Here is a 72,089-nt window from a genome sequence, read left to right on the forward strand (position 1 = left end):
ATTTACCTTCTGCAGAGTTGTTCACTTTTTTCAGTTGTCGGTTATGTTTGCCTTTAACGAGGTCAAGCACAAGAAGTATGATAGCTAGCTCAATTCCGTTGGTTTCGTTGGAAAGCTGAGAAAATTTTGAAATCAATAGTGTCCTAAAACCGTCAAATTAGAGAAAATAAGAAGCACTTAGAAAGGAACAAATGTTAAATCAAATGTTTTTGAGAACTATACTACAATTTTCTCTCTGTAATCTATATCTATAAATGCGAATGTTTGTCTGTCTGTCTGTCTTTCTGTCTGTCTGTCTGTCTGTCTGTCTGTCTGTTCCCTATAGACTCAAAAACTACTGGACCGATTACCGTGAAAATTTGTACATAGGGGTTTTCGAATACGGAGAGTAATCCTAAAATATCAGTTTTGCTCTATCTCATAAGCGTAGGAAAGGGGGGGGGGGTGAATTTATGTTTCATGAACGTGAAAACTTCCTTCCCGATAACCGTGTAAATTTATATACAGATGTTTTTGAATCTAAGATGTATTTTTGCCACGTTACGGTGACCTTTCTGTATCTCAGAGGCATTTCTGTGGGGTGTCATCAAGCGCCTTGAAAGCAGAATTGAAAACCTCGGAACATAGGACAATACAAGAGAACTGGATATGCTCAGTAGGGCTACGCCAGTCTTTACGCTTTATAAACGCTTTATAAAGCCAAGCGTCAAGAAAAGCCAGCAATTGCTTAGTTTAAATAAAAAGGGACTAAGGACAATTACCGGACTGTTTACAGGACACTGTCCAAGTAAGCATCACCTTAAACAAATTGGTCAATCAGATGACAAAATTTGTCGTCTCTGCGGGTTCGAATGTGAAACCGCAGAACATTTGCTCTGCCACTGCAGTGCACTAATACAGCGCAAAATAAGAGCCTTTGGAAAAGGAACTTTGGAGGTATGGACTACGAATCCTAATGAGGTAATACATTTCATACGAAATTCAGTGCCTAATTGGGAGAAAGGGTGCGATATGACAACGACGATCACTTCCATCAATAGTGATATGTCTGCCACTAGTACCTAGACTGAAGAAGAGGTATTCCACAAAAGATCAAAATAATGGTCGCAGTGGTCCAAATCCGAAAAAAACCCAGAGACATCGTAAGGATGAGGGGAGGAGGTTAACAATGTCAATCTTTGATGATTTTAAAACTACTGGACCGATCTGTATTGAATTCGGTATGTAGAATCTATAGTAGCTGATGTATTACAATGACTTTTACATATTCCATAAGCGTGGCAAGGGGGGGGGGGGTAAATTAACTATTTGTAAGCTCTTCAACACCTAAATTGCTCACCGTGCCAATTTCGATCGGTAGGTGTGTTTCTATAACATTGATTTTTCTCTATCCCAGTGGCGTAGTAAGGGGGGATGTACAAATTTTATAGTTTGTAAATTATTAAAATGCACATCGTGAAAATTTATATACAGGGGGTTTCGAATATGAGGTTTTCATCTGAGACTTTACTACATCTCAGTGGCATAGTTGAGAAAAAGGGGGGAGGGAGATGAATGTTGTCAACCTTTATTAATTTTTAAACCGCTTATTATTTAATTCGGGAAATAAAGGTCGTATAGAAGCGTATATGTTTCTATCACTTTAAATTATGTCTATCTCATACAGGAAGGGAAAAAGCGGAAACGAGAGCAACTACAAATTTGTTCATTGTAAACTCCTAAATGCCAAACAATAACACTTCTAAACACCAAACAAGATTGCAAATCAGAGATTGCTAATTTTGCAGGGTGTATTAATTCTTGAGGGTGTTTTATTGAAGTTGGTTTCCAACGGATTTTTTTCGTTTTCACAACAATGGATTGGAAAATTAGTTATGCCCCTATCAGTATACGGCAAAATTGCAATGTTCACGTTAACTATTGAACTATTGAAAAATGTGGAGACATGTTTTGAACTCAACAGGCTAATATTGGTATTTTCGAAACCGAAAATCAACCCAAGATGTCAAGATGACATTCTCCGGTTTCTGGAGAACATTCCAAAATGGTCCAATACCACCCAATATAAATATTTCTTAAACCAGAACAGTGCCGAGACAGAAAATCAAATCTAGACGCTATCTTGAAATCCAAGATGGCGACTACCGGTTTCAGAAAATTATCAAATTCCCCCTATTATGGTTTGTTATGGAACCAAAATGATACTCAGCGACCAAAAACCGGCTCCAGACAGCATTTTAAAATTCAAAATTACGATTTCCAGTTTACAGAAAACAATCTGAAAAGACCGAATACCACCCAACATCGTTACTTTTATTCGAGATAAGACCTGGAATCAACTCTAAATACTATTTTGAAATCAAAAATGGTGACTTATGGTTTCCGAAAATGACCAAATATCACCCAATATGGGCACTTCTGCAATCAAGATGATGCACATAGGCCAAATCGTCCCTAGACGCCATTTTGAAATTCGAAGTGGCCACTTCCGGTTGCTGGAAAACAGCCCAAAATAGTCATTTCAGAACCGAGATAAAATCCAGGATGGCGACCTTCGGTAAAATCTCCCAGCTGGTCTCGAGGTACGATGCTGGCCTGAGAAGCCAGTCATCGTATGTTCGAGTCCCGGCTCGGGAGAAACTGTTTGGGTCAGTAGGATCGTAGCGCTAGGCCCGAAATTGTCCTGTACACTTAACAGTCGGCTGCGAAGTCTGTGTATAGTAAAACAGAAGGTCGAATTCCGATACGGAACGTAGCACCAAGGCTTTGCTTTTTTTGACTTTCGGTTACCGAAAATGACCAAATACTACATTGAATCGACTTCACTGACCGTTTTGAAATCCAATATGATGGTTTCCGGTTTCTGGAAACCAACCTATAATGACCGAATACCAACGAAATGATGCCAAGAGACCTTAAATCAACTCAAGACGCTGTTTCAAAATCCAAGATGGTGGCTTCTGGTTTTCAGAAATCACCAAATATCACCCAAAATGGCTATATTCTTGATCGAGATAACGCTCATAGGCCAGAAATCGACCCTTGACGTCATATTTTAATTCGAAGGCAACTTCCGGTTATTGGAAAACGGTCAGGAATCATCATTTAGGATTCGAGATGGTGCCAGGATACCGGAAAACAAATCCACATGCCAGTTTGAAATCCAAGGTGGTGACTTCCGGCTCTCGAAAAACAGCCTTCAATGGCCAAACACCACCCAATATCGGTATTTCAAATGGTGCCCAGAGACCGTGAATCAAATCCAGACGCCGTTTCAAAATCCAATACGGCGATTTCCGGTGTCAGAAAATGACAAAAAATCACCCAACACAGGCATTTCTGTAATCGGGATGATGCACGTTGGCCAAAAATCGTCCCCAGACACTATTTTGAAATTCGAAGTGGCAACTTTCGTTTGCTGCCAAAAATCGACAGTCCAGAACCGTGATGATGCTCAGGGATCAGAAACCAGTCTAGACGCTATTCAAAAATGCAAGATGGCGACGTCCGGTTACCGGAAATGACCATATACCAATAATAACCAACGGACGAAAATCGACTTCATTGATTATTTTGAAATCCAATATGACGACTTCCGGTTTCTGAAAAACAACATATAATGACCGAACACCACCCAATATGAGTATTTCTGGAATCGAAATGATCCCAAGAGACCGAGTGGAGTTGGCAGCACGGCTGATTGATGGTACGTGCTCTGAAACCTCTCCGTTAAATTATTGAATTTCAAGTAATTTATGCAAGCAAATTTGCTGAACAGTGAAGAAAAGTGATGTTTTTATAACGCGGTAATAATGAAGTATCAGTGTAAATGCGAGTGTTTCTAGCGTTGGAATGGCCAATTTATCCACGCTCAAAAATTGCCAAATTGCAAAGCCAGGAAAGTTGTGCAAGTGTTAGTGTTAGCTCGGTGTTTTGCTCTGGCTAGCGGTGTGTTATGCACAGCTAGCTGGCATCCCTGGTTATGCACGTACAAAAGATTGCGTGGTGATGTGATCGAAGAAGATGGCAGTTGGATAGCATTGTGCTATGGTGTCGCTTGGTGCTGCTCGGTGTGCATACCATCACCGACAAAGCACCATCATCAGAATGATCTAGATGAGTATAAGTTTTGTGTCTCATTTTTTTTGAGAATGCTTAGGCACTCGGTTTTGTGTGGTAGCTGGTAGCGGGTTTCGGCTTGCCCTTTTTGCAAGAGTATGAATGTGAGAATGTGTGAATGATCTGTTTGGCGAAGTTTTTTAGGCATGTAGAATATTTTTTTATTGCCAAGCTGCCAAGCTGGGTTGCCGGGTGCGATGAATCTCGTTTTTTTTGTTTTCAATTATGCGCTGCGCGTTTGTTTCCAGTAATCGACAAGTGCGTTTTTCGATAATGTGTTGAAATTTTATTTCAATTCGTGTTTGAGGCGCAGGACGCAACACAAAATAACACATTTGACTCTTTTTTGTTTTGAACTGTTTAACCGCGCATGGCGGGTCGGTCCCGTTAGTATTTTGAGCAAGCCGAGAAAAATTTGACTTAAAATATAAATTCATACCATTGCTCATTACGATATGGGACAATATGTTTGGATGCTTTCCCGAAATTTTTCAGAACAAAGTTTTTGTGAGCTTTTGTTTTTCGATTTTTCAAGCTTTTGGTTAAATGTTGCAGCTGAATAGTTATTATAATATTATGAATAATCGTTGTAGCAGCGTGACATGAATACACGACAACTGTACTATGATAAGTTTGGCGGTTTGAGATCGAATTAAGGAAAATGTTTTGGCTCAAGGGCATGTTAGCATTTTTATATACTTTAATGGCTTTGGATGCATGAAATTTTGTCAGTTGCTCAATTTTGATAGATAGTTTTTGCGTCAACAACCTTAACCCTTTAATCCAACTCCGTAGTACTTACGAGAGTGTCACTGAGTCGGTGGCCTCTCATTAAGTAAGTATTACATCATCAATATCCTTTCTAATATCCCCAAGCTACGGTAAAAATGGGCGTGGCCAGCAATGATGACTATCGGGCCTACTTCAACTCAGATTGGTTTAAATGTTACTCTCTAACATTGTACCTCATACAATCCGAGTGGAAGCGTTAGTCATCAGTCTGCAATCTACGAAATATACCGTGCTTACGCTACGCTACGAATCGAAATGATCCCAAGAGACCTTTATTCATACAAGACGCTGTTTAGAAATCCAAGATGCTGACTTCCGGTTTTCAGAAATCTCCAAACATCACCCAAAATGGGTATTTCCGTTATCGAGATGATGTACATAGTCCAGAAATCGACCCCCGACGCCATGTTTCAATCCGAAGTGGCAACTTCCGGTTGTGGGAAAAAGGACAAAAATATTTATTTCGTAGTCAATATGACGGTTTCTGGAAAACACCCAAAATGATGGGTGATAGTTATAGACATAAACATGTTAATACAAGATAATCCATCATAATTATTGCCCTCATCTTTTGTAATCGTTCTCGAATGCAATAATGCAAGCCATGTTACAAACAGCTTTATGTAGTTCTACGTCAAATTTGCGGTTGTGGCTTTGAACACAACATTAAAAAATAAATATCTCATGAAAATTAAAATAATTTGGACTTTTACGGATACTATTGATTTAGCTGAGCTTTTTTACTACGATTCCAATCAGCGTTTTTTTTACAAGGTACGTATACCCCACGTTAAAAACACTGACTGTATAGGCACCAACATTTTTGTTACTAGACACTATCTCATAATGACGGAAATAATTGTTTACCACCCAAATTTAACAGTTGAGGTGGTTATCACAATGAATGGATACCTGAATGGAATGGATTAATTTGTAGAATACACTCTTTGAATTATTTTTAATCGAAATAACCGGCTTCAATTCTTTCATGTTTGGTATGTGGGTCACGTGTTGCTTGATTAGAGACTTGGATAATGCTTGAGCTATTTCTAGCCAAAATAATAAACTTAGTATCAGAGCATTCGGTAAAGTTTTTAAATTCTTTTCAAATGTATGTCCCGTCGGGATGCGGTATATTTTTCCAAATCTGTATCATATTTCCAGTTCGCTTATTTTTCGTTCTTTCTCTACTCACATACTGTCTGCTTAATGAACTTGCGTGTTAACGGGAAAAAGTCGTTGTTAAAAATAGAAATTCAGTTCGAAAAAAGTATTTGTTAGAGTTTTGATAAAAATCGGAACATTGTAGAAACATGATTCAGAAAAACAGTTTTTAGGGGAGAATACATAGAGCCTTATAGATATAACATGGTAATGTTAATCTTTGATCAAAATTATGTACATTCGATAGATATGCGGTTGCCGTAAACCTAATGGCGCAGCAACGCCGGCCGGGTATCAGCTAGTGTGTAATAAAAATAGGCCAGACGGTGTTGTCGCGCGGTGACTGTTATGTGATTGAAAATTCGAAATCATTGTTTTTGTGGCGATGGAGCTAGGATCCAGCGTTACGTGGTAAAACTCTATTTTTAAGGACGCATACTTTAACGACAAAGGAAATTATTTGCAATCGAAATGGGACAAACTGGCGATAAAACAATAACAATTCAAACAATAACAATACAGAAATATACGCTGTGAAAAAAAATACTAAAAATTTATTCAAAAAATCTTAACTTTTTTTTATTTCTCCATGATCGGACCGATTGCATTGCTTAGGTAATCTTCTGCAGTTTTTATGAAATAAATAGATTTTTGAAAAAAGTGCTCTTTTAGATCATTAATTTTTAATTTTTCCTTGAAATAAACAATTTTTTTTCAGAGTGTATATTTTTTAACGGAATGACAAAATTATTATCTACAACTTTGTCGTAGACGTTACACCGATCAAACAAACCGTTTTGGCCCTAAAAATGTTTCTAATCATCAATACCTTCCCGAAATAGCATTTTTCCATAGCTTCTCAAAAATGAGTCGTGTTCCAAAAAATTAAACCACTTGCACAAAATGGCATCTTTTGCCTATAGGCCTATAGTTTTTTTTTTGTTTAGCCATAACCAATCATTTATCGGTTGAGTCCCCAGACTATCTGACAAACGTTAACGAGACACCCTATTGTAACATATATCTTGATACTACAAAATGGTGTTAATTTGAAACAAAACCACAGCTAATGCTAAAACCGATTAAAATTCACGAAACATCCTGTAAGAATACGGGAGCTAGTGTTGTGTCGAAGTAACTAAACGCTAAATGAGGTAAGCGAAATAATTATCAATCGCTAATGCTGTAAGTTCACCGACTTTCTTACATAAAACTTTTAAAACTCATGATTTGTGAGTTGCTTTAAATATTGTCTAAAACGGTGCAAATCATTTTTGAAATGATTTTCATTAGCGTGTTGAAGGTCAAATTTAAGTTTCACTTTAAAGAAATCAACAGATATGTAAAATCATACTCATAAATTGATTTTTTTGAGCTTTTCTATGATATTATGATCAATGACCGACTGACTGTGCAGCAGTCAGGGTTGATATTTGTTGACACTCTTGAGTGAAAGTGAAAAAAAGCATCCATAAACGTTATTTTTTTACAATCCTTTCAGAGTTCTCCTTTCCCGCTTTTTGCATGGAAGTGAACTGTCAAAACACCTCATTATATTTCATGCGATGAAAGCAAGACAACAAAATCAGTTTATCACTTAACGAAGATTGTCAATGCATCGGTCAGTGTCAGTAAAAAAGTGTTTCGGTGAGGTTTATTTTGATTGAGTGGACTGTTTGTTTTTCTTTTTCGCTTTGAAGTGAAGATCATTTGGTTGGATTTGTCGTCAAATTTTATTCCGTAACCGTGAACGATGCGCGCGATCTATTTCATCTGAGTATAAGAGCACGTTACTATGACGAAAATCTAGTGTATCTGAAAGAGAGCTGCGATCATTGGAAGTGAAAATTGAAAACGGTTGGCTGTAGTTTTCGAAGAATTTTGCTGGGGAAAATGACTTTTATCAGCACTGGCAGCAGTATGGTTGAGAGCTAATTAAAATCTATTTCGAAGACTACTCATCAAATCCGAAACTATAGACTAATTGGAAGCATTTTCGATAAATTCTATGGTTGTAGTATAATTACCCTTCATCATCATCGCAGCAGCGATCATGGTTTCCAAACCGCCCTTCTTGCCCAGCTTTCCTTTTCTTCCTTCGAAGAGAGCTCGCGCCTTCTCCATTGCTTCACTGTCCATTAATTTCAATCGTAACGAGTGACTCTTCAAATAATTATTCAATTTGACGATTAAAAACTCATCCAATCGTTTGTTGGGATCTTTTGGGAAAATTCTGGAAACTTCGGCGATGATTTCCGCCGTTTTTGTGACATTTGCGTCAGCATCCTTCACTACACTAACTCCAGACATCAAACTGTACTCCGACTGTTCCGATATTCGTTCGAGGAATGACACAATTTCCAATTTTAAACATGTAACGCTGTATTTGTTGATACAGATCTTTTTCGAATGGTCAGTGAATGCCCCGGAAGCAACTGTTAGAATTGCACTTATTGTTAGACCACGGACGAAATGAATCATTTTTGTAACTGTAGTCACCGCTGGACACTGATGTACACGCACTAAAAAGAACCGTTCAATATTCCGTAAACCTCAAACTTGTACTGCCACCGATCGCCTTTAGATCAACAACTTTTATATGGCAGCTTACAGTAAATCGCAGTTGTTCTCCTGTAAATAGAGCCATCGAAAATCATACCTTGCAGATCCCGCGGGGCTTTTCTCATTGGCATGTCGCCCCGATCCACCGGAGCTGCGGCCCCGCAAACAAAGTGAAGTGTAAAGGCCCAATTTTGCGTTTGTTGAGGAAGGGAGATGGAAGGTTTGGCACTTTTCCTGTTTCCCCATCATCGGCTGCATCTGAACCAGATAGTTGCTACTTTACACTATAGTAGTAGTTGCTTATGATCGAGTTCAATCAATCGGTTTTTACGAACTTCGATGTGTCTCATTGCAACTCAGACTCGGCCGAGACCGAATGGCGCTAGATCGGTGTTGGCCTTGGATGAGGGCTGGTTTTTTTTTGCGCGCAGGGAATCGTTGACGTTGTGTCGCTGAATCATTGTTTTTTGAAAAAAAAAAAAAGGGGTAGGGAACATATTCTAAGCAGCTTTAGGAACTGCCTGTGTATTCAGACGAAATACTCGAAATGTGTTGGGTGAAATTCAAACAGTAGTATATCAAACTGTTCTTTATCGTTTTTTCTGTCAGAACTTGTTTTCCGACTGTAGAACTAAATTAGCAAACTTTAACGATAATCAATTAAAGTTACCAATCGAGGGACACTATTACAATCACCCCGAACCTATTTTAAGCAGTTTCCATCTGTTTTGCAGGCGTTTTTTTGCAGCACCCGAAGTGGCTCCTGAATGGCTGCAATATAAGTCGATTTGTTTCAAATAATGTTTGTTCACAAATTTCTTTGTGATTAACGGTATTTCTCATATTCGTAAGACAGCTAGACAATCAAAGTTTTCGTTTCCATCATTGAAATTGTCGATATTGATCAAAATGCAGTAGTTTAACTTTTAAGCTTTTGAGAGGAAAAAAGTATAAAAAGCGATAGAATGTTTTACCCTGTTCTTCAATATATTCTTATGATACCGGACCGATCAAATAAAGTAAAAATATGGTGACGGAATAGTACATCTACCATGATTTAAAAAAAGTTATGTTCGATCGATTGCAACAAAGAGAAATAAACTTTTTCAAAGAAAAGTCGGCACTAATCTTCCGTGCTTGACAAAAAACTTCGCAAGTTTGTAAACCCAACACTAAACCAACCAACCGCAACCCATGGACGGAAAACGGCGTGAAAACAAGTGCAATAATAAATTTTTTACGCCATTATAAGATTACAATCTGTTCTTACAGGCGAATAATGTAGCAAAACAGAGAATAAAACCTGATCACTGCTGGACTGTTTTGAGTTCATTGGAGCACTGCAACCCAGCGTCCGGGATTAATCAATTATACGAAATAAAAAGCGTTGAAAGGGTCTGGAGCAGTTGCGGAGAGGAAGTTTCCCGACCGTTGAATGTCGAAGAAAAGGAAAACACAGATTTTGTTTACTAGAGCGTACCACCATTAGAGAAGTTTTCCCTGTCTGTTGAACGATTTCACTTACAGTGTTGGCATTTGTACTTATTTTGGCATGTCACCAGGCGTCATTGAGGGCGGAATAACTTTAATTTGAGGGTCAGGGGCAAATAAATGGTAAAAAATCACTATAGTGCCATGTTCAACAATGTTCAATGCCTATTTTTTTAAACCGCAAATCATGTGTTGAATATCAAAATAAAGATAAGCTTCTAATTCGCTAAACCAAGTAAATAAAAGCAGCTGGTTAAAATAACACCGAAATTTTCGTTGGTGTGCCACCGAACGCAAAGCATCGAGCCTCGTTGCTATAATTATCGGTTGCGAAAAATGCGTGTGTTAGCAACTGTAGTATGAAGTCCATTCCGGTGTAAATCCCCTACTTGGATGATTGAGTTAAAATTGTCGATCGTTACAGCTCTCTAATTTGCCTTACTTTTTTTACAATAATTGGATTAGACATGTGGGTCAACGGTGCAGAAAATTTGGTTGAGAAAAAAATGGTGTTCGACAAAATGTTGAGAGTGATGTCGGTGGAAATTCTGCTATTTAGTGATATTTATTTAAAAATGTTTGTAAGCATACTTGTTTGAAGACAATGCACGTTTTTATGATTATCATCTGTGGTTTTAGTCGGAAAAAGGTATGTGTTGCAATTGAATACAAATTATGTCGGAAGAAAATTTATTAAAACATTATTAAAGGAGTTCTTCTCACATGTTTACTGTAGAAGATTGTTTTTGTCAATGTTCTGGAGAGTATTCAAAACGTGTACTTTCATTATTGGCGTTGCAAATAAAACATTACTATGATTTTAACGGATTTCCAACTAACACATATGAAAAAGGCCAAAGTTTATAAACCTTTCTTATATAGATCAATTTAGGGATCTGTTTTATTATGGTTCGGCATGTCTTATTACCGTCAGGGAGTGAGTGTTGTTCTATAGCTTTAATTTCTTGCATGATGCAGTTTCCTGCTAAAGATTAATTTTTTATAACAACTTTAACGCTCCCAATATGCCTGACGATAATAGAACGGATACCCTATCTTAAAAATAACAAGAGACAGAAAAAAGTAATCAAAGATGACTTCAATGAAATTGTTTGAATTGTCTTTAAAAATGTTGAAAAAGGGATGCAAAGAAAAATTACCAAGGAGAGTTGTTTTAATTTTCATTAAAAATTTTTCGAAATTGAATGTGGGATCCTACACTGTAGAATAGAGGATTTTAATAAACAAAGAGTGATTTAAAAAATAACGGTTAAGCACCATTTTTCAGGCGGGGGCCTAGCGTGGTTGGTAACGTCTCAGCCAACCACGTTCGACGCCTGGGTTCGAATCCCAACGCCGACATAGGTGTCGATGGTTGTGGGGTGGCGTGATCCACTCACAACCAACCCAACTGGTCTAGATGCAATCCTAGCCGGCACCGGGAGATTTTCGGAGGCGAAAAAACTTTGGGATCACGCCTTCCATCGCATGAGGAAGTAAAGCCATTGGCGCCGGTCCGTTAATTAACGTGAGTTAGGGTCCTGGGTGGAGTCGCCTCCCTGGGCGTCGGTGATTGGCACAACAACAGTGGCGGAACTAGACCGACGGAAAAATAAGCGAGAATAAAAAAAGCACCATTTGGTTTTATACAACAAATTTTTGTACATTTGGTAAAATCATATATTTTGTCGTAAACTATATGTTGTAAACAGGCCCGGATTTGAGGAGAGGCAAAGGGGGCAAATGCCCCGGGCCTCCCGATTGAAGGGGCCCCCTTAGTCCTAGTGCGACCTTTTTTTTTTCGCTCGTCACCTTCCAGAACGTTATCTCTCAATGTTTTAAGAAAAGCGGGCCTCTCAAACAAATTTGCCCCGGGCCCCCCAGCGTCTAAATCCGGCCCTGGTTGTAAACTAATGTTGTGTTTTTTCTCTGGCAACACTCCTAACGCTTCAAACCGGTGGTTAATATCGTGCGATAAACAACCGTTTTAAAGTAGTGAAATCGGAAAATTATTATTTGTGAGTGATATTCAGTAGAATAGTAATACTACGGTACGTACACAAATAGTAAGTTTTCAGTGATTAGAGTTGTGTTTATGCCAATAATCTAGTGTTTTTCGCGAAGCCCTCTAGACAAAGGGTAGCGTCACTATAAATTAAAGCCTAAGCGTTCTCTATGTGAGTGTATGAGTGCAGCTCAAGTAATACTGGACGGTGAGGAAACGAAACGATACTTCGGTGCTGAAAACAATTAGATAATAGGCAATAATAATAAATATCCCAAAGTCCCAAGTAATCAGGTCTACGTCTTATATGCACATTGTAAAAGAAATGTACACTTAAAGGAATCTGTCTTGAGAGTGATTAGTGGAACCACACTTAGGTAAATAATCCATAGTAGATATTCCCCCATTATATATCGCAAGTCCGAGGAATGTTCGTTTCCAAATCAACAGTGATTGTCATTGAAAGCTCTCGCACTATATCGATATCGGTCTAGCAAAGACACTAAATGTCATTTGTCCGATTAATCGATTCTAAGCAACAAACCGATTATTTGGAGCCGAAATCGATTCTCTGGAACCAAAATCGATTTTATGGAGCCAAAATAGATTTTTTTAAACCAAAATCGATTTCAAGTAACCAAAAATCGATTCTTCGAATCAAAATTGTTTATATAAAATCCGAAAAGCGATTACCTATTTATATATAAATGTCGCTATACATATAAATATATATACACATATTTGAAAATATATTTATTTTTATTTCTTTATTTACTCATTTTTTTATTTCTTTTTCTTTTTTTTAAATTAATTAATCAATTTATTTATTTTTTTTTCTTTTTTTTATTTATTTATCTATTTTACTCTATTAATCTATTGATGTATAGTTTTTAAACACATATATGCAACATAAAATAAAAAAAAACAAAAAAAAATAAATTATATGTAATATAAAACATTAAAATATTTTATAAACCGTTAGAAATAGCTGTCACTATATAGTATTGCATCCTATTTGGGGGCAAAATGGATATCAACTAACAAACCGTTCTTCTTCTAGCACTGCGGAAATGGAAACCGAAAATATTTTCGATGAGGCAGAGCAAATGCAGTGCGGAATATTGGACGACGTAGTGTCTTGTTCTTCGTCTATACTAAATTCGCCGCAACAGGGGGAAGACGATGGTGAAATAGTGACTGGCGAGTAAATAATAGTCCCTAATGAAATCCCGTCAAATTTTCTATGCCCTTCCGTGAGCGTTACCAAAGGTTATGCAACGACGAAAGAGGAGGAGATCTCTACGTCCCTTTTCGAAAGTCGTAAGAGACAGTACCTATGTACCTATCCAAAGAAAAGGACCAAGCTTCAGGACTAATGCCCCCGCAACCTAGAGCGAAGCCGTTAAGCTTATAAGAATAGGCATTTTACCAAAAAATTACCCTAACATTGAGTTTACTACGGTTAATCTGGAACTTATCGAACAGTTCATATTAAACAAAGTAATAGAGCAAAGGAAGGAACGATTGAAGCCTAAACTTGCCAGAAGCAAATTCAAATCCGGATTTATGGTCATTGGCTGTCAAGACCTAAACCTACCAAAACCGGAAATCATGTCGGTACTTTTCCCAAAAAGTGCTGCAAACGAAAGTAACACGATTCTGGCGTTAGTGGAAAGCCAGAACGATATAACTACTGATGCCTGGCGAATCTTGAAGAGCAGCACAATCAGAGAACACGCCAAACTGGTATTGTCCGTGGATGATACTTCGGCGCGTAAAATTACAAACTGGGGAATGAAATTGAACTACAAATTCGGGCAAATTTTCGCAAGAAAGGTTGGGGCTAACCATTGGCTCAGGGATCCTGAATGCGAAGAAACAGTCGACCCAGGGTTGGAACAAATGGAGGAAAACCAAGAAGTAGTCCTCCAATCATGAAGTGAGGATAGCAGAGAAGCTGAAAAGAAGAATCCTCAACATACAGACAAATGGGTCAACAAAAAACCCAGATCGGATAAAAAAGCTGAACCAGCAGCAAGCAACCCACAGACGCAGAGGGTACCTGAAAATGTCGGTGAAGGTACTTCTAGAAGATGCCATACAGAGCACAAGGTTCGTCAACCCGGTCTGAGGGATCACAAAGACCCTGAAAATAAAATAAGCAATGTCTAAAATAATTAAATTTATGCAAGTGAATCTACATCACGCAAAAGGAGCAACAGGAGTCCTTTCACGTAGATTCACTAAAGACAATATACAGGTTTCTTTGATTCAGGAACCATGGGTTAAGAATAATAGAATACTAGGCATTTCCACACATACGGGTAAACTAATATATGATGATTCAGAGCCCGTACCGAGGGCAGCAATATTGGTAAGTAAAAGCATTAATTTTACTCCAATTACAGAATTCATAAAAAGGGATCTAGCAACAATACAACTCCAAGTTCCAACGGCCAGAGGAATAACAGAAATTATTGTCGCCTCAGCTTATTTTCCAGGGGAACAAAATGAAGCCCCTCCACACGAAGTAGCGGAACTACTAAATTACTGCAAAAAAAAATAAACTTTTTATCATTGGTTGCGACGCGAACGCCCATCACACCGTATGGGAGAGTACCAACATAAACAAAAGAGTGCCTGTTAGATTACATACTAACTAACAACATTGAGATATGTAATAGAGGTAATAACCCAACCTTCATCAACGCTATACGACAGGAAGTCCTAGACTTAACCCTGTCGAGCGACAAACTTTCAAATAAAATATCAAATTGGCATGTGTCTGAGGAAACAACATTATCAGAACACAGGCAAATTCTCTTCAACTATGAAGTTGGAGAAATCCAACCGGAAACATACAGGGATGCCAGAAAAACCGACTGGAACCTGTTCTACAGTAAGTTATCAACAGAAGGACTTTTGAAAAAACAAAACATCAAGACTATTCAAGAGCTAGAGTCCTCATCTGAGCTAATAACAAGCAAATTTCTTTCTGCTTATACTGTAAGCTGTCCGCTTAAAACGAAGTCATCCAACAAAAGTACGCCTTGGTGGAACAACACTTTAGAAAAGCTAAGAAAGTCCACTAGAAAACTTTTTAATAAAGCAAAAAACACGGGAAATTGGGAATATTATAAAAAGTCTCTGACCGAATACAACAGGGAAATCAGAAAATCAAGAAGAAATAGCTGTAGACATATGTGCAAAAATGTTGAAAACACTACGACTTCGGCTAGGTTACAGAAGGTCCTATCCATTCCAACGGGATAGGTAGGCTGAGGAAGGGTGATGGTACCTTTACCAGCGACGCTCAGAAAACACTCAGTGTTATGATGGAAAGTCACTTCCCAGGGTCATGCGCTATCAACACTGATGAGGTGCGGGATCGTACTGAAATATCGCCTAGTCATAGTATAGCTAGGATAGAAGCTCAGGAATTGGCCGGCACCATATTCAGTGAGTCGAAGATCGAATGGGCAATTGATTCATTTCAGCCTTACAAATCCCCGGGGATGGATGGAATATTGCCAATTATGCTCCAAAAGAGTAAACCGCTAACTATTCCACTCATTACCGAGATTTGTCGCGCTAGTCTAACACTAAATTACATACCTACGAGCTGGAGGCAAACCAAAGTTATATTTATTCCAAAGGCTGGAAAACGCGACAAAACACTTCCAAAAGCCTTTAGACCAATCAGTTTAACATCCATATTCTTGAAAATTATGGAGAAACTGATTGATTATCAAATAAAAACCGTTCACTTGACGGTAAATCCATTGAATAAACTTCAATTTGCTTATCAAAACAACAAATCTACCATAGACGCGCTACATTTGCTGGTTAGCAAAATCGAGAAGACTATCGAAACAAAAGAAATTGCACTGGCTACATTTCTTGACATCGAAGGAGCATTTGAAAATGCTTCCCATTTCTCAATGCGAAAAACTATGAGCAAGCACGGCATCGATGACATTTTAGTAAATTGGATTCATGCTATGCTTAAACACCGGGAAATCATCGCCCACTTAGGGGGTGTATGCCAAAAGAGAAAAACAACTAAAGGATGTCCGCAAGGGGGTATTCTCTCACCTTTGCTTTGGTCATAAGTTGTTGACGTCCTTTTGATAAACCTCACTGAAAGGGGCTTTGAGGTTATCGGTTTTGCTGACGATATAGTAATTATTGTCAGAGGAAAATTCGATTGCGTTATATCCAACCGTATGCAATCGGCCTTAAATTTCGCACTGAAATGGTGCAGGACAGAGGGTTTATCTATAAATCCTTCGAAAACAACAATTATTCCCTTCACACGAAGGAGGAAATACACAATAAAGAAATTACGGCTCGATGGCACTGATCTGAACACATCTACTGAAACTAAGTTTCTAGGAATATGGTTTGATCATGAATTAAACTGGAACACACACATTGGAAATGCAATCAAGAAGGCGACTAGCGCTCTGTGGGTGTGTAGCAGAACCATTAGTAAAAACTGGGGTTTAAAACCCAGTATAATACACTAGTTATATCAAAAAATAATTATACCAAGACTCACCTATGCCTCGCTAGTGTGGTGACCAAAAACTAATGAAACGGCCGCTCAAACAAAGTTAGACAAACTACAAAGGCTAGCTTGCGTATCAATTTGCGGAGCTATGAGAAGTACTCCGACGAAGTCTTTGGAAGCAATTTGTCATTACCTTCCACTTCATCAAACGGTGCAACTGGAGGCGGTAAAGAGTGCCCTGAGGCTGAACCGTCACAAAAACTTTCTAGACGAAAATCTAACAGGTCACATCAAAATACTGAAAAATTTTCATATAAACGAACTTATAGTGAGAAACGAAGACTGGCTGGAAAATAAGCCAAATTTCGACACTCCCTATAAAATCATTGAGACCGAACGGGAATCTTGGGAAACAGGAGGTCCAGCAGTTCGACAGGGCTCAATAATCTTTTACATCGATGGTTCAAAAATGAATAAAGCCACCGGAGCTGGCATCACCGGGCCAGGAATAAATGAATATATCTCTATGGGAAACTGGCCAACAGTTTTTCAAGCTGAAATATACGCAATCATGGAATGTGCATACATCTGTCTAAAGAGAAATTACAGACACGCAAATATCTGTATCTTCTCCGACAGTCAGGCAGCACTCAAAGCGCTCAAAGCAGCCATTTGCAAATCAAAACTAGTGTGGGAATGCATTCTTTCACTTCGGCAGCTAGCACAAAAAAACCAGGTTTTACTAAACTGCGTACCAGGACACTGCGGAATTGAAGGCGATGAAAAAGCCGACTCACTAGCAAGACAAGGCTCTTCGGAAAATTTTATAGGACCAGAACCCTTCTGTGGCGTCTCATCAAGAGCTTTAAAAATAGAACTAGATGAGTGGGAGAGGATGGTCATAAGTAAAAATTGGAATGCTGTATCTGGCTTACGGCAATCAAAAAAATTTATAAATCCAAACTACGCAAAAACCATGACGCTACTTAGGCTCAATAAAAAAGACCTAAGTACGATAACAGGACTTTTCACTGGTCACTGTCCGAGTAAGTACCATCTGAAGAAGATGGGTAAACTCAATGACGAGAAATGCCGCTTCTGCGGACTTGAGAATGAAACCTCTGAACACCTACTTTGCGAATGCATAGTATTAATACAACGCAGGCTGCGTATCCTAAAAGGATTCCTTAGTCCTTCCGAAATCTGGAACGAAAGCCCTTCTCAGATATTACACTTCATTCGAATTGTGATACCTGACTGGGATACACGTGCAAATCAAAATTGGACATCAACTCAATAATAGTTATGCGCCGAAATTGAATGCACCTAAATTAAGGCGGAGCATACCACAATAGATCTACTACCAATGGTCGCAGTGGTTTAGTCTCCTACAGGAAAAAAATATGTTGTGACTGGAAATAGGGATGTTACGAATATCTGTCATCGTTATCGTCATCGGAGATGCAAATGCGTAGGTCGGCAGGAGCACTTCTTCCGCCCCGTGAGTGATAGAAAAAGTTTCCACTCTACTACGAACGATAATGGGCTGATGCTCATCAATTTCGTTGCAGCCAGAGGCATGACTACCTGTAGCACTTATTTTGCACGCCGGAATATTCGAAAGCATACCTGGATGCCCTCAAATTGGGTAAGCTGCTCTCAGATTTACCGTGTTCAGATCAATGGTCGGCGCTTTTCGGACGTTACAGACGGTCAGGTTAGAGTTCAGATCACTATCTCGTGGTATCCAAGATCCGCGTCCGGTTGTCCAACGTATTGAAATGGAGGACTACGAGGAAGATATGGTTGAACATTCAGCAGTAATCAACTGGAGGAATGGCGGCAGAAAACTCGCAGAAAGTTGAGGCAGCTGGAAAGGTCGGCATTCCTGTCGAACTCTTCATTATCGGGAACGAGCAGTTGTATCTTACCATCCATCGAATCATTCTGAGAGTGTCGTTTGATAAAAAAGCGCCTGGACTGTAGCAATTATTGAGGTATAATTCTACTCAAAGCAAAGCAAAGCCTCAAATTCAGAAATCGACCTCCTGTTAATTATACACAGACTTCGCAGCCAACTGTTAAATGTACAGGACAATTGCTGGGCTAGCGCTACGATCCTTATGACACTAACAGTGTCTCTAGACCAAGACTTGAACCTACGACGACTGGCTTGTTAGGCCAGCATCGTACCTCGAAACCAGCTGGAAGAGTAACTGTTCTCAATACTGTGCACAAGATTTTCTTCCGTATCCTTTTCCACAGACTGAGGCCGTTGCAGAATACCTTTGTTGGTGAACAACAATGTGATTTTCGAGAGAGATGCTCCACCACGGACCAAATATTTACATTGCGACAAAACCTCGATAAATTTCGAGAATCCATTTTGCAAACTCATCATCTGTTCATAGACTCCAGGGCAGCGTAGGGGGAAACCGGTGAGATATTGGATACTTACGTGACGTTGGATGGTTTGAAATAGGATGACGGGCTGTCAAACGAATCGTTCATCATTGCATTGGAAGAAGTGGTATCATCATGGCGAAGTCTTACATGATCCTAGGTTTTGCGGACGATATCGACATCATAGATATTAACCGTATAGCGGTGGAACAGGCGTTCGAACCTATGGCTTGTCATAAACTCTGTCAAAATGAAGTACATGGTGGTTGGTAGAGAGCGTGGTAGCCAATGGGATGTTGTTACTGTGGTAGTAATAGATGTGTAAACATTCGAAGTAGTCGATGAATTTGTTTACCTGTGCACAATGTTGTCGTGCGATAATGAGGTTAGCCGTGAGATAAAGAGGCAGAAAGCGGTCGCAAGCAGGACCTTCTACGGATTGCGTCAAGCAAACACTTCGTTTAAGTACCACATCTACTACAGTGGTGGTAAGGCAATAGAACGAGGCGTCGGTTCATAGTGTTAGGTGACCAGAAGAAGAGATTCACCCGATGGGCGTTTTGACGATTAAGGGCAAATTTTTCATTTACAGCCTAATCAACATCTTACCTTACCAAACAATCCCAAGCCGTAGGCCTTTGCTGTACGTAAGAGTCGTCTCCATTCCACTCGGTCCGTGGCTGCAGTTCGCCATCTCTGCAGTCCGGGGTGCAGTAGGGTCCGTAGCTCGTCTTCCACCTGATCGATCCATATTGCCCGCTGTGCACCTTTCTGTCTAGTCCCTGACGGATTGGTTTCAAGAACCATCTTTACCGGGCTATCGTGCGACATCCTTACGACACGCCCAGCCCACTGGAACCTACCTATCATAGCGGTATGGACGATATATGGCTCCCCAAGCAGCTCATGCAGTTCGTGGTTCATTTGCCTTCTCCACGTCCCGTCTCCATCTGCAGTCCATCGAAGTTGGTACGCAACACCTTCCGCTCGAAGATCGCAAGAGGGCGTTGGTCTTCTACAAGCATAATCCATGTCTCATGCCCGTAGAGGACTACCGGTCTGATCAGCGTCTTGTAGATGGTTGACCTATGGCGACGACAACTTCTACTCGATCGGAGCGTCCTCCAGGACCCAAAGTATGCACGAGTTCCTGCCATAATGCGCCGATGAATTTCTCTGCTGGTATCGCTTCCTTCATCACCACCAACTTCAGGTGGGAGGTTCTCGCGAACACTTGATCCATCGTCGCTTTGTGTCCGGCAATCCGTAGTCGTGCATAGTTAGCCATAGCTGGTCTCGATCGATTGTGTCTCATGCCGATTTGAAATCGATGAATAAGTGGTGTGTGGGCACCTTGTATTCGCGGCATTTTTAATCCGTGGTGGGGCGGGCACCCATAAATCCCGCCTGGTAGTGCCCCAGGAACTCCTTGGCAAATGGTGATAGTCGACGGCTGAGTATTTGGGAGAGTACCTTGTAGGCTGTGTTCAGCAGAGTAATTGCTCAGTAATTTCAGCATTCCAGCTTGTCGCCTTTTTTGTAGGTGAGACACACAATACCTTCCATCCACTCCTCCGGTACACGTTCTTCATCCCAAATCTTGACAATGACCCAGTGCACGGCTTTAACCAGTGTTTTTCCACCGTATTTCAAAAGCTCGCTGGGAAGTTGGTCAACTCCAGCAGGTTTATTGTTTTTCAGCCAGCCAATCTCCTCCTCCACCTCCAGGAAATCGGGGGCTGGTAATCTAGTGTCTTCTGCTCGTGCACCCAGATCAGTTACCATACTGTCCTCGCGCTCTTCTGCATCATCGTTCATGCTCATGGAAGAGTTGGTTCCACCTTTCGATTACCTCACACTCGTCCGTAAGGAGATTGACGTCCAAGCTTCTGTACATGTCGGCCTGCGGCACGTAGCTTTTATGGACGCTGTTCAGCTTCTCGTAGAACTTCCGAGTGTCGTTAACTTCGTACAGCTCTTCCATCACTACGCGATCTCGGTCCTCTTGCTGGTGCTTCTTCCTTCGGAGGACTTAGTTTTGGCTGTTACGTGCCTCTCGGTATCGTTCCACGTTCGCTCTCGTACGGTGTTGCAGCATTCTCGCCCGTGCTGCGTTCTTCTCCTCGACTAACTGTTTGCATTCGCCGTCACCTAGTCATTTCTATGATTCGGAGCCCTTGTACCTAGTAGCGCTACAGCAGTGCTACCTATGGCGGATCGGATGCTCCTCCAGCTGCTGCTCTTCGTTGGGTGATGCTGCCTCCAGCTGCTGCGCGTATTCCTGTGCATTTCCGGCGTCCCGCAGTTGCTCAATATTTAATCACGGCGTTCGACTTCGGCAAGTGTTATACACCGTCGATTGTTTTGATCGCATGCACACAGCTACTAGGTAGTGATCCGAATCTATATTCGCATTGCGGGTGGTGCGAACGTTGATGATGTCGGAGAAGAACCTGCCGTCGATTAGAACGTGGTCGTTTTGATTCTCTCTCTGTTGGTCCAGGTGGATTTGTGGATATCTTTGCTGGGGAAGAAAGTACCTCGGACTACCATACCACGGGAGGCTGCAAAGTTTACGCACCGATGGCCGTTATCATTGAACACGGCATGCAGACTATCTGGCTCGATTACTGGTCTGTACATTGCCTCCCGTCCCACCTTAGCATTCATGTCACCAATGACGACTTTCACGTCCCGTCGCGGGCAGCTATCGTAGACCTGGTCCAGCTGCGCATAGAACGCTTTCTTCTCGGGTCTTCCTTCATGTGAACAGTGCACGTTGATGATGATGTAGTTGAAAAACTGGCTCTTTATCCTCAACTTGCACATCCTTGCGGTTATAGGCTGTCACCCCCTCATGCGTTGGAGCATCTTGAGTAGTACGCCTGGTGCCCGCTTTTCCATACCTTCTGTCCTGTCCAAAAAAGTTCCTGCAGCGCTACGACTTCGAAGTTGCGTGGATATGGCTCATCATCGATAATCTTGTCGCATCCTTGAAAGCAGAACGGTTTGCAGTTCCATGTCCCAAGTTTCCAATCGTAGTCCTTATTTTGTTGCCTAGCTAATAACAGGACGTTGATCAACCGCACTTAGCTATTGTCGGATGACAAAATTCCCAAGCAACACCAACCAGTTGTGTCCATGTTTCAACCGGCAGTCTAGTGTAAATATATGACTCGTGGAGGTGTGATGCACGGTTCACGCAGTTCACCGCATTGGCATATGGCCTGCCAAAGCAAGTATTTTTTGGCAAATTTGTCCACTTTCTTCTTCTTTATGACTTTCGGAACATCAAACCGTGATTTGGCAACGTAGAACTCCAGCCCCGCTATATGCTTTACATCTGCCTTGATGTAGGTTTCGTCATCCATAACCACACATATCGGTTTCGTATGGTGCCTTCCGGACCTTCAAAATACGAAAATATACGATTTACTTCCTGTTCCAGCCTGCCGCTTGGTCGTCTGGGACTCCTTCAACGTATGGATGATTTACAGTTGTCTTTCGGTCCATCTCATAGTCGCAGTCGGATTTCTCATGACGGCGCGCAAAATTCTCTGGCGATTTTCTTCTTGTTTCGATGACATCTCAATAACCACTGAACCGGTTGTTATGAAATGTTTGCACAGTAAAAAATACATTTCAAACTAGTTATACCCAGTGTTGCATTGATTTTTACCTACGGACGAGAGAGTTACACACGGATAAAAATGGTGCATTTTTTTCGAGTACTGGCCTTATTTCGCATAGTATGTGATATTCTAAGCGATATACTTATATTTATATATACTTAGAAAGCAAAGCCTTGGTGCTACATTCCGATTCGGAACTTGACCTTCTGTTCACCATACACAGACTTCGCAGCCTAACCGTTAAGTGTACAGGACAATTGCGGGGCTAGCGCTACGATCCTACTGACACTAACAGTCTCTCCCGAGTCAGGACTCGAACCTACGACGACTGGCTTGTTAGGCCAGCATCGTACCTCGAACCAGCTTATATATACTTATCTTGTTGAAAATTTTGACGGCAATTAAAGTAGTTTTCCATGTGATTACGTTGTGCCCACTTTTTTGAGCACATCTCGTACTAAAATATCCTTCTTCTCGAGAGCTTTTTTCCGTGTTGGGTATTAGGGTGGGGAAAAATAACCGATTTTCCAGAACCAAGTTTTTTTGGTTCCTTTTGGGGTCCCATACAACCCTAAACTTACTTGAAGTCGATTGGTTTTGTCTCCGCTTGGCGCATTGCATTTCAAATTTGCATGAAAATTTATATGGGAAAACCTACTTTTTTGCATTTACCTTTCTAGAGAGCTCAATTGTGCTCTAATAATGCACTACATTATGTAAAAGTATAGTATTTTAGATGCCTAACAACTTTGCAAAAGACATTGAAGAGCTAGAATGTCCCAAAGAAGAGCCATAGCTGTTCAAAGTTGAGTATGTCGATTTAAATGCAGAAAATCTTGTTTTCTGCCAACATTACCATTGTACCGGCGTCAGTAGGATTCCCATCAGAAGTAACCTGTCGTAACGAGTTTATACACTCAGCTGGACCAAGCAAACAAATTTAGGTCAATATTCTAGGGGTGAATAGAATCTACAACGTGTTTCAGAGGTAGTGTCTTCGGCCAAGTTGTTAGGCATCAAAAAACCTGCCATATGAAGTCATGAAACCTATGGTTTGAGCCATTTTGAGCTCTTTAGAATGAAAAATGCAAAAAAGTTGGGTTTTCCATACAAATCTCCATATGAATTTAAAATGCAATGCGCCAAGCGGAGACAAAACCAATCGACTTCCAATAAATTCAGGATTGTTTGGGGCCCCAAATAGAACAAAAAAACTTGGTTCTGGCTTTCTGCTATCAAATTTCGTGTTTTCCATATAACGATTCCCCACCCTATTGGGTATATTCGTCATTGCGACCAAGTTTTTGATTTTTCGTGACACCTCGCTTTCTCCCGATTAATCTTCAAAGAAGTTATGATTTCAAACAAGTTATGATTTAGGATCAAGAGTTAACAAAAGCAGTGTCGGAAAACTTAGAATTTTTCAGCAGGATTATTAGGGTGTGTAAAATGTTCTTCAAGCGAAAGTAGTTTCGTATTCATGAAGGATGTGTTTATTTCTACTCGTGCTTCGTATTTACACAAAAAAACATGAAAAGAATTGACGGTTTACATACACAAGAACTTACAAAAATAAAACAGAAATTAAAACAGTCGAAATGTCGATGCTACAATGATTAAAAGTTTCGAAATGAAATGCAATAAATAAATAAATATGTGCGACGATGAACAAGTGTGAAAAAGCTGGACGTTATTTTGGTGGTCGTTCTTGTTTGATCTTCGTTTACTGTAGGGTAGCATACGGATTGTAGGCACCATACGCCAGCTCCTGCGGCGATGCTTGTCCGTTACGGTGCCAGTCCTGGTGCACGATTTCGGCATTCACCGGCTGGGCACTGGTGATGTAAGCGGTGGTTACACGCTCCTGTTTCTTGTTGAATAGATCCTTCAAAAAAGTGAAGACTAAGGGAGATAAAAGACAATAGTTTTACATTAATACTGTGTAACGTATAAGGTTGGTAAAAAAACTTACTGGAGAACTTCAGTGCCAAAAGACCGGCAATCAATCCCTTCAGTGAGATCAACTTGATAATGGTGAGTAGGATTGGCAAGACGATCGACATCTTCAGTTTCAATGCCAGCAGCAGCGGGAGAAACACTCTCTTCAGTCGGCTGCTGCGTGCTTTTGTGAAAGGAAGATAGAAAGTAGGAAACATTCAGTAAAAGCGCTGGAGCTTAGATACTGGTTAAAACTTTCCGTTGAGAAAGCTTTTTATTGGGTAACGATTGGGAGAAATTTCGTCAACAGGTGGAGTAAAAAGCTGGATGGATGAGCTTTGCATAGTTGTAACATGGAAAAGTTGTTAGTAATTAATTTATTACAGGTATTGGATTTCTTATTGAAAATTAAATCTATGAAAAACATTTGTTCAAATTGTAATACGTTTATAAAAACTTGTCAGATATCAAATATCTTAATCGTGGCGTTCTGCAGACTAAGTGGGTATAAAATTATTCAAATTTCTACATATGAAGAAAATGTCAAATCGGTATCGAACGGAATAGGTAAACTAGGCAGAACTGCGATTATTGATTTATTTTTTATTCTTCAATTACTCAGTTCAGTTAATTATATATATCATGTGTTCGAAGTGATTGTTTATCGGATTGGTCTTAGTCGCAATTTTTCGTGTTACGCTCTTCTCATTAATGCTCATCAAAATATTGTCTCACGATAAAAAAGATCTTCATTTTTTGTTGATAAACGGTTTTAAAAAGTGTTCTTTTTTGAGTTTTTCTTATTTATTTGAGATACGTTGATCTGAATGTCACCTTCAACATATCTAACAATAATTTCAATGCATTTACATAGGCTGACAGGTGAATGTTTTCAGGTTTCCGAGGTGATTAAGCTGAGGTTGAATTGAAGTTCAGAGTATTTGAAAAAAAAAATGTAGCAAATTGTTATGGCGATCAGAAAAGTAAGACGAACAGTAAAATGACAAAATAAGAGACAAAAGCAAATGAAATTAAAGTTATAACTGGATAGAATAGGCATAAATCTTAAGCAACATGAAATATCGTTCAGGAAAAAACGAAACCCAAATTACATTTGTCTTTCAATAAACTGTAGAAAAAGGCTCAGAAGAGAATGGAGAAACTTATCAGTTAAAATGTCATTCATACAAAACAGAACAATAAAACTAATTAAACAGCTAAGGTTCAGCAAAGACTAGATGTGAGATACCTGCGAGGCCAGCGCAAAAATTCTATCGACAATAACAGTATTTTCCAAGTAAAGATTGAAACAGATGTCGTTCGGTTAACAAAATCATTAGATTTGCCGCAGCACCTCATTAACGGCTGTATCACCAGTGCTGCCAATACTTGGTTTTGTTATGATCATGCTGAACGATGACATTTCTTGTTCAGTGTGAAGTGAACTTACTGGAAAAGTCCTTTCAATAGTTATGTATTTGATGAGTATATTAGTATGGTAGTATTGGTATGGTATGGTGAACAAATATTGACAAATAATTTCAGTGACCGGTAACATTACTAAAAATACAGTTGCTTAAAATATTCGCAACAATAAAAACAGGAAGCACCATCGACTGTTGGAAAGTACTCGAATGCTCGAACTGAATTAGTGCACGATCGCGACGTATGTATACATAATTCGCACAAAACCAACGTCGATTAGCGTTAAGTAAGTGTGCCAACTGAAATGTTTAATCAAGTGAAAGTATCGGGCGGAATTACTATTGATTCCTCCTGCGAAAGCGTCGTGGGGTAAAATGTACACCTATTCAAAGGAATCGATGTTTGTTAATGCGTCGCTGGTTTATTTCTGTTTGAGCGATTTGAACATATATTCATTAAATTTTTTGCCAATACTAAACCATCGACAAAATTTTTTACACAGTGGGCCTGGTGCCCATATGAAAGCAAACAGACTAGACGCGATGGCCCAGTCCAAACGCTTCTGTGCCAATAACCTAGTCAAGTATTACTCTCGTTCATTTTGGAGGGGTTTCCTTCGGACTAAGTGCGTCTATTGTCATTAGAGTGGGAGATAGTTGAAACAATATAGGTTCCAGTCGATCTACTGAAATATATGTGTACACTAGCACGGAAAAGCAGCACCATAAAATTGTAATTGGCAAAGCAAACAGTTGTTAAAATAAGAATGGCAATTTTATTATCAAGATTGAAGAGTCTCACTTAGCGAACAGCGTGTAAGCAATTAGTGAGAGCGCGGTTTTCGCTCTCGCTTTTGTTAGGCTGTTAGTTCCACTACACCTAGAGTACCTTTGTAGACAGAGCAATCATAGCACTTGCATTGTGCGAACATTCTGCACCAAAACTGTCCAAAGAGCAAAAGCAGATTTCAGCTAGAGAAGAAGTGCTCTGTCATCTCTGCAGTTTAAAAGGAGAAGTTTTGTTTTGTTGTCTTATGCAAATTTGCTGCATGTGTGAAGAATTTATAAGGCATTAAACATTAGCATCAACATCATTTGGTTGTTTTTTTTTTTATTCATGTGCAGAAATGATTAGTCTTCGGACTTGGAAAGGCAAGTGAACACGCTTTTCATCCAGATATGTTTTACGATATTTTTTTAATGAGTTTAATAAATTGATATTTTAAGCATCCCAATTCAGTGAAGAACAAAAACAAAGTTTTTAATCTACCATACAATATCCATGACCTATACTCGCCATCTTTTGGGTGCGTAGCAGCTTTTATGTTCTTACTCACAACGTACCCCTTCTTGCCCCTTTTCGTACGTTACATCGTAAAGAAAGTGATGAAGTTCAACGAACTTTCAAACGGCCTTCTAGAAGTGCACGGACTTCTGCAGCGCTAGTAACTCTGTCGGAGTTCGCTCGATGAAAGAATAGGATAGCATCGAACTGTTTTCATCTATTCGCTTGTTTTCGGCCGTTCGTTCGTTCGATATTTAAGTTTGCGGGTGCGCGTTATGAACCCATGCGTGAGGCCTATTGAAAAGTGGCAATTCAACTAGTTTGGATTTTTCGGATAGTTCGTATAATTACGAGTTTCACATTCATAACGTTAAATGGTGGAAAGGCGAGTTTCGTAGCATTAAAACAGGGTGCACGCAAAACGAGAGAAAAAACAAACAAACAATCAAACGATTAAGGAAAAAAAAATGTAGTCAGACACACTGCGTCCCGAAGAGCATATATTCTGAGCTAGTTTTTGTTGGCATTCCACGGAATTGTTTCTGAAGAGGACGAAAACTTTCCCTTTTCGTCAGCCAACATATGCCGATCGCTTGGAGCCAATAAATATTAATGTTTATGTTTTCGTCCACTTGCTGTCACGTCGTGGATGATTATCTTTCATAACTATTTCACAGGCCAGGTGAACGACAGAGACAAAAACAATCGGCCTCTTGTCCACTAGTCATTGGTGGAGGAATTTTTTTTTGAAACAGCTAATTAAAAGACACCTCACTCGACAATCGGGTCGGGAGACCAGATGATAAATATTGGAACTCGTCACTGTACATCGGCGTATCGATTGTTGCCACAGCAGCCGAAGTAGTAGCCTGAGGTGGTCGAGACCCGGATATTTGGAGAAATCGAAAACAACTTTCATTTTTTCGGGGGGACTATCGTTGTGCCTGCCCACCCTCTGCTGCTGCTGCTGCTTTGTGTTCGTCTGGTTCGAACGTTTTAGGGCGTTGGTCGGCCTTATCCAGATGTCTGTTCAGCGTGCTTTTGGGCATATTGCGAAATTTCAATATAAGTCGCGTCCACTTTCCAAAACACAAGCAAAAAGAGTGCAACGCTTGCGAAGGGACGAACTCGGCCCCGCAACATCGGTGTGGTACCCGAAAGTGTGGCTGACTCTCCCGCTGTTGCAGGGATCTCGCTCGGTCGGATCGAATGGTTGCGTAATTTTTTTTAATGCATGAAGGCGGCTTGGCTTTGTTGCGTAAGATATTGCTGGGCCGCACTTTTTGATCAGTCCAGGATGCTGCTACTTTCGGCAAATTGATTGATAAGGTATGCCCATTACATTAACCGATTTGGTTTAACTACGCAAATTGATTTGTAAACGATTGAAGTAGTTTATCAGAGAGGAACGTTTTGATTTCTTGACGTTCATGTTATTTTTTACAATTTTGAAATTGTGACAATAAGACATGTTCCTAAAAACAGAATTTATCAATGAAATTACAGTCGCGGTGTGGGCTTGTTACTAAATTTATTTGGACGCAAAGCACCAGCTGGCAACTGCATGTATTACACTTAATATTATTGTCTGGTCAAAATATCAACAAATACCTGTTATATCAGAAGTACTTTATTGCCAGTGTTCATTGCTAAACTAGCAAGTTTTCCGAGAATAATAATACAATTGAAAAGAGCGCAGTTTTTGTGTGATGGAGATGCCTCGCAGTACAAAAATAGAACACAATTTGCATGCGTTTTGATATTCAAAACAAAATATAACAGCCATGCAGAGTTATATTTTTTGTGACTTTCCATGGCAAGGGACTATGTGATGCAATTCATGGTACATTGAAACGTATGACAAGTAATGAGAGTTTACATGAACATCCTCTCTGTGTTTCAAATTTCGAATATTTCAAGCTTAAGCTCGAAATAATAATAATAATAATAATTTGGAACGATATTCACTACAAGATTTCTGATTTAAAGAAGATCCCTCTAGTATCAAAGGAATACATATTTTTTTGGAATGTTGAAATTTTGTTTGTCAAGTATTGGTAGTTCCCTACAAGTCATTTTGAGACAGTCTTTTTTCTATACAACCAGCACCAGCGACTTTAATGCAATCAAAATATTAAAGGAATCACCTCCAAATGTGCAAGACATGAATAGGTTAATCGTAATAAATCAACTTTTTTCAAATTTGACAACATTGCAGCAAGTCTAGTTATTGTTCCCAAAATCTTGCTTTCACTGAAACTTTATTGTTGTGACGAATCATCAGCTTTGTGAATGCCGACTCAAGCAGCAACTTTTGATGGTCGCTTTGTAAATTTTTGTTGAGCTATCATCTTTATTTGACGTTTCAGCAACATTGAAAAATACCGAACGCTCGTCAAGCAAATGAATTATCGTACAGATCACTGATGGCTCAGCTATTGAAAACTCCGTAAAAAGTTTGCTGAGTTCGGTAAAAGAAACTAAGTGTGTAGTCTCAGAAAATTCTGTACGGTTTTCGTTGGGATAGCAGTAAGTATTTATATCAATAGTAAGTATTTATATCAATTCGTTGCTCTACAGATCTTAAAATGTCCACGAAAGATGGTTATTATAAATAATGTACAATTGTTACTACAATAATTTATTTGATTTATTTATTGATTGTAAATAATGAAAATCTTGTGATAGGACATGTGTTCATTATTGATAAGGATCAAGAGTTATTTTATTTTTTACGGGATGATCAAATTATCAATAATTGAATCATTAAATAAACGAATTACCGAATAGTTGCATCGGCTCTGTGTGAAAAAAACCGAACAGTAACACAGCGCCTAATTCGTTTTTCTACACTGGCACCGCTTTCAAACTCGAGGCCAGTGTTGCGGGTTTCAACTGTAGCTCGAGAACCTAAACAGACAAAGCACTTTAACGCGTTTCTAGCATCATAGTCGGAGTTCGTTCACCTTTTAGACTGTATATGCTTCCCTTCGGGAAGTCAAGGTCGAAGTATGTCTAGTTTTAAGCAACCGGTAACTTTCTCTTTTCTTCGTAGAACCTGTTTCCGCTTACATATGCGCAACGCTTCAAACGCTAGCGAAGCCAGAGCGAGAACATTGACACGAGTCGCTTGTTCTTTAGAAGGCTTGGCCAAACCTCAATGGTGATTCTTCGCCGCAACTACAGCCAGAAAAGTGAAAGTTAATCACTTCTTTTACCTTGAACTCGCACTTCGTGAACGCACTGTTGTTGCTCCCTCTTAGTTAGAGGCGTAATGGAGTAAAATAGTTTGACGTTCACTTGAACTGCGCATGATCAAAGCTTCATGTTTGTTTCACACCTGTTCACCTGTCTGACTTGCATTTTAGCTTCCTATATATACTGGATGGATGAGACTGCATCGGATCAAACTGTCTCTATTCTTCTTCGTTTTGGGTTAGTTTTTTAAGTTTTCTTGTTAGAGGTAAAACACTCATTTGTTGACTTTCTATCAAATTCGTGAAAGTATTCTCGAAGAGCGAAAATCACCGAAATAAATACTACTGACGAACCACCAAAACTTCACAATTGGTTCAAAATTGGTCCATGTATCCTAGGTACTCAATCTTGCCATCTTTCTTACCCCCACATATGGTGAAAGCTGAAGCCAGTGGAGTTTTGGTGGGATGTCTCGGATTCCCCGGCGTCGTCTAGGGTATCGGCAATTTTGTTCGCCTTGCTGCCGCTGCGGTCCGGATTAGTGAAAGTTTTGTTCAAATATAAAACAGCACGTCAGCGAAGTTGAATTGCTCATTGCTTGTGCAATGGTGCTTACCGCCGCTTGCCGATGACTTTGGAGTGTGAACTCATCTTGCTTGATCGGGGAGCACCTTTCCCTCGGAGGTAACATGACGTAACATATTACTATGTTGTTTGCTCTTGCAGATGCTGGCCAAGGACGCACCTGGAAGGCACATTTTTGATGATCGCTTTTTCTAAGTCAAGCGACTGTAGATGGATCTTGGCTGTATTGTGTCTTTTTATATCTCAAATTCAAGTATGCGAACAGTGGTTGTGCCCTGTTTTGATGCAAATTTTGAACACTTAGGGCATCTTCAGCGGTGGTCCAAATCGTTGTTTTGTTCTATTTTTTTGGAACAAACTCAAATTCACTGCTGCACCGGTGGTGTAAATTTTGTTTAATACCAGATCTAAATTGAAAAAATTTGAAACTGGTATACGTTTTGGTCTATTTTTGTCACTTTTTGGAACAAGAAATAGATCGTTCTAAAACCCTTTGTACGCTGCCAATAGGTGGGTAAAATGTCATATTTTAATTGAATGCCTCATATTTAGCTATTTCCATATAAGCGTTTTGCTAGTGTTGGGGAATAAAAAAAACAAAGATTTTTTATGACAATTCACAATTCATTTTTGTGGCTTTTCTGAAGAAAAATATGAACAGGTTTGTCGTTTTTGGCTTCAAGGAAACCGACCAGCAAAAGGGGGCATTCTGAAAGACCATAACCGTAGGTTTCAACTACTACCAGGATGACAAATATGTTGGCTATTTGTTAATCGCCTTAATTATAGTGGGACTAGAGGAGACTTGGGGCTTGAGAGGCCAGAAAAATGTTCCTCGAAGACACTGAACTGAAAACGTTCAGAATGCTGGGATGACATTGCGCATTTCGTTTCGAGCAACTCGAACAAACTAGATGATCGCTGGGGGGCGTTATGTTTCGTTTTTCATAATTTTTCGACTTTGCGGGTTAGATGAGCTGCAGGACAAATGACAATGACAGCTACTTTTAAGCTTGAAGCATAACTGCCAGTATGTGACCTACTCGAAAATAGCGAAAATCGTTCGAATCGAGCTGTGCAATGCCACCCAATATCCTCAAAACCCAACCCAAGTTTGAAGAACTGCAAGATTTTGAAGGATTGATGAGACGAAAGCGGAAGATGAACATCTACGCGATCAAATATTTTGACGTGGGACTACGTCTTTGTTTTCTATACTGGTATGCATTCTGAAAAATTGGAATTGAAACTGGCAAATGTTGCGTCAGATTTCAAACGATAATAACAGCATAACCTCATGATGAATAACAATAACCAATATGTTGTTGGATAGATAAAATGTATAACAATTTTGTAATACGCTAGTTAACATTATTTTTTCATTCTAAAGCAGTTAAAATACATAAAGTGTGCCAGGGACAAATTTACGCGAACAATGAACCAATCACATGCGAGCATTCCTAGCACAGACGACATGAATAGACACCAACCATTCCCTGTGATTTTCTCTGTATCAATATCCAAAAAGAAATTGACAGAGTCTCCCCGTCCCAATAGGTCAATTTATGTTTGCTTTCATTAACCCAGACTAATTTGATGTCTCGAAGGTAAAGGCTCTTCGAAAAGTTTGAAACAACACCTTGCCTTGAACAATTTCTAAACCTGCCAATAGAACTAATAGAAGCATAATAGAAACTGATTTCTTGAATGAAAACATGCTGGTAAAAGCAACAGTACCGTAGAGTATACGTGGAGCAGAGCGCCGCTAGTTTCTCGTCGTCTATCGTTGCAGCGGGCACGACTTCTATTCGCGTGCAATCAAAACTGTAATGCTGCTTCTGATGGTGATTGAATGTTTATTTCATGAATATGATAACCATAAAAACCATGAAATACTCAACAAGAATTCACTTCTTTGCAACGGTTATAAGTTATTTTTATCTATTTTTTATATCCAAATTCACTGAATAATCGTGACCGACATAATCTCGAACGAGTAAGTTCCTAGAAATATATATTCATAAAAGAGTTAGAGCCGGCGAGTGCCTAAAAGAAAGAATTAATCTATTAAAAATCTTTTTCTTGCATTCAAACATTGACTAAACACTGATTAGATATTTTTTCTTTTCCAACTTTACAAAAAAAAATATACTTATATTAACTGTCTTCGCAATACAGTGAATGTATTTGTTGGCAAATAAAACAAACTTGAGAAGCAAAAAACAAAATTGATTCTTTCTAAGGCACAACATCACTAAGTGTTAATAAAATTCTTCTGAGTGTAATTAAATATATTTCTAAAAAAACTTAAGGAAAGGCTGAGAATTTGAATACGTTAATCACTGAACAAACGAATTCATTATGTCTATAATTACAGTAATTACAGTGTTTAGTCCCACGTCACCATTTCATACAACCCCAGGGCTGTATACCTTGTAGTATTTCGCTATCCTCCGAAGCCCTACTCGTAGCAGAAATTTTTCGATCATACCAATCCATTCTGAGAAATGTCACTGACGCTCAGGTCAAACCGTCAAATCCATAAGGTCTTGTGGATATAAAGTGTCTTGCCAAAGTAATCATATCATGTGCGAAAAAATTTGCGAATTTCCGTTTGTTAAATATTAAGTGCTTTTTATTATAACAAGTCTCATTAACTGATAGCATGGGGTATTGAATTGTTGACAGTGTGACAGATGTCAGCGGTTTAAAACAACAAGATATACAACACCAGTGCGGAGAACGAAAAGTTGGTCTATATAAGCTGGTTTTATTCAGGTTTCACTGGTGTAAATCTAGTATAAAGTTGTTTCAAAAATGGACCACCGCTGAAGATGCACTTATGCTATGAAGAAGCTTTGTCCGCTGAGAAGTGATTATTTTTATCTTTGTATGGTTTAATCATTTGAAAATTTATTTGTGTAAATGAGGCTTACGATTTTCATTCAGTCGAGACTCTCCGACAGGAAAATAACCAGATTTTGAATTTTGGCAGACAAACGATCAGATATTTTTTTTTTAAAACCTTGATTGAAAAAAATTGAAAAATTGAATTAAAAGTTAATAACTTCGCATTCAAAGCTTTAAGGCAAACACATTTGAACGATTATTCTATACCTAGAAGAGTAGCTCCAGTGGAATAACAATAAGATTTGCTAGCTTTATAATATTAGAAGATCATAGCAATTGATGAGTGATGGAATGCCTATGGCGGAATCCTAACTGTTCCTCCTCGATCAGAAAGACAAAACAAAAATGTAACAGAAGCTGTTAGTTGGTTATGAGAAAAACATTTCAGGTTGTGTTTTCAATTTGATCCCGTTTGGTGTTAAAATAACAGAAATTATAACAAGAATGATTCTACTAGTATCAAACCCAAATCAAACTTTGTTACTAACGTATCAGCTTTCTAACAAAATATGATAGCATTAAGAACAGTATAATAACAACCGTTGTTAGAAACAGCAAGTTTTGATAGAGACGAAAAATTCGTTATGCTTGTTTCAGAACAACTTCATTTCAGGATTTGTTATTATAACTCATTCAGATTCTATTTAGTTATCAAAGGCATACGGGAAAATACGAAATCGTATCAAAATATGTTATTTGTATCTCCAGTTCATAGAATTTTGTAATGTTTTAGTTATGCTCTTCTGACCGGGTCTGCAAAAACACAATTTTCGATGTGTAACACCATCCTGTTGAGAATCATTCTCCCATGCAATTACTAATCGAAGAACACAAAAAGATTGGTTAATAACTCGAAATCTCTGCTGCATTCTTATCCCGCCTAAAAACTGATTTTTTTTTTGTATATTAGTATGGAAAAAGATATACGTATACGTAGAACAATTATTAAAAATTTGAACTGCAAGAAGTAAAGTTCGGAATGTAAGAGATCTTATAGTCATATTTTCGAAATGAGAGTAGATTAGAATTACAGAAGCCAAACCTTCCGCGGTGGAAATTTAATTATATCGTCGAATGACTTAAATTCAAATGGATTTAAAAAAATAAGAACACTCTCGAACTGCTGGGCAAATCTTTGAGATTTTGCTGGAATAAGCGTTCAAAGTTTCTTTAGAATAATTGAGAGCTTCTTGAGCTTCTTAGTTCTTGAATCAGATTATTGATGCCTGCGTATATTTTTCAAACCAAGCTGACCAAGCTGAAGATTTTCGTCAATTATGATTAATCAAATAAACCGTCATTAAAGATGAGAATAAATAGCAGCGGTCCGAGGTTACTGCCTTGTGTGACACCGGACTTCTTTGAAAAAGGACGTGATACACAACCATTAATACTTAGATCTTTTTCTGTTACTGTTTGTTCCAACCACGTCACCAGTTGTTTAACAATATTTGATGGTCGATTTTATCGAATACTTCATAGACTTGCACCTCCGAGGTAAATTTCGTTCGGTTTGTTGTAGCTATCGTTTGTTCTCCGCCGTATTTGATTTTCTCATTTTAGAGGCCATCTTCGACTACTTGCCTCATGAGGCAAAAGGAGTGCACCGTTCGTGACTATCAGGACTGTGAACTGAGAGATCTACCTCAAGAAGCGTTTACAGAAGCGTCGCCTTCTTCTGTCTTTTTTATTCTCGTTTATTTTTCGTCGGTCTCATTCCACTACTGTTGTTGTTCCAATCACCGACGCCCGGGGAGGTGATTCCACACAGGACCCAAACTTATGTCCCGTTGATTAACTGACCGGGCGGCGCAACGGCTTTACTTCATCATGTGATGGAAGGTGTGATCCCAGAGATTTTTCGCCTCAGGAGGGGGTGAAGTCTGAGGAGGACATGAAGAAAAAGTTATTTTTCTTACAGAAAAAGTTTCAGCCAGATGTTGTACAAAACCTCATGAGTGGAATTAAGCGTAAGGTGCGAGTGTACGGTTATGGCATTGAAGTTGAACGCACTCGGTCCATGACAGCTTGTTTTCAGTGCTTCCAGAGATCTTGCTAAATTTGGCCCAACCACCTAGCTCGTTGCCCTGTCAACATTTTCATACGCATAATAACGTTTCGATTCCAATATCCGCACTCATACATCATACAAACTCGCATTCGATGCACAAAAACAGCATATGCGTACTATTTTGGAGGCGATATACGTACTGAGGAATAATAGTATGCAATTCATTGATATACGTATTTAAATACGATAATTTCCGATTGAAAATGATTTGTTGTACACTATCTTACAATTCTAAGCCTACAATCGTAAATCAGTTAGACTCCATCATGATATACAATTAAAACTGAGTTTCTGCGCATGATAATAACCGTGGTATACGATTCGACTTCTTCAAGATATATTTGCGATAATTTTCGTACATTGATATACGATTTGTGGTTGACTGGGTGAGCGCCTCTACGTCTTGTACCGGCCGTATTCGAGACAAACACAATTTTTCTGGATACTGGACTCATAAAAGAGTTGCATCCGGTCGTGGCTCATGTCCGTGCCTTGTCTCGTGCCCGTAGTTCGGACTAGCAGTCTGCGTCTTATACATGGTGCACTTGGTACGAAGTTTGCCAGACTCCAACGTCTGGTTGAGTTCGTAGCAGGTACGATTTTCAGCCAGGCTTTGTTTTACTCATTTTTATCTTAAAGAGAACACAATTTTTTCCCCTCTCAACAACTGTAAGCTTACATTCAATGTGCATCACACTATCTGCTGAAGAGAGAGCGCTGAGTGCAGAATACGCACCCATGGTGAGTTCTGAATCTTTCTATTATATCAAATTCAAAATCGTTTAAGATGTGGTTTCAATGTTCTGTGTTCTTTGGCCAATTTCTCTTTTAGTAACGGAGAAGCTAACGAAAATCGCTTTCTCTCAAACTGAGAGAGAAAACAATTGAAATACTTTACCTACGACTAAATGTGGATGATTACTGCCTTTGTATGAGAGAAAGTCTAGTTCTCTAAGGCGTTTGACAGGTAAAGGAGGAAATGTGAGCAAAAACCAAGAGAACGGATTCCTTCCTTTAGCTACAATATGTCTGCGGATTTCTCTGCTGCAGTTGTTATCTAACGTTACCAGGGGACTATAAACGTCAACCTTTTGCCTACCAATCATCAATTCATCACGGCGTCAATATTTCATTTCAAATGCTTACAAAACCTATCTCATTCATTGAAAGTGTACGTTGTACTGAAAACAAATGTTGAGTTTTTGTTTTTCCATCTAAAACGATATTTATTCGAGAATAAGTTCACCGACAATTTGAGACGATTACTCTTTTTCACTAGTTTTAGGGCAAACCAACCAAAAAGTGGGTACCAGAGAATCAATGATTGGTAGATGGAAAATGTATGGAGTTTGATAGCCACACGAGCCCCTTGGACGTTACCAATGATCCGAGGTGGTGATTAAGGCCTTGTTAGTTTCGCAGGAAAGCCATTCCCGTCCATGACTTTCCATAGCTCTACACGGTAGATAGTCGTAACCGGCCTAAAAATCGATGAATAGGTTATGCGTGGGGACTTGATATTCGTGACACTTTTGAAGGATCTGCCGTAGCCTCGCTCGAGATTTGGTCCGTTGTCGATCGCTCACCCACAAAACCTACTTCCCACAAACCTTCGTGCTAGCGACGAGAGAGGGCGAAAGGTGATCTGGGAGAGCACTTTGCTGGCTGCGTTAACAATAGCTCGGTAGTTCTCACATTCTAGCTTGTCGCCTTTCTTGTATGTTGGGCATACTACTCCCTCTTTCCACTGCTCCGGTAGTTATTCTGTATCTCAGATCCTGATTACTAGCTGCTGCAGGCAGGAAACCAACCTATCCGGACCCAGCTTGACATCTTTTTCAGCTTATTTGTTGTTCTTGAGCTGCTTAATAGCATCGTCAACTTCACTTATCGTGGGGAGTATTATTGAATATTGAATAGAATTTGTTCATTTTTGGCTGTTTTCAAACTAGCGTTTAGAGTAGATTTTCAGCCTCTAAGCATAATTCTGATCAGAGCCTGACAAAGTCAATTTCTATTGATTGAGGTTATAGTGACGCTTTGACCCGTCGCTTTCAATTGAAAAGCATTTTTATCGTTTTCGAGCATTTTCTGAGTCACATGAAAACTACTCTAAAGATCTTGGTTTGATTTTGACAGCTGATTTGACAGCAGAATGCGGAGAGTATCACCGTCACCCTCACACGATGATTCTCAATTGAAAATGACAATGAGTGCTAACGGAGACAGGGGGCTTCCATACAATACTTCACGCATATATAGGAAAGATTGAGAAAAGAAATACGCGACGATATGGAACGGAGGAAGCCAATACCAGTTCCACAACCCGCTTCGAGGCTTTAGAGGTGGCTTCGAGGCTTTAGTGATCAACAACAACAAAAAAATCTCCGAAATATTGATCGGAACTAGCGTGACGTTTTTATTGGATGCCATTGCCTTTCCAACTGCGTCTTGAGGTGTGAGAAAACTGTTATCAAACGACGCGATACAGTGCTAATTTCAATTGATACGCTGAAAGAAAGGAAAGAGTCTCTTACTCTGTCTCTCTCTCCGTCAAATGAAACAGTCATCAGATTCATTTGAAACGATACGATGAACAACGGACTGGAAACAAACCCGTGTTCAAATCTGTTTGACAGTGAAAATGTTCATCATGATTCGATGACAGTAGCCAAAAGAAATCAACTGAAAACGAAACTGTTCAAATCGAAAAGATTGCGCGATATTACAGTTTCATTGTTATGTTTCGAAAATGTAAAGTCCTGATCCTGATTACGGAAATACCCATATTGGATGTTTTTTTTTTATTTTAGGTTGTTTTTCAGGAACTAGAAATTTCAAATTTAAATACGGCGCCTAGAGGGATTATTATCGGGGTTTGCAATATCGGGAACGATTTCCCGGGAAATACCATTCCTTGGATTCCCGGATTCCGGGAACAGAAATATTGGTTTCTGGAATCCCGGGATTCCCGAGTTTCTCGAAAAAACTCAAAAGATTTACCATAGTTTCCTAGGAAATAGTGCAACTTGGTAAGTGTAACTTGGGTCGTGGCCGCGATTTCAACGTGAAAATCATCTTTTCAGGTTAATTAAGTAGGCATTCAAACTTAACAACTGACCTATTTTGAGTCGTGTTGATCTCATTATTAAGTATTCTATCGTTTCCTTTTAATTTGTCTATGTCTTCCACGTTTCCAACGTTTTGAGCGAATATTTATTATTGTATAGTATAGTATTGCATATATATTAGCCCGAAGAAATATTCGAATCAAATTTATAAAATATTTGTCTCGACTAATGCCTGCCAGTTCAGTTTTCTCTTCAACAATCTGGAAGAATTGGGCACACCAGTTCTAATAAAATGTAGCAAGAGCTGGAGAAGGTGATTTGAAAGTATTACGTATTAGTTACCTTTTATTAATAAACTTTATTTCAAATGTCATTTTTGCTAAGATTTTTTTTCATTCCTGGTTCCCGGGAATTTCCGGGAAGTGAAAATTTACTTTCCCGTATCCCGGAATTATTGCCAACCCTAATTAGTATGGTTTCGGAAATACTGGAACCACCATAAAAATAATTTTTCGTTCCCAAAAACCCTCTCATGCCGAATTTGATTCAATTTGATTGATTAGTTCTCGAGTTACGCTGAAGTTTGTGTTTTATTTGTATGGGAGCCCTCCCTTCAGCAGCAGAAGAAATATTCCCATCACCTTTATCGGCTCCCATACACAGGCCCCAAAAACCACTTCATATAAAGCCGACCAATTTAGTAGTTTTCACGTCTATAGGGATAGGGACTGACAGAACCGCATATTTTCATAATCACATATGATTTCCCTAGAGTCATAGAAATTTCCGAGTTAAATCTTATAAGATCCCAGAACCTTCTTAATTACCATAACTACAAGAGCTGATATTGAATCTCGAGAAAGATTGGGTACTCAGTTCGTACTTTATAAAATAACAAATATTAAAAAAAATGGTATCAATATTGTATATTACATACATCTGGTTAGATTGTCGATTAGATCTAAATAACTTCATAAAAGCTGTAAACTACCGGTTCCTGAGAAATGACCGTAACATGCTCCGGTAATATAATGATCATGATCAAAGCAGTACTATGCCTCTAATTACTCGGATGGTAATATCAGTATCTAGGTCATCAGCCCAATTTCATCAAGTGACACCTCACTTGCTTAAAAAATGAGGCTATTTACACTACAAATGGTAAAATTTTAAATAATTACTTTTTCCTCAGGAAACGCTTTGAAAAGATTCCAGCATATTGTTGAAATAGTTGTAACAAACTGCAAGTTAAAACACAGAGAAAATTTAAGAGCAATTAAGGTTAAAATAATACTAATAATTTATAGGTAGTAATTTTACTCACGATTTCCTCTTAATTTCACAATTATTTGTTGAATTATATAACGATGGAAAAATAGCAGGAATTAAAAGGGTTTAGAGATTGACAATGTTGAAATCACACATTTGATATTAAATCCTTGAGAAGGGTCATTGTTTAAAAACAAACAGAAATCGAAGGAAATAATTTCATACAAATCGATTCTTTCGTTCACAGATCGATTACGTTTAGTCTGGATCAAGGTAGTATTTTGGCTGGAAATTATTCGTACTTCACTTTTTAGTAGATCCATACGACTCTAGAACAAAAATCATGCACAATCAACTATCATAAACAGTCGAGAAACTCTTTTTTACAAGACACAGAAACTGCTCAAATTTGCTGGTTAATGGTAAATAGATTGAATCTGCTAAGTTTGTACTACATTCAGTTGCGTTGGTTATGAGTAGTGGATTGCGTGGGTTCTTTATATAATTTTCAGCTAAAGTTAGAGTGTCTTAATCCAACCCGTCCTCGCCATATTTGTAGTTTTGCGAGAACAGTTTAAAAATTTTTCTATTGAATAATTCAAAGTCATGATTGAATAAAGCAGAAAAAAAATTGAAAACACAAAGATCCAAGAGTAGTTCCTCATTATAGCCCAAATACCCAATTGATAATTGTTCCTGCGAAATTACAATTTATTACGCCATCACATAGTAAAATTTCTGTACATATTGTCCCCCAGTTATAAATTGCTTGGGCTACGGTACCAACTCCTTCTTTTCTATGGAAGATTGAGAAAAAGCTTAATTTCTCTCATGAAAATTCCTCACTATGTAGAAACTGTTCCACACTGTTTCATTAGAAATCCACCAATGGCACATGAACTATCTTCGTTTAAGAAAAAAACAAAATTATTATTTCAGTAAAGCACAAAAACCAAATTCAAATTCTTCGCATGTAATTTCTAACTTCGTACAAACTCTCTCGATAAATTTTGCGCATTAAGAAAAGCAAAATATCAAGCATCTTTAAAAGTCGTTGGCAATTCGGACACAGCGAACACTTCAAAATTTCAGATCATTTGGTTGGACCAACACGCACGTAATAATCCCATGAGATAGCATTAACGAGATTCACTTATTATTTCTAGTCCTTTTCACAGCGAACACAATGTCTCACCTTCCTCCATTTGGCGGCCTTCGCTTTCCTCACCGGCAGGAATGCTAAACTTCACACTGTGGCTGTTCAGATAGCGCACGGCACGGTCAGCCAAATCTTCGTCGACAGCTGGGAAGGATCGCGCTCCGTCAGCTGAGTCGACTCGTTCGATTGTCAGCCCACTGAACAGCGGAAAGCTGTCCTCGCTGTCGATTTCGTTGATCAGATTGATCATCTGCTGCTCTTGCTGGGTGTTAGAGGCGGCAGCTCCTGCGGCCACCAGCATCGCCAGAACCACTACAACACTGTTTTTAAGAAGCATTTTTCCTGTGCCGCTCTAAGTGAGGTTAAACGGGGTACGCTTAGTTAACTAATTGAACTACACGGCCGTTGGCTTGAACTTTACTGATGGATATTTTAATATTACAATGCTATTTATTGGACTTCGATCGGTTACCTTCGGTTGCCGGTCACAGGCGGAATCATCGTCCCAACGGTCAGATTTGGGTGTCCCCCGCCTGGCATAACGAACTGACCAAAAACATAGTCACCACTAACTGTATTCGACAGGACTGCTTAGTATGCAACGCGCAACCCCTGAATTCGTCGATAGTAAGTTCCATATTCCGCTTATTTGATTTTCGCCACTGTATCCGACGTCGAGTCAGCCAGCAGACGTCCGACTATGTTGATTTTGGGTGGAAATATTTGTGCCAGGACGTGTAGAGAATTGGAAAAATTAAAAAAAAAGTATGTTGAGCGACGGAAAGTACCAACGGAAGAGTTTGTTTGAAATGGAATTTGTTGTAGAATGTGGTCGAGTTTTCGATTTCGTTCGCATTTTATTATGGCCAAGAAGGGGCCGTCATTTAACGATGTAGAAGTTTATCATTTCTAACAGGATGTGCTAATTATTCGTTTAGAGCACCGTGGAATTGAGCAGGTGTTGAATTCAAACAGACGATTCATTATTGTTGTGGTTTTTTCGCATTGCAATAACATTTTCTTCTAAATTTTTCTAATGTAGTCCGAATTAAATATACCACGTCTGAAAAGTATAATGTTCTCGACAGTCTAAATGACATAGGAAATTCATTAATTTGATTATAAGGGATTTAAAAAAAAATATTTTACGATGTACCAGAAATGCCCATTAATTATTTCTAAAATTCTAAATATCACGAGAAGTCAGTTAAATGTAGAATCTAGTCATATTTTCCTGTGTGAAGGACATCAAATAAAATGATTCGAAGAATTGCTGAAATCGCTTCTCAAGACCGAAAAAATACCACTTGATAGAAATATCTTTTTGACACAAAAAAGATATTAAACCCGCTTTACCTATGTAGTGGAAAGAGTTTCTGCAAGTCAATAGAAGAAAAGTAAGTGCCTAAGTGCACCAGCTCAAGTTTGACGTAAGTCTACGGACTCTATTACGAATCGTTTCGGTTATTAATCATATAAAAGTTCAGAATTCAAAAACTCTCTACAACATGTGTACTTCGAGAGAGGGCCATTTATACCTTTGGCCATAGAAAAATTTACAGAGTTAAAATAATAATATTCCCTGACCCTTGTTTACTTTCGAAAACAAGGGTCAGGGAATATTATTTTATGTACTTGATATTTGTAATACTTAAGAGGAAGATAAAGTTAAAGAGAAAAAAGAACAGCATTAAAAGGAAGAAAATATAGACCAACTTGAGGATATACTCAAGTTTACGGGCGAACGTAGCAACATATCAAAACATCACATTTCATGTAGATCGTTGTTGATCAGATGGAAATAATTAAATGAAATAAAATAAAATAAAATAAAATAAAATAAAATAAAATAAAATAAAATAAAATAAAATAAAATAAAATAAAATAAAATAAAATAAAATAAAATAAAATAAAATAAAATAAAATAAAATAAAATAAAATAAAATAAAATAAAATAAAATAAAATAAAATAAAATAAAATAAAATAAAATAAAATAAAATAAAATAAAATAAAATAAAATAAAATAAAATAAAATAAAATAAAATAAAATAAAATAATATAAAATAAAATAAAATAAAATAAAATAAAATAAAATAAAATAAAATAAAATAAAATACTACAAGGTATACAGCCCTAGGGTTGTTTGGAATGGTGACGTGGGACTAAACACTGTAATTAGGGGATTTTTTGTTACAAAATATACAGAGTCTGCAGACAGAATCAATGTGTTTATTTTCAGCCTCCCCTGGAAATCAATTTTTGGAATATGTTCAACAACACTCAGAGAAAGATCATTTATATTTGGCGATATTATGCCTTTAGTATTTTTTTTTGTGCAAAAAAATATGTATTTAACAAGGCACAAGCATATCGTGCTTGTTGAAGAAGCACCAAGAATTTCTCATAATGCGTCAAAGTCAGAATTATCTCTATATCCTCAAAAACCAAATCCAATAATGCTTACGTTATCATAATGAATGGTTTTGTCTTATTTTACTCTAACTAAATCCACTCTATAGTATGGATCTTACTTTCAAAATAATATGGAAGCCCTTACAAAGGTTCATCAATTGGAAAACATAAGAAAATATTTTGAACAAAATTCCTAACAAGTTCCAGCAAAAAATCGTAGAAATCCACAATTACATTTTTATTTTTTGCTTGACAATTGTTTCATTTGCCTGCAACTACATTCGCTGTATTACGAAGACAGGAAATATACGTTTATTATGGTAAAGCTTAGAATAATAATATATCATCTAACAATTTTGAAATGTAAAAAGGGATTCTGTACGAATCTTACTAAATCAACTAAAAAATCACAAGCATTCGCAGGTTCTTACTCTTCTATAAATGTATATATTTAGGAATTTACTCTTTCGATACTATCCGGTCACGATTATTTAGTTCATATCGAAGATAAAATTAAATAAATATCCGTTGCAAAAATTTACAATTCTTGTTGAGTAATTTATGGCAATCATATTTATGAAATAAACTTTCAATCACCATCAACAGCAGCATTGTAGTTTTTTCTCAATTGCATACGAATAGAAATGTACGAACAAAAGTGTACCACTGCAATACGAATAGTACTGCTGCAGTACGAATAGAAGAGTACCACTGCAATCATAGACGACGAGAGACCTGCGGATCTATACTCCACTGGTACTGTTGCTTTTACTGGCATGTTTTCTTTCAAGACATCAGTTTTTATTAGGTTCTACAGTACCTAACACGCAGGTTTAGAGATTGTTCAAGGATGGGTATTGTTTCAAACTTTTAGGAAAACTTTTACCTTCGAGACATCATATTAGTCTAAGCTCATGGAAGCAAAAATAAATTGACCTATTGGGACGGGGAGACTCTGTCAATTTTTATTTCGAAATTGATACAGGGAATATCACAGGGAACGGATGGTGTCCATTCACGTCGTCTGTGCTAGGAATGCTCGCATGTAATTGGTTCATTATTCGCGTAAATTTGTTATTGAAATTATTATCAATTTTACCGCTTAGCAATGAAATTAGAGTGATAATTAACACATTACAAAATTGTTATACATTTTATCTATCCAACAACATATTGGTTATTGTTATCCATCATGTGGTTATGCTGTTATTAGCGTTTGAAATCTGACGCAACATTTGCCCGTTTCATTTCCAATTTTACAAAATGCATCCCAGTATAGTAAACAAAGACGTGTCCCACGTCAAAAGATTTAACACAGAGTCTTCTGTTGCTACGTATCTGCATCGAAGCAAAACGTTATTTCGCCATTTTGTGGATTTATGTGAAAGACATAGATGGAAGGAAACGATAGAATATTAAATAATGAGATCAATACAACTTAAAATAGGTCTAGTGTGAAGTATTTGAATGTCTACGTAATTAACCTGAAAAGATGTTTTTCACGTTGAAATCGCGGCCACGACCCAAGTTACACTTACCAAGTTGCACTATTTCCTAGGAAACTATGGTAAATTTCATGAATTTTAACTCGGGAATCCTGGGATCCAGGGAAAAGGTATTTCTCGGGGAAATCGTTTCCGGTATTGCAAACTTTAATAATAATGCCAAAAGATTGTTCCTGAAAAACAACCTAAAATAATAAAATAAATCATTCAATATTTCCGTAATCAGGATCAAGGCTCTACATTTTCGAAACATAACAATAAAACTCATGCACAGTGTCACTTCGATTCGTTAACAGTTTAATTTTCAGTTGATTTCTTTCGGCTACTGTCATCGAATCATGATAAACATTTTCACTGTCAAACAGATTTGAACACGAGTTTGTTTTCCGTCCGTTGTTCATCGTATCGTTTCAAATGAAACTGCTGACTGTTTCAATTGACGGAGAGAGAGACTCTTTCCTTTCTTTCAGCGTGTCAAGCGATATTGGCACCGAATCGCGTCGTTTGATAACAGTTTTCTCGCACCGCAAGACGCTGTTGGAGAGGCCATGGCATCCAATAAAAACGTCACGCGATTTCCGAGCAATATTTGGGAGTTTTTTTTTTGCTGTTGATCACTAGCGCCCCGTAGCCACCTCGGGTTGTGGAACTGGTGTTGGCTTCCTCCGTTTCATATCGTCGCGATTTTCTTTTCTCCATCTTCCCTATATATGCGTGAAGTATTGTATGGAAGCCCCCTGTTTCCGTTAGCGCTCATTGTTATTTTCAATTGAGAATCATCGTGTCAACGCAGCCTGTAAAGTGCTCTCCCAGATCACCTTTCGCCCTCTGTCGTCGTTTGCATGAAGGTTTGTGGGAATTAGGTTTTGTGGGTGGGCGATCGACAACGGACCAAATTTTGATGCTGCGGCAGATCCTTCAAAAGTGTCACGAATATCAAGTCCCCACGCATCACCTAATCATTGATTTTTAGGCCGTTTACGACGACTTTCAACCGTGTAGAACTATGGAAAGTTATGGACGAAAATGGCTTCCCTGCGAAATTAACAAGTTCTTAGTCACCACGATGGATGGTGTACAGAGCTGTGTTAAGATTTCGGATGCGGTATTAAGCCACATCCCTGTCACGAACGTCCCATACATTTTGCTTGAAGCCGTTTTTCTCTGGCTCTCTGGCTCGATTATACGTCAAAAGGCTGTCAATGCTTGCGAAACAGCCAAAAAAGCTGCGTTTATTCGAGATTAACTGTTGCTGCAAGAGGTGTGTAGAAATGCAAAAAGCGAAGAACGACTGTTTCGTTTTCAACGTTTTATGGATTTTGTGCAGTACCTCAATGGTCACGTTCAAACATGTTTTAACACGTTCTGGAGAGAGCTCTACATTTAATATAGTTAGAAGCACGCAAAAAATCCATACAGTAAAACATGCGGCACAATGAACGGAGCTTATGATCATATTTTCAACACTGGCGCCATCATCATCGGCGGCGGCTTCAAGAAACAGTTGTCATGACATCGGTCTGTATCAAGCCCGTTTTAAACACGCAAGGTACTTCAACAAGGCCACGGTCTTTCCTGCCTTCTGTTCAACATTGCGCTTGAAGGTGTTATAAAAACGTGCGGCCTTTAACATGCGGGGCCCAATTTTCAATAAATCTAGCCAGTTCATCTGCTTCGCTGATGACGTGAACCTTGCGGAAGGACGTTCCAGGTGATTGCTGAACAGTACACGAAGTTGAAGCCTGAAGCAAGAAAGGTTGAATTGAACGTTAATACGTCGAAGACGAAGAATCTGCTAGTAAGGAGAACCGAGAGTGATATAACTCGCATAGGCAGTAGCGTAGTGATCGATGGAGATGAGCTCGAGGTAGTTGACGAATTTGTGTTCCTCGGATCATTGGTAACGTCAGATAACAACTCAACTGCAGCAGAGAAATCCGCAGACGTCCTGTGCCTGAAAGCAGGCTTCATTGATTCTCTTGATTTTTGCTCCCATTTCCTCCTCTACTGTCAAACACCTTGCAGAACTACGCTTTCTCTCACACAGAGCGAGTAACTAACCACATTTAGTCGTAAAGTATTTCAATTGTTTTCTCTCTCAGTTTGAGAGGGAGCAATTTTCGTTAGCTTCTCCGTTACTAAAAGAGAAGTTGGCCAAAGAACACAAAACATTGAAGCCACATCCTAACCGATTTTGAATTTGATATTATAGAAAGATTCAGAACTCACCATGGGTGCGTATTTTGCAGAATGTTCGATTTTACACTGTTTTTGTTGACCCCAGAGCGAGGAGAATGGTAACACAAGTCTCAGTTGTTTGCCGAGTAGTTTATTTCACTTATCTTGCGTGTGCGGATGAGCTGTTTACAATGGTTTCACTGGGCTTCTGCTCTGTCAAATTAAGAACGTTTATTCGCCAGAGAATCTATTACTCAGCGCTCTCTCTTTAGCAGATAGTGTGATGCACATCGAATGTAAGCTCACAGCTTACTTTGTACCAAGTGCACCATATATAAGACGCAGACCGCTAGTCCGAACTACGGGGACGAGACAATGCTCTAGAGGGACTTGCAAGCACTAGCCGTTTTCGAACGACGTGTGCTTCGAACCAACTTCGGCGGAGTATATGAGCATGGCGTATGGAAGAATGAACCAAGAGTTGGTGCAGCTCTTTGGTTATGCTAGTATCCAGAAAGTTGCTAAAGCTGGAAGCGTACAATAGCTGGGACATGTTGTCAGAAAGGAAGAATGAACCACGAGTTGGTGCAGCTCTTTGGTTAGGCCAGTATCCAGAAAGTTGCTAAAGCTGGAAGCGTACAATAGCTGGGACATGTTGTTAGAATGCCGGATAACAATTCCACAAAAATAGTGTTTGTCTGGAATACGACCGGTACAAGACGTAGAGGTATGCAACGAGCTAGGTAGTTGGACCAAATGGAGCAAGATCTCTGAAACACTAAAGATAAGCTGCCATGGACCGAGTGCGTTCAACTTCTATGCCATAACCGTACACTCGCACCAATTCCACTCATAAGGTTTTGTACATCATCTGGCTGCAACTTTGAAGTAGAATACCTCTCTCAGGAAGTTCGGCTACATAGGGATGTGAAATGAAAATCTAAAACCGAAAAAAGTGAAAAATATGTCCAATTTCAAATGCTAATAAATCGGTTAGTATTCGATGGATTTCCTTCGTTCTTGCATCAATAGATTGGAAAATTTTCAAAGATTCTTCCCAAAAGAAGATAATTGTAATTTTAGTAATGGATAGCGCACTAGTTGTAGTGGATTTCAGCAACGATATTAGCTGGGCCAGCTGATGCAGGGACAGTGGATACCAATGGCAGCGTATAGCGGCCACAACTGTGGCATGGCTATGGATAGCGCACTAGTTGCAGCGGATCTCAGCATCGATAGCGGCTGATGCAGTGAGGTACTTTAGTGAAATGCAGTCTCTGTGCGATAGTGGGCACTAGTAAATGCATTCAATGAAAAGTTGATTCATTATGACAACATTTGAGCCGTCTAGTTTTAAGTGTTAAATCAGCTTTTCACTGTTTATTTTATCACAAGGAATACTTTATTCGCACTGTCAGTGAAAACGCAAATATGTGATCGGCATCTCATCCGATACTAAAATGAATAACAAATTATCCTTGAAATAAAAACTTGATTGAAGTGTTAATATTTTCTAATGAGTTGATTCACATTTTTAAATTTGTAAAAGTTATAAATTTTACTTTATCTCTGTGTCTGAGAACGTACTGAATTATCTTTTCCTTCAGTCATGAGCGCGACATCCGAAAAAATTTCATCTCAGAATTTAAAAACTGTCAAGCCCCAACCATGACAAGCACCTTACTATATTATTGAAAATGGTCAATCCTTGTTGAAGCGCAAAATTCGATTGATCTGATTAGTCAACGTTTATTTACTAGAAAAAATGACTGACACGCAAGCAGCCGGGTTACCTTTCTTGTATAAGTATTCTACTTCAACCTTGCGGTCGTGGCTTTGCACACAACCCTCCTGTTTTTCTGTGAGGAAACTAACTTTTTCTTCATGCCCTCCTTAGACTTGATCTCCTTGGGGTGCTTTCTTATGACCTGCTTTATAATAGCCACAGTGGTCCAGTAAGGCCAAAAGTAAAACTTAAATCCATAGCAAGTGACACCTACAGGATCGTGATGGCCAAGACTAGAGGAGGATCGGCACCGGCCAAACAATCATCAGCGATGTTAGCGCGGGTCGTTGAGGGACTATTTTCACGTCATGATCCAAATCCCTGGTCTCCGGTTGTCGAACCCCCACAAAATGTGAGTGACTGCAGCTGTGCAGAGGTTGAGGAGGCAGTAAGTGTTACGAATGAGGAACTCCTTGATATCGCAAACTCTTTGAAGGTGAGCAAAGTGCTAGGACTGGACAGAACCCCGACGCTGGCCATTAAAATGGCTAGAAAGGTAGCCCCCGGGTTTTTCAGGGACTTATAATTTGGCCTATTCATTCAACTACTTAGATATAAAAGTTTTAAGGGTTTTGTTATTTTTTCCACAGTCCATGTGAGCACTGATGATAACGCTAAATCAGCATCGAAATACGTATATGCATAGTGTGAGATGAGTGAAAGTGATAGAATTAAAAAGTGAAGTGTTTCAGAAGTGTACATTACAGTTGGTTCAAAGTGATCATGCAGAAATGTTTAGATGATTGCCTCTTTCGGGATAAGTGGAAGCGATAGAGACTGGTCTTGCTGCCGTAGACCGAAATAACACCAGATGACCCATCGACATATGGACCAATGTCTGATAAACACAGCGGACAAGGTGCTTCAGAAAATTATCCTCAATAGACTGGTAAATTCACGGAAGTTATAAACGGTTTACCAAGCAACCAGTTTGGTTTCCGCAGGGGTAGGTCTACGGTGGATGCTATTCTCTCTGTCACGTGTGGCACGGCGAAAATTAGTTCCAGTGAATGCACTCAGTGCCGGATTTAAGGGGGGCACGTGAGGCCCGGGCCCCCACACTTTTGAGGCTCCCACAAATCGAGAAAATGTCTGAAAGTTTCTTTCAGTGTTACTTTTTCGCGAGCGCCAATATCACAACTACATCCATAAGAGTTCACCTTGGATTCTCTTGGAAATACACACATTAACACACCATTTGAATCGAACCAGCGTTCTGTCCGAATCAGGGATACCAGATGTGCTTTGCAAAATGCAGATTTTCAGAGTCCGTGTGCAAATTTTATTGACCTGCAGATGTGAGTAATTTTTTTCCCAGTTTCTGTAGATTATTGTCGAAGTCGCCTTATAATTGCGCAGTATTTCTCAAATTGTGTGCAAATTTATGCCTGTGGATCGCATTTTTTTCATATTGCGCTAGTTTTTTTTTTCAGAAATCAAGAAAAAATTTCCGGTTTTCGAGCAACTACAGACATCTTTCACAAACATCTAAACAACAATATCGCACGCTTAGCCTTGGGGCTAATAGCGGTCTCGATCAACTAGATTAGTTGAGAGAATTCGTTATCGATATTGTTTTTGGCACATTTTGCATGTGTAGGATAAGTACAACGATACACCGTGCCCCAGTGCTGAGTCGAGAAAATTGCCAGCTCGAAAAGTTCCTTGACTCGATCGGGAATCGAACCCGATATCATAACCGTGTGGGAGAGCTAGCCGACCGACATCGCTAACCACAGAGCCACGGGGACCACATCGGGGAAAACATCTGGCACACTGAAATTGCGTTGCGGATTTATTTGTGTCTAATGATCTCAAATTCAACTGGGGAAAGATCTTTTTCGAAGATGAAAGCAAAGCAAAGCCTTGGTGCTACATTCCGATTCGGAACTCGACCTGCTGTTTACTATACACAGTAGGGTGGGGAATCGTTATATGGAAAACACGAAACTTTATAGCAGAAAACCAGAACCAAGTTTTTTTGTTCTATTTGGAGCCCCAAACAATCCTGAACTTATCGGAAGTCGATTGGTTTAGTCTCCGCTTGGCGCATTGCACTTCAAATTCATATTGAGATTTGTATGGAATAACCAACGTTTTGCATTTTCCGTTCTAAAGAGCTCAGAGTGGTTCAAACCATAGGTGTCATGACTTCAAATGGTAGGTTTTTTGATGCCTAACAACTTGGCCGAAGACATCAAAGAGCTAGGCACAGTGGTCGGAAAAGTCGATTTGACGAACTTAATTCATTTGTGCTTAAACGGTTGATGTAAGCCGAAGACAATGTTCTAAAGAATTGTTCACAAAAAAATAACGGAAATGTTGATAAGAAAATTTTTTGATCATGGCCTACTATCATAAAAATAAAAAATCTAACTTTTGATACAGCGAAGATACATAAATAGTTTCTTCAGCAAAGTTGTAGAACTTTTTAAAATATGAAACTTTGCAGAAGACATCAAATTTCTATGACGTCCATTTATTGAGATACGAAGCATTTCCTCTGTCAACCCCCTCAAAATTAGTTTTTCTAGTATAATTTTTGAAATATTTTTTTTCATGCACATAATGTTCTAGGCAAATATGACCAAAACAAAAATACAGGTTTCTCTTGAAGACAGCATGAAGCTACAATCGTTCTATACTAAGTTAGAGCGTTTTTTCATTAAATTATTGCGCATATTCAAATGCATATAGTTGAGAAAGAGGCAAACCGGTACACATCATCAAATACTTTTCTTAAAGCTTAGACCTTGTACTATGAGCTAGTTAAACTTTGATACTTGACAATTCATAAATGAATGAGTAGAGTGATTTTTTATGTATGTATGTTTCTAGGGTTTTCTATACAAAAACGCACCAACTTGAACGATGACTTGTGAATTTATGGAATAGATAACTCGCAATACTTTCAAAACTAGTGAGAACACTTCTTAGGTATATTTAATGCTGTAACAAATACAAAATCCGCACAAAGATGCAATATATGCAAAGCGACACTCACCCAGATGAATAACCTCTCCGAAGTTCGTTTGCGGTCAATCGATGAGAAAGTGTTACAGTATGGGTTATCCGTTCTCCAGATTTTTCGAATATTTCCTACACCTGGCGTACAAGGTTGGAATGAAAAAATGGCGATGTACTGGACATGACGCAGAAAGAGTCGAAGATCGCAAGAAAGTTATTCAGTATCGATTGAAACAAGAACTAGGACTTCTTGTTGACATGCCACGTGGTAAAGGAGCCGGATCTTCAAACGACGGGAATACAGCGAGATGCTTTTTTGAAAATGCAGGAGTTGCAGCGGAGATCTTAGGTATTGATCTGCATGCAATTCAACGTTGCGCTACAATACTACAGGTCATTTCTTCTGGCCGGGAAATTAACCCATCAAAATTCAAACACTATTGTTTGGAAACTGCTCGTTTGTTGGTGTCCATATATCCTTGGTTTTACCTGCCAGCTACAGTCCACAAAATATTATTTCACGGTGCGGACATTATTAACCATTTCAATATTCCAATAGGCCAATTATCTGAAGTAGCACAAGAGTCACTGAACAAAGTGATGAAAAGGTTCAGGCTAGATCACACGCGAAAAATTTCACGAACTGTTACTAACAGTGATCTTATACGTCGTCTATTGGTTTCTTCAGATCCAGTTATTGCCGCAAAAGAAGCATAAAAAATTTTCAGAAGATGCTAAATTTATATTAGATTTCACAGAAAGTGAAAACGAGACAGATGAGATGAAATAAATAATTAACAATAAACATTGCTGTCATGCGTTCATTTTACTCACGTCGAATTACTGATGGATGCACCTATCAACAACTAAATATACCTAAGAAGTGTTCTCACTAGTTTTGAAAGTATTGCGAGTTATCTGTTCCATAAATTCACAAGTCATCGTTCAAGCTGGTGCGTTTTTGTATAGAAAACCCTAGAAGAATACATACATAAAACATCACTCTACTCATTCATTTATGAATTGTAAAGTATCAAAGTTTAACTAGCTTATAGTACGAGGTCTAAGCTTTAAAAACCTAAATTAATCCACCTAGCGGTCAGACTCAGCCTTTCTCATTCAAACTTATTATCTGTAAAAAAAAAATCACAGGAAGGTTGTATGCAAAGCCACGACCGCAAGGTTGAAGTAGAATACTTTTACAAGAAAGATAACCTGGCTCCTTGCGTGTCAGTCATTTTTTCAAGTAAATAAACGTTGACCGTTCATTGGCAGTATTGTAATTTCTTTTTGTCTGATATTTTGAATGAAGTTCATTGGATATTTTTAAATTTTGTGCAAATGAGAAGTTGAAGTGCTGCCGAATTGTAATATGCACATTTAATACGACATCATTAAACGGGAACGGAACATAGGCTACGGTTATGCAGAACGCGAATGCCGGCGCGATGCGATTCGCCTTACCGTGGTGAAATGTACAGCTCTTTTTTAAGCGAAGTAGAGCTATACATTTCAACAGATTTCGTCTTGCCGAATCGCTTCGCGCCGTTATTTGCGTTCTGCATGATCGTAGCCAAACACTAAGCGACGCAAACACGTAATAATAGTCAGAGTATGCATGTAGATGAAGATAATTAACTTTGGATTATAGCGCAAAACGAGAAAATATTAACTCTTCAAATAATCATTTGTGTTCTTCAAATTTCAGTTGTTCAATTTAATATCCGATGAAATGTTTATTTATTATCTGATGAAGCTCTTATATAGGCCAAATGATGCATTCCCAATTTACTAGGTCCATAACTCTGCCGACCGTGCTTGGGAAAGCGCGGTATAACGACCAATCAGAGGTCGAATTTTGTGTTTTGACAAGGCTTAAGAGTTTTCAATAGTACAATAGTTCGAATGATAAAATTGCAATTTCATGCATTTGGTAGGAATCTTAGAAGATTTTCTAATCGATTGCTGCAAAAACGAAGGAAATCCATCGAAAACTAACCGATTTATTAGCATTTGAAATTTTTCTCACTTTTTTCAGTTTTAGATTTTCATTTTACATCCCTATGTAGCCGAACTTCCTGAGAGAAGTATTCTAATTCAAAATTAAATCTTCATTAATTCATTTGTTGTCTTTATAAGGACAATTGTTCAATTTATCATAGGATGTAGTGTTTATCTTACATCTCTGTGTTACCTTGATAGTGAGGACTAAGGCGCACGGTCAACACAATGAGAAAGGTGTTTTCACATTGAAAACTAGACACAGCTTTACTGGAGGAAGTGTTGGCAAATGCATCTACCGCTAATACCACCGCTATCATACGAAAGCGTGTCGTTTCATGCGGGGAATATCAACAACGAAAAATGACGCGCGTCTAAGCATAACCCGAACTGTTTCGCCGTGCTGCTCCCATTTACCTTTACATCGGCCTCAGGGAAGTACCGGCTGCATCTACCGCTGAGGCTGTCACTATACTGCTATTGGTACCAAAAGCTATTGACTCTTCAAAAAAGTGTGTTATTTGTTCTCAAAAGAACAATTGTTCAATTCAAAATCGGATTTACACAATCGCATCTCTGTAATATTACCGACAATAATATTCTTCTGAACAAACTGATACAACTTTCCCATTAGGCCTCTGCCATAATAGACGCGAACCGATTCGCTCGGCTGTAGGTTAATGTACAGCCATCAGTAGAGCTGTACATCAACCTACGGCCGAGCGAATCGGTTCGCGCCGCTTTTCGCGTCTACTATGGCAGAGGCCTTAGAGGAAGTTGCTGGCTGATGTATTCACTTCATGCAAGCCTGCTGCTGATGCTTCCCGCTACCACACTGAAACAGCATTTTAGTGAAGGGAGTGTCGTTGCATCATCTGACCCTGCTACTATCGATGCTGATATACCCGCTGCAACAGCTACGCTATGCATAGCCATGCCACAGTTGTGGCCGCTATACGCTGGCCCAACTGCTGAGCAACTGCAACGCTATCCGTAGCCATGCCACAGTTGTGGCCGCCATTGGTATCCGCTGTACCTGCATCTGCTGGCCCTGTTGCTATCGATGGTGAGATCCGCTGAAACTGCTACGCTTATTCGCAGCCATGCCACAGTTGTGGCCGCTATCCGCTATCGATGGTACCCACTGCTCGCTCCCGCTGCTGCTAAGGGAGGACTGCTGTCGTCGCTGTTCAGAACTACTATGAGCGGCTTCGACTAAAACAGGCTCTTATATAGGGATGAAAATAGGAATGAATTATTCTACGTACGTGGTGGAATGATATAACTTGAAAAATATGTGTGACTTCATTCTGGTTCAGAGCGATCATTTGATAAGCTCCACCTCTTTTTTCAGTTTCTAAAGTTTTTCCTCAGTTTCGTAGCACGGATGCACAAAAATGATTTCTTGTGAACATTCTGTCGAGCCGGACCGATAGCACTCTCATTGAAGCAACAAAATAACATGTTTTGTGTCGTGTTGTGCAGCTTGGTTGAAGAAAATGTTCCCGTCCCCATGTCGCATGTAAGCAGATTATTGCGTTCAGTAGACAGTAGATAGTGTATCCAGCGAATAAACACCGATGGTGCTCTCACACACGCAACGGTTTTAACCCGTATCTTATTGCGGTTTGTAACATCAAGCGATTTCGTTTGCTCGCTGTTGCGTGTTGCATCATGTTGCAACTTGGCAGCTGGGAGACGACGAAATTCTGTTTATGCTGATTGATTGAATCGACTTCATATTAGCTCTGCATAGTCGAACTAACTGCTTTTGTGAATGCGTACTAACAGGGCAGTTTATTATTCAATGTCGGTTATGCTGATCGCAGCGTTTGCGCTGCCCTACAGTGGGAAGTTTACTAAATAAAGTAAAAATTAGACAACTACAACAGAATTTGATTGCATCCCGCACAGAATGTCTGCTTGTGTTGATGCCAGAAAATTATTAACCTTCAATTATTTTTTTATTTGCCTTCAAAAAAGCATTTTGCTGTTCAAAATCGGTTGCTAATTACAACCTTTGAGCTGCACTAACATTGGGGGAATTAAGATACACGGACAACATGCACTGTGGAAGCTATTTCACATTCAGTAAATTAGACGGGTGCGACAAATTTAAATTGCTAGGATGCAACACAGAATACTTGCTTGCGTTGACAAAAATTATTAACTTTCAATGACTTGTTTATTTGCCTTTAAAAAGGCATTTTGATTTCCAAAATTGGATTTCCTGATGGTAATCTTCATGCTGCCCCAACACGGGGGGAATAATGGCTGTCTGGCGACACACGCTGAGACAAACCGCGCTGCTCCTGAGTAGTGGTGACCAACCACAGAGCTAGTGCTGCTGCTAAGGAAGGACGACTGCTGTTGTCGCTGTCTAGAACTATTATTAGCGGCTCCGGCTGAAACAGGCTCTTATATAGGCCAAATAGCATGTTTTCAATTGCAAGGTATATGATCCTGTCGACCGTGCTTGGGAAGCAAGCATATAACGACCAATCAGAGGTCGAATTTTTCGTTTTGACAAGGCTTGACTATTTTCAATAGTACAATAGTGTGAATAATAAAATTACAATTATCTTATTTTGGGAAGAATCTTAGAAGATTTTCCAATCTATTGCTGCAAGAACGAAGGAAATCCATCGAATACTAACCAATTTATTAGCATTTGAAATTGGACATATTTTTCACTTTTTTCGGTTTTAGATTTTCATTTCACATCCCTATGTAGCCGAACTTCCTGAGAGAAGTATTCTACTTCAATAGATTTACATAAATGCTTAAATCCAATAAAGGTATATTCACTCTTTGGGTTCTAAAATATTGATGTTGTAATTAAAGTATAAAATATGAAATTTGACGTAATGTTAGTGCTTTGAAAATTTAATTTAACGAGCGATACCGGGAACGTTCAGATAGTACCATACCACATTTAAATCAGGTTGAGGCCATATATATTGATCAAAGCAGTTATAGTGTTGAATAGTCTTTAAATTTCTTTTCTTTCCGAAACTTTTGAGCCACATATAAAATTGTTATGAAGTTTGTTATTTGTAAGTTTGAGAGATGACTCGTTTGTATGACACTAGTTATGTTCAAAAAAGTCGTGTAATACTTGAGATAATAGACTTTCGTTGTTTTACAAATTAAAACATAACGGTTGCTTAAGTTTGATTACAATCAAATGAAAAAGTAACGTATAGGGCAGCCAAACTTTGAAACCACGTGTTCAATTATAATTCATCAGTTAACCCTTAACTAGCCCGTTCATCTGATATCAATGTTGTTCAAATCGGTTGTGTAGTTCCTAAGATAATGAAGTTTCGTGATTTTCACATTTCGATACATTACAGACGAAGTTACAGTCCGATTACAGAAAAGTTTAATAGGGTGTTATCAGGCAGCTAGACCTTTCATTTGATACTAATTCTGTTGAAATCGGGTCAACCATCTCTGAGAAAAGTGAGTGAGTCCAAGTAGTCTTCGGAATATGTTTCTTTTCATAGCTGGATTTCACATTTTTAAACATAACAGGCAAAGTAATAATCCGTTTGCAAAAAAAAAAAAAATATTGGAGTCTTATGGGGCAACAAGAGCTTTCCATTTTACCATTGATTTTATGAAAATCGGTCCAGCCATCTCTGAGAAACATGAGTGAGATTAAACAGTCTTCAGAACACGTTTCTTTTCATAACTTCCGAAGCACGAATTCAATTTTTATAAAATTCAAAAGTTAAGGGTTTTTTCATTTGAAATCGATTTTGTTCAAATCGGTTTCGTAGTTTCTGAGATATTGATGTTTCGTGATTTTTACATTTTGATACATAACTTCTAGAATTACAATGAAATTCAATAGGGTCTTATAGGGCAACTAGACCTTTAATTTGCAATTAATTTCATTGAAATCGGTTCAGCCATCTCTGAGAAAATCGAGTGAGATTGGGAGAGCGGTACACACACACACATGCAGAAAATGCTCAGCTCGTCGAATGTTATTTTTTATGTTCATAGCTTTTGAGATATAAGAGCTATTTTCACATTCTGACGCAGCGCCAAAACTAAAAGTTTGATTACAATGAAATTCAATAGCAACCTAAGCGGCGAATGGACCCTTCATTTAGAATCAGACACCAAGATAGAAAGAATCGGTCAGACCATCTCTGAGAAAAGTGAGTGCGAAAAAAGGTGCACATACATACGTACACACCCACACTCAAACATATACACCTATACATGCATATATGCAGAAAATGCTCGATTCGTCGAACTGAGTCGAGTAGTATATGACATTTGGCCATTTGGATCACTTTTCTACCTTTTGATTAGCCAGTGATCGTTAGGAGAAAGTCAATATATTTACTTTCATTATGTGATTTCACATTTTTATGAACAACGGACAAAGTTACAGTCCGATTGTAATGAAATTCAATAGCAACCTATGGGGCAACTAGACCATTCATTTGACACTTATTTTGTGAAAATCGGCTCAGCCATCTTTGAGAAAAGTGAGTGAGGAAAAAATGTTGCACATACACACACACACACATACACACATACATACAGAAAATGCTCAGTTCGTCGAAAGGGGTCGAGTGGTATATGACATTCGGCCATTGGGACCGATTTCATACTTTTGGTTTTTCCAGTGATTGCTATACCTTTCTAGGAGAAAAGCAAAAAGTATTTGATGATGCGTACCGGTTTGCCTCTTTCTCAACTATATGCATTTGAATATGCGCAATAATTTAATGAAAAAACGCTCTAACTTAGTATAGAACGATTGTAGCTTCATGCTGTCTTCAAGAGAAACCTGTATTTTTATGTTGGTCATATTTGCCTAGAACATTATGTGCATGAAAAAAAAATATTTCAAAAGTTATACTAGAAAAACTAAATTTGAGGGGGTTGACAGAGGAAATGCTTCGTATCTCAATAAATGGACGTCATAGAAATTCGATGTCTTCTGCAAAGTTTCATATTTTGAAATGTTCTACAACTTTGCTGGAGAAACGATTTATGTATCTTCGCTTCATTTCCGTTATTTTTTTGTGAACAATTCATTAGAACATTGTCTTTGGCTTACATCAACCGTTTAAGCACAAATGAATTAAGTTCGTCAAATCGCCTTTTCCGACCACTGTGCTAGGGTGTCCTAAAAAATACTGGAGCTGTTCGAAGTTGGGTATGTCGAAACAACAGCAAATCATTTTTTCTGCCAACACTGCCAATGTACCGGCGTCAGTCAGATTTTCATCAGAAGTAACCTCTGAAACACGTTGTAGATTCTACCTACGCCTATAATATTGACCTGTATTTGTTTTTTCTGATCCAGCTGAGTGTATAAATTCGTTACGACAGTTTATTTCTGATGGGAATGCTACTGGCACCAGTACATTGGTAATGTTGGCAGAAAACAAGATTTTCTGCATTTAAATCGACGTACCCAACTTTGAACAGCTATAGCTCTTCTTGGAGACATTGTAGCTCTTCAGTGCCTTCTGCAAAGTTGTTAGGCATCTAAAGTACTATACTTTTGCATAATTTAGTGTATTATTAGATCATTATTGAGCTCTCTAGAAAGGTTAATGCAAAAAAGTTGTTTTCCCATATAAATTTTCATACAAATTTGAAATGCAATGCGCCAAGCGGGGACAAAACAAATCGACTTCCGATAAGTTCAGGGTTTTTTGAAGTCCCAAAAGGAGCCAAAAAAAAAATTGGTTCTGGAAAATCGATCACTTTTACCCACCCTGATACACAGTCTCCGCAGCCAACTGTTGAGTGCACAGGACAATTGCGGGGCTAGCGCTACGATCCTACTGACACTAACAGTCTCTCCCGAGTCGAGACTCGAACCTACGACGACTGGCTTGTTAGGCTAGCATCGTACCTCGAGGCCAGCTGAGAGGGCATTCGAAGATGAAACTGATTAAAAATAGGTTGCGTACCACTATGAAGAATGAAAGGCTGTCAAACTTAGCATTGTGACGTTGCGGGTACGATATACTGAAGGAGTTGAATGTTGATTATTTAAGAAGAAAAAATTCTAACAAATTTTTGGCAACTCTTCAAAAATAATTTAAAGTTTTTTAGTCGTACGCCGTCGGGCCCCCACATTCGTAAATTCGGCTCTGAATGCACTATAGCCTTAAAGCAGTCTTGAAACTCCTAGGAGAGATGGTCGTTGCGTCCCGAGTGCTCAGATGCGAAGGAATCCGCAGAGCACGTGTTTCTCATATGTCCTCGTTTCAAACGAAAAGCTATATGATGACGACTTGCGGACAGGACATCACCCCGGTAAATGTGGTTGGTAGAATGTGCGCGAACAGGCCATCTGGAGAATGGTCAGCGCGACTGCCTCGCGGATAGTCCAAGCAATACATGATACCAATCGATGGGATGATCATCGAAGTGCCTGAGTAAGCTGAGTCATTGTGTCCTGGTAGTTAGCCAAAGCTAAAAAGAGGGTGCATCAAACTAACGGTTGTTCCACTATACTAGGGATGAAGACTGGGGGTTTTAGTGGGTCGAGTATAGTAAACTCAACCCCACTCCCTGAGTTATCTTCTCATGTGTCTGATAGCAGATTTTCCACCACCTTGAAAAAAAAAAATACATTGTGTTTTGTGTGTTCTCGGCCAATTTGTTTTAGTATAATGTGTCGTACACAAATTACGTAACGCTAAAAATCTAGATTTAAGATACCCTCCCTCCCTATGTAACGATAGGTAACGTTCGACATAACTCCCACCTAAAATTACGTAACGTTGATCAGCCTGACCCCCCTCCGAAATTTTCAATTTTGAGTAAACATCACAAACTGTCTCTACGGTACTGTCTCTCCCCCTCCCCCTATGAGAAAATAAGTAACGCTGACTCCCCCCCCCCTGTACTCCCCCTTCAGGGTTACGTAATTTTTGTACGACGCCTAACAAAGGTAAAAAGCTGTTTTCCTCAGAATCATATTGATTTAAATAGTGAGAGTTCAAAGTTTGAGTTCTTCTGCTAACTAGAATAGTGGAAAAAGGAGTCAGCTAAGTATACTGGATAAGTAACATTATATTTTCGAAGTCGTTTGTTCATTTTTGCTGAGTCGCCCAAGTAACAAACATATTACTTCAAAGATTTAGGATTGTTTTGTTTTCGTTTTATGCTAACTTACATTAAAGTCTATGATTATATTTAGGTTTTATTTAATAGTCATGAAATACAATCCGCAAGTATTCTTTACAGCCATACTATGCCAACCGTCATACGCATGAAGCTGTATGATAGTCCTACTGATGACCAAATAAAACTAATTATGGCTGATATAAAACTTGATGATCGTAACTTAGGCAGATGAATACCATGATATGCTTGTTGGGTTCAAGATATGCTGTGTTCTGATCAAATTAAGAGAATCAGTTATGATGAAGGATTTTGGATGCGTTCGAGGGTTCAACTGAAAACAACATGTCGTCTTGAATGGGTAAAGTGCAAAATTATGACACTCAATCCTAAATCAGCATTTTATTTTACAATATTATTGATACTACAGGGTAGTTTTGAAATTGGAATGATGGATTAAACTATACACTTAACAAAATTTAACAAATCGTGGCATTTATCCAATCAACACCTTAGTGCAGAGGAATAAAATTTTATCTGAATACTTATTTTTTTACAGAATTACGACGGCGCGCAGTAATTACGATGAAAATCGTGGCCGGTTTCACCATAATTATTTCACGGCATGTGTTTTTACATGCACAAGAACGATTTGACAATGACAATAATAATTAATCATTATAGAAAGAAAACTCAGACATTTCTGTTTTCATGACACTGTCGCCTGTCGGAGTATAACATTGTCATTGAGAAATGAAGCCAAGATAAAATTTGGTGCTTTCCCGATCAGTCAAAACTATCAGGATTATAACAAATCTTGATATTTTATTACTAACTTTTTGTATTAACTTGTGTTCTTAACTTGGTCTCGTTAATAGTTAAAATATCAAAATTCCTATCAAATATACTTACTGATTATTACAAATTATAGCATAGCAATTACAGCAAGAGCCTCCCAGCTGGTCTCGAGGTACGATGCTGCCAGTCGTCGTAGGTTCGAGTCTCGGCTCGGGAGAGACTGTTAGTGTCAGAAGGATCGTAGCGCTAGCCCCGCAATTGTCCTGTATACTTTACAGTTGGCTGCGAAGTCTGTGTAAAATAAAACAGAAGGTCGAGTTCCGAATCGGAATGTAGCACCAAGGCTTTGCTTTGCTTTTTGCAAGTTTTGTAAGGTTTTTGGCAGAAAAAGATCAGAATTAGTTAGAATACACAAATATTTTGTCAATTGAATAACAAGTTTTGCTATAAATATGCTTTAAAAACACACACTTTTGAACATTCAAGTGTATGATAACAGAATTTGATATAATTCTGTGCTTTTTATCATTCTGGTATATCAAGAATATTACAGACTTTGTCATTTCTATCAAGTTCAGATATATTTGTGTTACCTGTTTGTTATAATCGTTTGATCGGGTTACACGTAATTGGAAGAATATATCACAGTTAAAATTTCGAGGCCATTCTATGGCAAGCAAATCGGCCTGTTGAAAACGTCTGGTCCTATGATGGAGCGCATATGAAGTTTTGATGACTGCAATAAACCTGGGCCAACTAGCCATGGCACATGTATATAGCTGTTGTTGATCGGTCTTTATAGCCGCGTGGTCGGCATTGGAGGTTTTATGTTTTGGTTCTATATAGCACTAGAAACTCAGATATAGCCTATTTTGTCACTTAGGTCGGCCAAGCCAAACGAGTATGATTTATTAACAATATCATGATATTACCAAATTAAGAGTGCGTGAAGGATAACGATAAAGGTAATGTACAAAATAAATAATGAAATAATATTTATGCTAACGTGGAAATTTTATTTAAGACCAGAAGAGATTAAAATAGACACTTGATTTCATCGAGCAATCATCAAGCAATCAACAAAACATTGTCGTTGTTATTCGTGTCGTGTAAACGGTAGAAATAAAGCAAACATTTCCAATTGATTTAAGTTAAATGAATTAGTAGACTAGACTGAAAGATCCGCACTGAATTAGCAGTTTCGTTCAATCGCAAAACATTAATGACTCCAAACTTTTTTGCCTACCCGTTACCCAAACGATTCGTTTAAATAATAATGGCAATCTTGACACGTAGAGATAACAAGAAAACTCACCGATGCGAATCTGTGGAAAGCGCAATTTCTACTTGTTGCATATGGCTTCTTGGCTCGGATCCAGCGAGTTTGAGCATTTTCTAACCAACTGAAGCATACGCTATGACAGCATGTAAACAGCTTATAAACACATGCCACGACGGACAGAAATGTATGTCATGGTTCAGCTGGTGAATCCGTCGATAGTGGAGCTGGAGAGATAATGACAATACAGAATGTCGATGGACTTTGATAACTAGATGGGCTCTGAAATAAACTCTATGTAGACAGGCATTATAGTGTTTACTTTTGCTAACGTAGTTCTAGCTATTGTCATGGACAATTGACTGGAGCTTTATTTGAAGACAGCAGGTTAATTCTCGAAAGCAAACTGTTGCCTTACACTTCATTTGCTTTTTTTTTTGTTTTTGGAAACATTATCGGTATAGAAACTGAAAAAAGTTTTTTTTTTCATTGAATACTTATTTTTCAAAGCGAATTTCTTTCAATCCATAATTTATAATATAGGGAATAGAAGTTAACATGTAATTTTTCCACATATTGGAAAAACAAAAACATACTATAAATACCAGCAACATATCTCAACTATGATGATTGTTTCATAACCGTAGATATCTAATTTAAAAATTGCTTAAGGGGGGACCCTACTCTAGAAAGCCGAAGAAATCGAAATTTTTTTTGCTTTTTTGGAATACTTACACATTCAGAAATGTTGTACCAAAAGAATTTTTTTGATATCTGATCGCGTTCAAAAGTTACAGCTAAAAGTATGGGGTCACCTAGAGAGAATTAGCGGAGACGTTTTATGTTGCTCTGTTCGAACAATGCACGCGCATTTTCTGACCAAATACATACAATAAGTAACGTTTAGTCGGACCTAAACTCACAAATATATTTACACCGACATATTGGAACTCACACATACATACATGTACACATACACACACATACATACACATAAAGTGCGTAATTGTACGAATTTTCCTGTAGTCTGTTGATTGGTCACACACACACACACACACACACACACACACACACACACACACACACACACACACACACACACAAAGAAAGTGTGATAAATCGAAGAGGATTAATCAGTAGTTTTATCGAATGGTGAAAGACAGCAACCTATTGTTCCTCCTGTGCATAGCGGGAATAGGGGCATAATGAGCACCCTAACTTGGTTGCTGATTTTAGCATGGAAAACGACAAAATTTTTAAAATGTCTACAGTGCAAAACTTGCATTAACTATCTATAATTAAAGGTACACTATTCACAAATTGAAAAGTTTATCGTATAATGGTGAAAAACACAAATTAGATTCATGCATCAAAAACAAGCAATCAGTCGATGTGTGGGGCACAATGAGCACCCCACTGGGGCATAATGAGCACCCACGGGGTATAATGAGCTGAGCACTCTTGTAGAACATATCTTGAAACTGTGTAGAAGTACAACTAATGGGCCACCGTTTGTCGCGGGATGCCGTGATATTTGGCGGCTTGTTTCGTGAATGTCCCGTCTCGCTTTATGGCGTCAAATTCTGCCTGCAGTCCCTTTTTCTGACCGATTCGGTCTCAAAGATTTTCTGATATATGTTCGCACCATCACTGTAAACAAATTATTTTTTTACTCAAATACCTTTTTTAAATTTTTATTCCACCATATTGCATCCGCCATTTTTTTTTTAAATATTGTACCGGATACATCTTCTGCGTCCAAGGAAATAGTTAGTAACACATTTCTAAACAATTTACTTCATTGATTACAGTATCATCGTTGTTAAAAACTTTAAACGCGTTTTTCTCGAAACCATGTTTTTTCAACTGGTGGTAAATTTTTCTCAGCATCTACTAAACCGATTTAGCTGAATTTTTTTTTAACATGTAAAAATGGATTATCTAACTTGTTACGTAGTCGTTTTTTGATATCTGAGTTTTTCAATGTTTTATGATTTTTTAAATAGTGATTTTTCATGAAAAAAAACAATTTTTTTACTAAAATGGTCGCCATTTTGGCAATTTTTGGAATTTTTAAAAACGGCTACGTAACAAGATAGATAATATGTTTCTATATACTGAAAAAAAATTTCAGCCCGATCGGTCCACTAGAAGCTGAGAAAAACTTACCACCAGTTAGGTACTGATTTAGAGAGAGCATCCACGTTCCCAGCTGCCAACAGTGTAATACTCACTATATTTACATTCAAGACATGGAAAATATATCTTCAAATATACCTTAATCAATAGCCAAACACTTCACTTTACTCTAGACAGCCAAAAAAAAATATGAAAATTCATGATTTTTCGACCTTCTAGAGTAGGGCCCCCCTTAAACTAACACAAAGCACTCATTTGAAAGTTGTTCGGTCCAGTCCATGAATTAATTCGTGAAATGCTTAGAAATAGAAACTGTTCGTATACATTTGTATTCCCTGGGACGCAGCAGGAAGAAAAATATATCTGCTAAAGAAATGCACGACAATGCGACAGTTATATAGTTTTGATGGCTCATTTGAATAATGCTTTGTTTATCATACTGCGGCTCGCTCTTGCGGATGCCGGTCGACGCTCTGCTGGACCGTTCGTTGCTCACCAATTCAGCGATGGAATTTCCACGTCGAGATAGGCACGTAACGATTTACATCGCGGATTGTTGTCATCTTTTGCCGCTAATTTTTGGAAAGTGTGTCAAATTCCTGTATCTGTCTCCGATCGGAGAAGACCATATTGAATCATGTGAATGGAAGAGGCGAAGATTTGTAGCTTGTTAATTTGCCAGTGTTTGTTGCCGGATTCGAAGCTATCACCGATAATATACGTTATTGAATTGTGGTAAATTGACTAACCAAATAATACATAAAAAAATTAATCCACCTAGCGGTCAGACCCAGCCTTTCTCATTCAATTTTTTATTTGTAAAAATAGATTTACATGAACGCTTCAATCCAATAAATGTATATTCACTCCTTAGGTTCTAAAATATTGATGTTGTAATCTTTACATATAAAAATGTAGTCAAGTCTGTCTGTCTGTCTAATCCATATAGGCCCGAAAACTACCGAACCGATCGACGTGAAAATTTGTATGTAGGGGTTTTTGGTGCCGATAAAGGTTCCTATGATAGTTTGAGACCCCTCCCTCTTCTGGAAGGGAGGGGTCCAATACAAATGAAACATAAATTTCTGCACAACTCAAGAACAAACCAAGCAAATGAAACCGAATTTGGCATGTGGATGTTTTAAGGGGTAGCTAATATGTCCATTATTGTTGGATGAAACACAAATTTGTGCACAGCTCGAGAACTAATCAACCAAATGGAACAAAATTTGGCAGGTAAATGTTTTTAGTGGTAACAAATATGTACATAATGGTTTGAAACCTGACTCCCTCTTCTATAAGGGAGGGATCCCATGAAAATGAAACACAAATTTCGCACAGCTCAAGAACCAATCAAGAAAATACAACCAAATTTGGTATGTGAATGTTTTTAGAGGTAACAAATATGTCCATAATGGTTTGACGCCCCTCCCTCTTCTGGAAGTACATGTTTCTGCACATCTCGCGAACTAATCAATTAAATGGAAGCATATTGGCAGGTGAATGTTTTTAGTGGTAACAAATATGTTCCATAATCGACCTCAGACAGCATTTTGGATTGTAAGATGACAACTTCCGGTTTCTGGAAAACAGCCGAAAATGGCCGATTTCCACCCAATATAGTAATATCCGGCTCAAGAATAATACACAGGAGCTAGAATCGACGACAGATAGCATTTTAAATTCTAAGATGGCGACTTCCGGTTTCTGAAAACAGCAGAAAATGACCAAATACCACCCAATATGAGTTTTTCTTTAACCAGTATGCCGTTCAAAATCCATAAATTGTCTCCAAATGCCATTATGAAATCCAGAATGGCGACTTCCGGTGTCGGAAAAACAGCGGCAAATGACCAAATACCACCCAATATGGGTATTTCCAGAACCGTAATAATGCACTGGAGCCTCAAATCGACTTTAGACAACATTTTGAATTTTAAGATGACAACTTCCGGTTTCTGGAAAACAGCCTGAAATGGACGATTCCTATTAAATATTAGTATTTCTGGAACCAGAAAGATGGACAGAAGCTAAAAATTGATCACAGACACAATCTTGAATTTTAAGATGGTGACTTCCGGTGTCTGGCAAACATCCGGAAATGACCAAATACCATTCAATATGAATGTTTTCGGAACCAGAATTACGCCCAGATGACAGAAATTGATTTCACAGGCAATTTTAAAGTCCAAAATGACGACTTTCGGCTTCTGAAAAACAGTCCAAAGTGACCAAATATCACCCAATATGAGTTTTTCTTTAACCAGTATCCTAAATACCATTTTGAAATCCAATATGGCGACTACCGGTTTGTGAAAAACAGCCTCAAATAAACAAATACTATCCAATATGAGTATCTCTGGAACCAGAATGATGCAAGGAGCTAACAATTGACCTCAGGCACCATTTTGAATTGCTAAATGGCAACTTATAGGCAACAGTCGGAAATGACCGAATAATACTCAATATGGATATTTCCGTAAACGTGATGATGCATAGAAACCAAACATTGACCCTGGACACTATTTTGAATTTGAAGACGACCACTTTTAGTTTCTTGAAAACAACCAAAAATACCTCCCAATATGGGTATTTCCGGTGTCAGATTGATGATAGAAAGTCTGCTGATGAAGACAGAATACCACCCAATATGAATATATTCAGAATTAAGGCGATGTACAGAAGCCAAAAGAGAATCTCCCAGCTGGTCTCGAGGTACGATGCTGGCCTAACAAGCCAGTCGTCGTAGGTTCGAGTCTCGGCTCGGGAGAGACTGTTAGTGTCAGTAGGATCGTAGCGCTAGCCCCGCAATTGTCCTGTACACTCAACAGTTGGCTGCGAAGTCTGTGTACAATAAACAGAAGGTCGAGTTCCGTTACGGAATGTAGCACCAAGGCTTTGCTTTACAGAAGCCAAAAGACGAGGATGTTGGCATTTCGATAGAACCAATCATTTCAAACGATTTGTTATTTGACTTTGATCATATCCTATGGCCGATTCGTCGTGCATTTGCAGACTTCAAACAAACCGCAAGGAATCAATGAACTTGGAACGTTCAAATAGTACGACACCACATTTAAATTATGTTGAGGCCACATATATCGATCAAAGCAGGTATAGTTTTAAATAGTCTTTGAATTTCTCTTCTTTCCATAACTTTTGAGCCACATATTAAATTGTTATGAAGTTTGTTATTTGTAAGTTCGAGAGATGACTCGTTCGTATGACACTAGTTTTGTTCAAATAAGTCATGTAATCTTTGAGATAATAGACTTTCGTTGTTTTATTAACAATTTTATATATAACGGTTGCTTAAGTTCGATTATAATCAAATGAAATGGGAACGTGTAGGGCAGCCAAACTTTGAAACCACGTGTTCAATCATAATTCATCAGTTAACCCTTAACTAGTCCGCTCATCTGATAATAATAATCAAATCGGTTGTGTAGTTTCTGAGATAATGAAGTTTCGTGATTTTCACAAGTCGGCACGTTATAAATGAAGTTACAGTTCGATTACAGTAAAATTCTATAGGGTGCTATGAGTCAGCTAGTCCTTTCATTTGACACTAGTTTTGTGGAAATCGGGTCGACCATCTCTGAGAAAAGTGAGTGAGTCCAAGTAGTCTTCGGAACATGTTCCTTTGCATAGCTGGATTTTACATTTTTAAACATAACAGGCAAAGTAATAGTCCGATTGCAAAACAAATCAATAGGGTCTTATGGGACAATTAGACCTTCCATTTGACACTGATTTTATGAAAATCGGTACAGCCATTTTTGAGAAACATGAGTGAGATTAAACAGTCTTCAGAACACGTTTCTTTTCATAACTTTTAAACCACAAGTTTAATCTTTATGAAATTCAAACCTTTAGAGTTTTCTGGGTAGCCCGTTCTTTTGAGACCAATTTTGTTCAAATCGGTTGAGTAGTTTCTGAGATATTGATGTTTCATGATTTTCACATTTTTAAACATAACCTCTAAACTAAAAATTCGATTACAGTAAAATTCAATAGGGTCTTATGGGACAACAAGACCTTTCATTTGCAATTAATTTCATGGAAATCGGTTCAGCCATCTCTGAGAAAAGTGAGTGAGAATAAAAATCTGCACATACACACACACACACACACACATACACACACACATACAGAAAATGCTCAGCTCGTCGAGCTGAGTCGAGTATATATATGCCATTCGGCTCTTTGGAGCACTTTTATACTTTCGGTTTTGCAAGTGATTGCTATACCTTTCTAGGAGAAAGGCAAAACGCTGTATCAATGCAAAAGTTGAATCTAAATTTTATTAAAAAAGCATGAGCTGAAATGTTTCACTTAGCGTAAGATTTCCATGTGATATTAGTTGATCGAGTTTAACTAATTTCATCGGTTTTAATCTTCACCTCCGTATTTGTTCTACATGAAGAAGATTAACAAAAATAGTTATGAGAAGCCCAGTGCAGGACACTGTAGGAATAACTCGAAAAAGTTATCAAGAAGAGTTTACTAAATAAAATCGTGTAATAAATCACAACATGTTTTGTTGTAGAGTTTACCTCCTATAGCCGAGGGTCAAACTGAAATTGATAAGTTTCCAAAAGTGGCCTAACGGGTCGCATATTATGACCAATCGACCTAGTTTGATGAATCGAGAATTTTTATATATGCGATGCGTATATATGAATGAAAGCGTGTGTGCATAACGCACGTAAATCTCACTGTTTTCAGAGACGGCTTGATCGATTTGCACTATCTTGGTATTAAATGGAAAGTCTGTCAAAAACTGTCGTAGTAATTCTTCAACCATACAGTTGTATCTCGAATTCCACCCTGTTGATTTTTTTAGTACAAAAAAAAAAACAAATGGAGAGTCATTCGCTTTTGAATATGTTAAAACGTTAATGGCATATGACCAGTTTAACGATTTTATGATTCACCTTTTAACAGATAATATTTATGTCCTTGATGTGACTTTCAATGTGACGATTAACTTTAGTTTAGTATATTCCTTGTCGAACTGTCAAACTGTCGTTTGTAAGAAGAATTGAGTCGACTGGTCGACAAAAATGATAAGATGCTGCCCTAAAGCTCGAAATAGCTGTCCTTGAAATATGATAGCTTTCTAACCATTCCTGTGCAATTTGGAGCCTCTAACCAGTGTGATGACTCTCCCAGCTGGTCGCGAGGTACGATGCTGGCCTAACAAGCCAGTAATTGTAGGTTCTCAGCTCGGGAGAGACTGTTAGTGTCAGTAGGATCGTAGCGCTAGCCCCGCAATTTTCTATACACTTAACAGTTGGCTACGAAGCTTGTGTATAATAAACAGAAGGTCGACTTCCGAGTCGGAAGGTAGCACCAAGGCTTTGCTTTTAGCCAGTGTAAAAATCCGTCAACTTAGGGACCATACTTAAATGACGTAGCATAATGGGGGGTGGGGGGGATATCGTTGTTTTGTGACAAGCTGTGACAAGGGGAGGGGGAGGAGTTGGATTAAAATCGAAGTAGCATTTATTTTGAAAGACCGTTTCTTTCTCGCTGGAAAAATGCATACAAAAAATACACTACAACATTACACAAAGTTTTGCAGCGAGAGCTGTCGAAATCTTTCTATCTGTAACATTCTGAAATTTTGTGTAAACACACAATCTCTTTTGTAAACCAAAATCGTTGTTTCTTTGTGGTTTTTAATAGCAAAAATAACAAGATAGTTAAGGGGTTATATACCTTTTTAGTTTTCGAAAAACCGAAAAAAATTTTATTGCATTATCTTCAAATACAACATCTCGGAAACATTTTCACAAATTTGCATAAAGATCTGAGCAATAGGAAGAAAGTTAGAGCGATTTGCAGCGCGCCTCGCCACGGCCGCATAAGCTAAACCTGAAACTTCACACGCGACTTTGCCGTGATCCTGATTGCGGGAAAACTACTGAACCGATTTCCTTCATCTTTTTTTTTAAATTTTCGTTATTAAATTCGCCGGTCCTTGAACGATCGCTTTTTAAAACATACAGTTACATTTTGCCGCAAAAAAATTTTCAATGCAATTTTTCGCGCTCAAAACGTGCATTTTTGGGAAAAACGTTCCCGTTTGCACTGAAAACAAAATACTCATAAAAGCGATCGTTCAAGGACACGGTACACTTCTAAACTAATGAATGCTACGTTTTTTTTTTCAGGGGGGGTTGAAGTTTCATGACCAAATGCTACGAGGGGGGAGGGGAGGTTTGAAAATCATGAAAAAAATGCGAAGTCATTTAAGTATGTTCCCTTACGACAGAGTGTCGCATAATGATTGCTCGCCGGGTTCGTCGCTTCA

At 38.6% G+C, this 72,089-nt stretch overlaps 2 protein-coding genes across 2 annotated transcripts in view; both read right to left on the bottom strand.

The window, feature by feature from the left end:
- Nucleotides 1–8,628, bottom strand: part of LOC129733983 (uncharacterized) — a 13,053-nt gene extending 4,425 nt beyond the window's left edge. The window contains exon 1 of the mRNA XM_055695640.1: nt 8,103–8,628. Coding sequence (XP_055551615.1) covers nt 8,103–8,556 — 454 coding nt within the window. The 5' untranslated portion in view covers nt 8,557–8,628. The remainder of the gene's footprint in view (nt 1–8,102) is intronic.
- Nucleotides 8,629–24,177: 15,549 nt separating this feature from the next.
- Nucleotides 24,178–42,011, bottom strand: LOC129734023 (uncharacterized). Its single transcript, XM_055695720.1, has 3 exons — nt 41,628–42,011; nt 24,654–24,803; nt 24,178–24,583 (listed from the first exon to the last, which is right to left on the bottom strand). The coding sequence occupies exons 1-3, from the start codon at nt 41,926–41,928 to the stop codon at nt 24,405–24,407; spliced, it is 630 nt and encodes a 209-aa protein (XP_055551695.1). The 5' UTR covers nt 41,929–42,011; the 3' UTR covers nt 24,178–24,404.
- Between the last annotated feature and the right edge of the window lie 30,078 nt (nt 42,012–72,089).

This window comes from Wyeomyia smithii, chromosome 1 (genome assembly GCF_029784165.1).
Source record: "Wyeomyia smithii strain HCP4-BCI-WySm-NY-G18 chromosome 1, ASM2978416v1, whole genome shotgun sequence".
Taxonomy (NCBI): Eukaryota; Metazoa; Arthropoda; class Insecta; order Diptera; family Culicidae; genus Wyeomyia; species Wyeomyia smithii.

Bases quoted from the DNA above. Each gene is read 5' to 3' on its own strand.
- LOC129734023 (XM_055695720.1), bottom strand. From the start codon at position 41,928: ATGCTTCTTAAAAACAGTGTTGTAGTGGTTCTGGCGATGCTGGTGGCC. The intron at 24,804-41,627 runs GTGAGACATTGT...CTTTCACAAAAG, and splicing joins AGGCCGCCAAATGGAGGAAG to CACGCAGCAGCCGACTGAAG. The intron at 24,584-24,653 runs GTAAGTTTTTTT...TATCTCCCTTAG, and splicing joins TTTGGCACTGAAGTTCTCCA to TCTTCACTTTTTTGAAGGAT.